This window comes from Passer domesticus, chromosome 29, assembly GCF_036417665.1.
Source record: "Passer domesticus isolate bPasDom1 chromosome 29, bPasDom1.hap1, whole genome shotgun sequence".
NCBI classification, from domain to species: Eukaryota; Metazoa; Chordata; class Aves; order Passeriformes; family Passeridae; genus Passer; species Passer domesticus.
The window spans coordinates 2,798,003-2,868,554 of NC_087502.1; the positions used below are offsets into that span (position 1 = coordinate 2,798,003).

At 51.3% G+C, this 70,552-nt stretch overlaps 2 protein-coding genes and 1 long non-coding RNA gene across 3 annotated transcripts; 1 reads left to right on the forward strand and 2 right to left on the reverse strand.

The window, feature by feature from the left end:
* The first annotated feature begins 13,987 nt into the window (after window positions 1-13,987).
* On the forward strand, window positions 13,988-24,758 carry LOC135287371 (zinc finger protein 664-like). Its single transcript, XM_064400730.1, has 4 exons — window positions 13,988-14,112; window positions 14,684-14,755; window positions 22,464-22,542; window positions 22,728-24,758. Exons 3-4 carry the CDS (start codon window positions 22,491-22,493, stop codon window positions 23,987-23,989), a joined length of 1,314 nt encoding a protein of 437 aa, XP_064256800.1. The 5' UTR covers window positions 13,988-14,112; window positions 14,684-14,755; window positions 22,464-22,490; the 3' UTR covers window positions 23,990-24,758.
* Window positions 24,759-24,897: 139 nt separating this feature from the next.
* Window positions 24,898-51,913, reverse strand: LOC135287284 (cytochrome P450 4F11-like). The gene is given in 17 exon segments (XM_064400636.1): window positions 24,898-25,306; window positions 25,406-25,460; window positions 25,463-25,487; window positions 25,572-25,636; window positions 25,718-25,849; window positions 25,921-26,049; window positions 26,124-26,142; window positions 26,145-26,286; window positions 26,887-26,957; window positions 27,221-27,427; window positions 32,843-32,911; window positions 33,466-33,501; window positions 34,026-34,106; window positions 34,266-34,347; window positions 51,046-51,224; window positions 51,553-51,692; window positions 51,868-51,913. Coding segments are annotated over 17 exon segments (1,728 nt in total). The 3' UTR covers window positions 24,898-25,056.
* A 10,253-nt stretch (window positions 51,914-62,166) lies between these two features.
* LOC135287447 (uncharacterized) lies at window positions 62,167-65,581 on the reverse strand. The gene is made up of 4 exons (XR_010351128.1): window positions 64,552-65,581; window positions 64,131-64,247; window positions 63,338-63,503; window positions 62,167-62,813 (listed from the first exon to the last, which is right to left on the reverse strand). It is a non-coding gene; the product is annotated as an uncharacterized LOC135287447 (long non-coding RNA).
* Window positions 65,582-70,552: the final 4,971 nt, after the last annotated feature.

Consider the following 70,552-nt stretch of genomic DNA (forward strand, 5'->3'; position numbering starts at 1 on the left):
CTTTGTGCTCATTAAGGTGAAAAACTGTATGGGTGGCCTGCAGCTAATGTTCTTTTGTTGCCTGGACCCCAGTCAGTGCTGACATCTAAATGACTGACCAGCCCCAAGCTGCTCTTAAGACCGTTTTAATCAAAGGCACTGAAGCTCTGTTGAGTGCAAATTCTCCAGGAAAACAAGCACAGGAACTTGGATAATGTTGGTGGTAAAAGCATATTACAGAATGGTACCAATTCCAGCCTTTATTTTGCCTTCTTTTGCTGCCATGCATTAAACTGTCAGACTCATCAATGAACTGGGTTCTTCCAGGATGGGGTGTGCAAGGATGATCCCTCAGCTCGTGTGTGGACCTGGTGTGCACCAGGCCAGAGAGGTGACTGTCATCCATAGCCAGCCCCTGTCTGCCAAGAGAACAGGGAGCTGCAGCTCTGAGGAACTCAGGGGTGAGGCAGCAAACAGCCCAAATGCCTAGTTTATATCAGTTACTGGTACGGAGGATTTACTGCTGAGAGATTTTTATTTTCCTGCCCAGAGCTGGAAAAAAAGAACCCTGGCAGTTTCCTTTAGCTGTGAAGAGACTCTCTTCAACAGGTTCCAGCTCTGCTGCTTGTTTCAATTAAAAGCAGAGCCAAACTCTTCTGTTGCTCACATCAAACCAACATAAGTTTCAGGAGTCTGTGAAAGACATAAGAGTGTCAACATTATTTCATTTTATAATACTTAGAGTCTTCTAATTCAGCCATGGGATAATTAGGCCATCACTCACTATATCAATTAACTGGAAAAAGCCCTGGTAGTTTATTTACAACTAAGTTTTAAAAACTAATTAACAAGTTTCATAAAGAAAACCATGTATTAAGAATACAGTAATTGAAACATCTCAAAGCTCTTTCATAATGGAGCCCTGAATCCCAGTCATGTGCAGTGCAGCCTCAGCTGTCCCTTTGAGGCCAGAGAACTGCCAAGGCTCAGGGCTGGGATGAGCCTTCGCCCAAAACCAGCTCCAAGACTGATTGGGAATCAATCCAGAGTAGGGCTCACACAAAGAGCAAAGTCTCAAGGCCAAAGCCAAACCTTCATCACGTTGGATTTGTTTTAACACAGATCTGGAGCAAATTTGCTTCCCCTGCAATACCACTGTTACCATGAATCTTTACATGAGCTACTAAATAAGCACTGTCCTGTCCTGTCCTGAGCCTTGCTGCCCAAATACTGTGGAGAACTTGCACTCTGCCCTGTGCCCCTGGGGCTGCCCTTGGCCAGGCAGCCTCAGTGGGAGCTGATGTTAAGGGAAAGGGCACATGAGTGAGCTCTTGCCACATGGACACAGATTATTTAGTCAGGAAACGCACATAGAGAACTTGCCCTCAGAATGCTGTAGAATATTCAAACTGTCATTCACCACCTTTCCAATATAAGCAATGTCACGATCCCAATGTAGAAGGAAGCACAGACCGGACCCATTTCCATGGTGTGCTGGGATACCCCTCTGCTTTTGGGAACTGGGCACTGCAAGGGGGTTGGGTAAGGCCATGGGAGCCAGATGTCAGTGGACAAAGCCAAAGCTGCACAGGGGCCTGGGGAGCTCTGGGTAAGCTCTGGTCACTCTCCACCCTCTTTGCAGGCCCTGTGCAACATCCCTGGATGGGTGGCTGGAGCAGCCCCAGGCCCGTGGGGGCTCTCTCTCTCCTAGAGAGGAAACCCTCCCCAAAGCCCTGGGCAAAACCATCCCCAGCACTTCCCGGGGAGCAGGGAGCACTGCGGGTGGCCAGAGTAGCTTCCCCAGGCAGGTGCTGTCGGGGTGCCTGCAGCACCAAAAGCGTCTCCGCTTCGGGCAGCCTTGGTAACTCCCCCAGCCCTGCAGACGCCTGAGCCTGGATGGAGTAATGACAGCCTCACCAGACAGACGAGGGCACTCTTGGCTTGGCAGATCCAGCAGGGTTTGTTTAGGGAAGATCCAGGGGTCCAGGTGGGGTGAGGGTGAGGAGAATGAACAGGAGCACAACCTCTGCTGAGGATAACCAGGGGCCAAGAGTGACCAGCAGGGGATGGGCCAGGGTATATCACTGGGGGAAGGTAGGAGGGGTCAGGGTACAAATCATGCAATGGGGAAGGGAGTCAGGGGAAGAGTTGAAATGGGGTGACTGGGGTCCACCAATGAGGGAGCAGAGTGGGGGTGGTTTCCCAGGGAAAGCCAGTGGGGGAAGAGGGGGCACAGAACTCTCTAGAACAGGGGGATGAACAGCAGTTGAGTGACAACAGCACATTAACAACCAGAGACTCCTGGGGATTTGTGCCAGCCTCTAACTAAACAGCACTATCCTCCCAGGGCATTCCAGCCCCATCATTCCCATGACTATCTCCCACATATTCCCCCTTTTTATTTATTAAATAAACATTTCCTAAAGTTTTGTCTCTGGTTTTCTTAAAACACTTCAGTGCTGTTGAGAGTACAGCAACGATGAGAAAGACCCACTGTAAACCCTTAAGAATGGGGGCCACTCTCCCAGGAACGCCCCATTGCATAAGTGTTTTGTCCATCATGTCCACAACCTTCTTATCAGTAAGAAGAGTCTTCATTTGGTCTTGCATTTGCTTGATGTTGGCTCGGATCGACGTGCTTCTTGAACAAAGGTTAAAACCACAAAGTCCTTCAAAATCCTCACAACCATGGCCATGGGTGAGCAGCAGGAAGTCGATTGCCGCTCTGTTCTGGAGGGTGGCATGTCTGGTGGTTTCTTTGTCCACCAAGAGGTCTGATAGGGTGGCAGATGTAGCGTTGGTCGGCTTACTGAGCCAGCACTCCAGGTGAGAAAGCTCACCAAGGGCTTTGGCGGCTGCAACCCATGGCAAAAATATGGACACAGCTACCCCTCTTTGTCTTGCCCCTGTTATAAATTTGGTCACCACAATTTTGGTTGAATTGAGAGTTTGATCATTTTTGGTGTGTCAATTGAGTTTCTCACTTCCAATATTTAATTTGAGTAGTGTTGGGGTAAGGGTGGTAAGGTGATCAAGGCTGCAGGGGCCCCCTTTGATCTTCGAGGGGATCCCTGTGGCTGCAGATGAGAAACACTGCCCTGGGGAGCACTCTGGGAAATGGAGAGGACTTAGACAATGTTTCAACAGTATAATTGCACCACTCAACAACGTTGTATCTTTTACCATTTGGAGATACATCTTTTCTCACAGTAATCTGTGGCTTAGTTATTTCCGGACAATTTTGTTTGGGTGGTTCACAGAAAAATTTACACAGTAAGTTGCTTTTGAGGAGCCCAGTAGGTCTAGTTGCTGGGGCTCTTGTGGTGCATGTAGTAGAGTCTTCATCCAATCATCCCAAGTGTACACTGGGGTGGGTTTCTTACCTGTATATGGGTACTCGTTTGGTGACAGGGGGATTCCCTCCAGACATGTAGACAGCAGGTCTTCTACGCTTCCCATGGCCATGCAAAAATTATCTTGTTTGAGAGATTTCACTAGTGTGATCTATACATTTTCTTTCGGTTGTGGCACGACCCATCCGACCGATGTTTGGATGCACAGGAGGGCAGTGATGGTGGTGGCCGCTCTTAAGATGTTTTGGGGTGTCCTGGGAGTGGGCATCTGCTTCTCAAATGAATCAGGTATAGACTGTTTGAGCACTGATAGAAACAGGAATAGTAAAGTTAGTTGTCATGGTTATTTTCTTTGTTTTGTCCCCACTATATATTAGATCTTTGGTTTTCCTTTCTGTCTCCTCCTATATTTAAATTAATAGGTTAAAGACATAGGTAAGGTTGGTTATGGGGGTAATGGGTAGGGGTTACGGGAGAGATCGAGGGAAGTGGTATGAGGGAAATGCTACTGGGATTTCAGGAGAGGGTATAAAGGAACCTGTAGAGTCATTTAACATTGGAAAATATTTCCAATATAACAAAATATTAGAGCTTCAGCAATGATGTTTGGCTGGACAGGCTTCTTTCTTCGGCGTCGCCAGGCAACAGCGTTCTCGGAACTGTTCTGCGGTGGGGGCATGTTGAGGTAGTCTGATGTAGTATTATCATCTGCTGCGGTGTCCAGGGAGGGTTTGATGAATTTCCCTGGGATGCATCGTGGGCCCTGCTCTGTGGAAACACACCCGTACCCTCTTCCCCAGGTTATCTTCCCCAGGGGGTACAGACCTTTAATACATTTCAAGTCTGGGTCTTTTATTAAAACAGGAGGTCTCTCCTTTAAATGTGCATAGGTGTTGGTATGGAAATGCCTGAGAATGGGCGGATTTGGCTCTCTTAGAGAACAGTTTGTAAAGTAAATGACATAAAGTGCTTTGCAAAGTCTCTCTGTTGGAAACATGGTTAGCTCAGCATTGTGCTGTTGCTCAAGCATTCTTTTTATTTCTTTGTGCACTCTCTCAACTACTGACTGGCCAGTGGGGTTACAAGGGATGCCAGTACAGTGGCTGATGCCCCACAATTGTGTGAATTCCTTAAACTGATTTGTGCTGAACCCAGGGCCGTTATCTGTTTTTATAGCTTTTGGGACGCCTAGGTTGGCAAATGCCATATAGAAAGGCTTTATGATATCTTTTGTTTTTTCTCCTGTGTGGGTGGATGCGAACACAACTCCAGAGAATGTGTCTACTGAGATGTGTATGTATTTGAGGAGTCCAAATGGGGTGTCGTGTGTCCCATCAGTTTGCCACAATTCCAGAGCTCCCAAGCCTCTTGGGGGTCTGATGCTACAGATGGAAGGGCTAGGGACTGGCAACTGGGGCAGGTGGAGACAATTGCTTTGGCTTGGTCTCTGGAGGTCTTCAATTGATGCACTAAAGCGGGAGCATTCTGATGAAAAAATGTGTGACTTTCACGAGCCTGTTGAAAGACTTGTGGTACAGCTGGGGAAATGTGAGTGGCATTCACCGCCATCACTAACAAGTCTGCCTTCCCGTTGCCCTCAGTGATGTATCCTGGCAGCTCTGTGTGGTACAGGATGTGATAAGGTTGGTCTCTGTGGGAGATGAGCCAAATTAATTCAGAGAGCAAGCTATATAATTTTTTATTCTGTACTTCTTTGAGCAGGGCATGCTCTGCTCGCTCCGCTATCCCGGCAACATACGTCAAATCTGTGACCAAATTAAAGGGTTGTTGAAATTTTTGGAATGCTCTCACAACTGCAGCGAGTTCTGCAATCTGGCGGGAACCTTCAACAACCTGGACATCAGAGTCCCACTTCTGAGTGTCCAGGTCCCTCCAGGTGAACACTGACTTGTGGGATTTGCCTGAACCATCAGTGAACACTGTGACAGCTTCTTGATTGGGGTTTTGCTTTTGTATGATTTTGGAGCCAAATGTAGTGAATCTCTAAAAAGCCTATGTTTAGGTTAATGAATTTAAATTTGTCCGGGATAGCTGTCTAATGGAATTTCGAGATGTTCATTTGTTTGTAATAGAGAATCCAATTGTTCAAGGGAATAAGGAAGATAAATGCACGCCGGATCACAAGCTGCAAGAGTCCAGAGACCATGTCAGCCTTTGATAATAAGTTTGGCTATGAGTTCCTGTGGAGTAGTGACTGTCTTGTGTGTTTGGTGCGGCAGAAAAAGCCACTCGATAATAATGAGTGGGTCTTTGGAAAAGGCATCCCACTGAAAAAGCAATGCATGGAAGTTCGGCACTTACAAAAAATACCAAGACTGAGGGGAAGGGACCGGTCGATCCGATGTGCCTGGCAGTGTTTGATGGCATCAGCAACTTTCTCCAAGGCCTCATGGACTTCCAGTGTGATCGAGCGTGGGGAAGCCAGGTCGCCATCTCCCTGCAGAAAGTCGATGAGCGGTGCCAGCTCCTTTGTGGTGAAGACCAGGAAAGGTTGGATCCACGTGATGATACTGCACAGCTGTTGCCTATCTCTTAAGGTCTTAGGATGTTCGTTGATGGACAAGCTTTGGGGCATGATGGTCCTTCCCATGATTAAAAACCCGAGGTACTTCCATGGGCTCGATAGCTGAATTTTGTCCTCAGCTATCTGAAATCCTGTTTTCGATTGCTGCCACAGTGTTGGATAGTGCTGAGTCTAAGTTTAGTACGTTGTCCATGTAGTGTAAGATTATAGCTTCTAGGAGCATCTTGCACACAGGAGACAACACTTGTGTGACAAAAGTTTGGTAGAGCACCGGGGAATTTTTCATTCCCTGGGGCAAAGTGACCCAGTGATATCTTTTGAAGCGTTCTCCATGGCTGACAGATGGAACAGAGAATGCAAACCTGGGAACATCTCTGGGGTACAGCGGGATGTTCAAAAAGCCATCCTTGATATCAAGGATCGTGAGCTGCAAATCCCGGGGAAGCATGGAGGGAGAAGGGAGGCCAGGTTGTAGGGGGCCTATATCCTCGACAACCTCATTGACCTTATGTAGGTCTTGGAGCAAGCGCCACTTGTCTTTGCCAGGATTATAGTAACAAAGACAGGGGTGATCCAGGGACTGGTGGATGGTACAAGGTGCCCCAGGCACCATTGCTCCTCAATTAATTCATGGAGCACGGTCAATTTTTCTTCTGGGAGGGGCCACTGATCCGCCCACACTGGTGTGTTGATCTTCCAATTGAGAGGTGAGGCTGTGCACTCTGCAGTGGCCCATACTAAAAATCCCACTTGGGGTCAGGGATATTGAGGCAGGCTCCCCACTGGGACAAAACATCCCTTCCAAGTAATCTGATGTTAGAAGAAACAACAAATGGCCAAGTGGTGACAATCTGCCCCTCAGACCCTTCCACGCTTACCAGATGCTTGCTTCGCAAGGAATTGACAGCTTCCCTGATGCCAGAAATTGTGCCACAAGGGGACATGAACTCCCAGTCGCGAGGCCACTCTGCCCTGTGAAGAATGGTAATATCTGTACCGGTGTCTGCCATCACGTCCAGTTCGATGAATCACCCTTTTTGGGATATAACAGAGGAGATAGGTGGTCTTTGCCTACTGAAATTCTTAGAGTAATAAACATGGACATCCTTGTCATCATTTGGATAGTCTTGTCTGGATAAAATATACATTTGAGAAAAGGGGGACCCTTTGCACAGGGTATAGGGTGGATTATAACACATTACAGAACCAGTGATTTCATTTCCAGGATCGATGGTCACCACCTCGGGGAGGACGGTAAGTTTGTGCGGTGTAATGCGAGAGTCTCCGAGGAGGAACACGGTGGTGCTGCGGTCGTGGTAAGGGGGACCCAGGTACCCTGCAGAGACCTTACTAGATCCTCATCGACGAAAAACAGGTGGATGCAGCTGTATAAAATCCTACCAGTGTCTTGGTTTACGTTGCGGGTTCTCCTGAAGGACCCGAGTCCTTCTTCATGGCTCCGATCCTGGGAAATGAGCTGTCCGGGAACTGGGTCTCCTGGATGGTCGGGAGACTTTGGTGATACGGCCTGCCATTTGGTGTCTCCGCATGGAGCTGCCACGCGCTCTGCCACCCGTTTCCCAGATGGTGTGGGGATTGGTGGTTTCCAGGCATTCTTGGCAAAGGCACATAGTGGGAATTAAAATGTCTGGGGCAAATAGGGATTGGTGGTTTCTGGGCATTCTTGGTGAAGGCACAGAGGGTGAATTAAAATGTCCGGGGGGCAAATGAGGACGGTTACCTTGGAAATGGCCTAATTGGCCACAGTTAAAACACCTGACATTGTTTATGTTCACCACTGCCTCCCCGACTCCCTTACTGACAGCCAAGGCCCAGGTGTTTTCTAGAGAGGAGGCCTTGGTGCATGCATCGACCATCTGTGGTATGGTTGGCTCAGGCTCCTGGGGGAGAGCTCTAAGGATATTTTTTGTTTCCACATTGGCGTTGGACATTGCCATTTTCCTCAAGAGCTCATCCCTGGCATCAACATTGTCTATCTGGCGTTCAATGGCCTCTCGGACGTGGTCGACAAATTTAACAAATATCTCTTCAATCCCTTGATGGATCAAAGAAAAGTTTTAGAGGGGGGTAGTTCTGTCAGGTATTTTTAAAAGACCACTTTTTGCAGCAGTTTTGATGTCATCTAAGACAGCAGCAGGTAACATGACCTGGTCTTCCAAACTAGAGAACTCCCCCTCCCCCGCCAAAGCTTCAAGGCCTTCTTCCCCTTCTCCCAGCACAGCACCTAAATCACATTTGGAAAGAATGGGCTTCAACAGCTTTTTCCATTGCATTTCCCATAGTAAAAATTCAGTGGGAGAGAGCAATGCGGTAGTAACATATTGTAAGTCATGGGGAATTAAGGTGTGTCCAGTAAAAGTTAGATCTAGAACATTTTTTAAATATGGTGAATTGCAGCCATAGTCCGTGGCCGTCTTTTTCAACTCCTTCACCTCGGTGTAGGGAATGTGCTCCCATCACGGTTCCGTCCCTCGGTTCATAATGACTGGCGCCGCAAAGCAATCAAGGTCCCGCACCAAACCCAAATCACCCTCCCGTAAGGCTTTTTCCCTGATGGTGCATGTCCACCTTCCTCCCAGCCTGATGGTGCTGCTAGGGATGTCAGCGTTCCCATCGTCCTCGGAGGATGAGATCAGGCAAGCTGGGGCGCGGAGTCTCCGACTGGCCGGCGGGACCTGGTGACTTGGGTCCCGGCAGGCCAAAATGGCCTGCTTCCTGGGGGAGGCAGGAGAGGGAGGGGCATGGCCTGGTGGTAGACCTGACCCTCCCACTGGGGCGTGGCCTTCTTGGAGGCCAGAACCACCCACAGGAGGCCCACCCAGGGGTGTGGTCAAAGGGACGGAGGGGTGGGCCCCGACAATGACACCATCGATGCAACCGCGCACGAAGGGGAGGGACCCGACTTGGGGAATTCGAGGGGGTGAAGGAGGAGAGACGCCATTTCATTCAGTGTTATAAGTAAAAATTGTTTTAAATTAGATTAGGGTTCAATTCTATTGTATTAATTATGTTACGTTAAGAGTTAGAATGGTTAGAATGTTCTGGAGGAAGGGTCCAGGCTTTGGTGGAGGGGCAGTCTGGCGGGCAGAGCAAGGATGACGAAGATTGGACGGAAGATCTGACCAATCATTCGACGCCCTGCAGAAATGATTGGTCCAGAATGAACGGCATTAAAGACCAAAGAGAAGGCTGTAAACAGACCAATCACCGTGCAGATCCAAAATCCACCAAGCCTGGACTGGAAGGGGGCTATAAAAGGGGAAGTTCGATTTAGCTTGGTTCTTTTTGGAAACTTGTTTTCTGGGGAGAACCCAGTACGTTTGAGAACAACATACTCTTTTGTTTTTTTGAGTCGCTGCGTGAGTGCTCGGGCCTACCCTGGGCACTCTGTTCCTTGTAGCTATTTAAATAAAGGAGAACCTCTTTCTCCTGAGAAAGTTTGGCCTCGTTCATATTCATAACAACATTGGGGTCTCGTCCGGGCTAGGCCACACCCCAAAACGTTCCAGTGTAGCCCAGGACCTGGGAGACGCGTCCAGCCACCTTTTTGGCTACCAGAGACTGGACTACATCGGACCACGGAAGGGATTGCGCCTATACCCGAGGCTGCAGGGAACACAGCGACTCAAAAGGTGAGAGCCCTCCGAGAGGGAGCGGGGCTCACCTTGCCTCTGAGTTACGTGAGTGGGGTTTAAGGTGATAGGGGGTGGGAAGTGCGTGTGTGTGACTGAGATGGGGGCTGTGAGTACAGACCCCCAAAGTGAGTGCAGACCTCCCAGTACCATAGTTCCGGACTCCTGTGAGGGGGGACTGACCGGGAACGGAGGGAAGCAAGTGTTGTTGTAGAGTGTGTGTACCCCTATGGATCCCCGGGAGTAGGGGAGACGGGGAGTGCCTACCTATAGCCGCCCTTACCCACCCAGGCTCCCGTTCCTCCAGTGATTGGAGGTTCCTAGGGGTGGTTTGAGCCATTGGCCTGAGTTGTACCCCTCGAACGAGGATCCCATTGGGGGACCATAGAGGGGGACACACTCGGTACCCCAAGCTAGGATCCCATTGGGGGGGGTTGTAGGGGTATCCGAGGAGGGTTAGTGGGGGCGGACTTGCCCAGTGAGGAGTAGAGCTCCGACCACTAGCTCAAACCAGCTGGAGGGCTGTTCCTCAGGAATAGACCGGGGGAGTCTAGTCTCTGAGGAACTGGGACCTTGGGGGTGGGAGAAAATACTCCTATACGGAGACCACCTAACAAAGTGGCCACTGTGTAGGGGAGTGCCCCTTTTTGAGGCCAGGGAAGGGGACGGTGCCCAAACCAAGGGGAGTAGGGCCCCCTCGAACTAGGACCCCAGTAGAAGGGGGTCATAGAGGGAAAGTAGGCTCACCCCGAGCTAGGATCCCAGCTAAAGGGGGTCATAGGGGTGGCTGAAACAGACTTCGCAGGTGCGGGGACCCACAGTGGGGAGGTGGGCCACCGGCTGCGGAAGGGCCCTTTCAGTCACTAGGACTAAAGGGGAGGTTAGAACCGCCTCACGTTAGGGAAAGGGGTTTTAGTTTGCCTGTGTGTGTGTGTGTGTGTGTGTGTGTGTGTGTGTGTGTGTGTGTTGGAAACTGGGACCCCTGAGGAGTAAGGTTCAGAGGTGAGGGGAACCAAAAGTCTTCTGACCGCTCCTTGGGGATTCTTTTGATTTCATGTGTGGCAGGCCGAGAAGCGGCCATTTTATGTTTCTTGTGTGGTGAGCTGAGAAGTGGCCATTTTAAGTTTATAGCGTGCTGTTTTGAGTAGGAGATTGCAGCTAGTTGTTGACCAGCCATCCTGTTAAACAATATATACTTAGAGTTTAAATCATATTTTTATTAGTAGTAGTAGGTATAGGTGAAAGTAATTTTATTTCTTGGAATCGCCATTCATTATTTCGTTTTCTAATTACCATTTCGCCATTTTCTCCCTAGTATTTTTAACTATTTTTTAAAAATTATTGATATTATCATTTTTCTATTTTAACCTCCACCCTTAAATCACCCCATTAAAGTCACCATATTGATTTAATTTCTTTAATTCGCTATCTTTATATTTACTCTATTTCTTTAAGTAGCCATCTTTATTTTAGTTTCCTATTTCTTTAAGTCACTATCTTATTCTATTTTCCACATGAAATTCACTGCCATATTTATTTCGTTCCTTTAAGTTGCTATCTTTATTCTGTTTCCCACATTAAAAAGTGCCATATTTATTTCCGACACCAAATATTTTCTTTAAATCATCATTTTTTAAATATCTACTTCCTTTTAATCGATACTTTAATAATTATCTAGGCAATTCCATTCCTGGAACTTTATTATTTAAATCAGTAAATCAATTAATTCAGCGGTATCTAAAGTCTGAAATATGGGGCAGTGTGTGGGAAGCTTTTCCCACTGGATTCCCAGAGGAGCAGCTCTCTTCTCCACTGGATTCCCAGAGGAAGCCCAGGCCCATCTACACTGCCACTGGACCTTCAGAGGAAAACTCCGCCCTTCTACAGGATCACTGCTCCAGCAGAATCACATCTATCACTGCAGGAAGACTGCAGCCACCATTTAATGGGACTGCTGCCAACACCCTGACCAACGGGGTGTCAGGTCATATTCTGACTCTGTCAGTATTTTGTATTACTGCATTGTTTTGGTTTTTTTTTAATTTTATTTTCTTCCCTAATAAAGAACTATTATTCCCATAAGAGTCTTTATTAGGGAAGAACTCCTTATCTTTGGGAACTCCCATATCTTTATTAGGGAAGAATTCCCTGTCTTAGGGAAGAGCTCCCATATATTTGCCTGAGAACCCCTTAATTTCAAAATTAAAACAATTTGGAGGGAGGGGGTTTACATTTGCCATTTCAGGGGAAGCTTCTGCCTTCCTTAGCAGACACCTGTCTTTTCAAACCAAGGCAGATTTCTATAACAAACCCCCCTCTTATTCTTTATAAATTATTTGGCTTGAGCAATATTTCTTGTCCACTTGTATGTTTTGGACTACGCTGGTAATTAGTCAAATAAAACAGGATTAAACAAGGAAGAAATATCAAACCATCTGTAGCACATAAAAGGAAGAAGCCTAATTTCTTCCACCTTTCTATCCCCAATACATTGCCCCACTAGCTAGATTTTAACATTGGTTCCCAATTTTGGACCGGTACCTGGGTTATTTTTCTGATATCTTTTGCTATTTCCAGGATGACATCCCTGTTCTCATCTATATTCAACAATCTGATATATTATAAACTTTCCACAAGCACCCACTTCTTTAGTCAATAGTCTAAAGCCAATCTATTTTGATACACTATGGTTTTTGTTTGGCTTTGTTGACTTGGTATTAATTCTGATGCCTGAGCACTTCTGTTTGTTAATATCTCGAAAACTGCTTGGAGTCTTATCATAGAATTCAGCACATAAATTTGGGTTCATAATGAGTTAGATTGCTGTGCTGGTTTTGCCTTTTTGTTTACTAATTGTTTTTTTTCCCGAATCTTGAACTACACCCCTAAGGGCAAATGGGAAACAAATCCATCTCTCTCCTTTTGGATATTCAATTCCCAGTCTATAACCACTTTTTCCGAAGTTTCTTGCAATCCAATATTTTTTCACGTTTTGCCTACAGGTACTTCATTTGGATGGGTTATAACAGTGCCTGTTGACATGGGGGCGTGCAATAAAAGAGGAACTTTGGTTTCTTTCTATGTAATGCTTTCAGTAGCATTTGTGATACAATCTTGCCATTATCCCAAAAGGGAAAAAACAAAAGATGAGTGACAGAAAAAGGAATAACAGAGGTCTGGTATGGCTTATACCCCCACCTCCCATGCCCATGGGGTTGCAGCCTGTTGGAACCCTGCATGCTGAGAATTTTAGATTTTCTGTACAGACAGACTCTGACACCCTGGAGAGCACTGCATTTGACCTGAGGCCGTGGAACAGGCTTCCAAAATTGATTGATAGCACTGGGGTCATGGGTGTGTAATTGGTTAGAGGTGTATAATATCACAGGGTGGAAAATGTAGAGTTTGGGGTTTAGAATATCATAATAAATATGAAGCCAGATGGAGGTTTTAGGGCGGAGACAGGTTGTTCTTCTTTACCTTCTTCTTCCTTCTTCTCCATGTGTTTGGGTGGTCTTTTGTAATTAGACAGAAAAGTCCACACTGTGGGCTTTGAGGGATTAGTTATTGGGTTAAAAGGGAAAATAATTTAGGCATCATTTCTTAATTGGATAGTTTAGCCTTAAAAGACCTTGTAACAAGAGATAGCGAGCCATTTTGTGCCTTGCTAATGAAAGACTGCAGAACTCACGGCTGTGAGGCTGTCACATTGATAAGAAATAATAAACATCTGAGTCTGAACGTGAACTATCGTCTCAAGTGCCTTCATTTCTGACCTCGACAGAGGTAGAAAAAGGAAGCTGAAAACCAGCAGCAAGCCATTGCAGGTGTATTTGATCTTCTCGGAGGCAAGTACAGCGGCCAACCCAGTCTTGCCCTCTTTTTCCCTTGTCACTTCCTTTTTACTGATTTCCAGGCAAATAATTTTTGACATTCCTTAACTGTTTCCCACCATTCCTCAGGTATCTCCCATTCAACAGGCACTAATAATTCCCATCTACAAAGCAAAGTTATTATTTCAGTTGTTTTGAGTTCTATTTGGATAGGGGGTAGATTTGGTGCTTGACATTTCATGCAATGAGAGTCCGTTTTTTTGAACTACAATACGATTTTTTTCACAATTTAAACATTTACATATAACTCAGCTAGCACGTCTGGTATTGGGATGAATCAGACAGGGTATACGATATGCCTCTGATGGAAGTTGTAATTCTTTTTCTTCCTATAAGTCACAGGCTAAGGCCAGAATATGACAACTCTCTGTCTGAACCAGTCCTGATGCTCCTGTTTGAAGAGGAAGGATTCCTCCCCAGGGAAGTGTCTCAAAACTTGTCCACGAGCCGGTGCTGCTGCGGCCGTGGGGCAGAGCAGGTGCGGAAGGCGGGTCCGGGGCGGGAGCGGAGGAGGAGCGGGAGGAAGGGCAGGGAGAGGGGAAGGGGAGGAGCAGGAAGGCGAGGAGCACGAAGAGGAGCGGCCCGAGGAGGAGCAGCAGTGGCAGGAGCATTGCGGGGCTCCACGGCGAGCCCGCTGAGCCCGCAGCTCGGCTGGCCCCGGCAGCATCGCATTGCCCTGCGTGCCGCGGGTGAGCGCGGAGGGGAAGCTCGCCCCGAGCCGATCGCGGCAGCTCCGGGAGGGATTTTTGGGGGGCGAAAGGAGGGAGGTTGGAGGGGTTTGGGTCTGGCGGAATCCGGAGTCGCGTCCCAAATATATTTCGGTTTTGCTGGGAGCGGTATTTTTTCTTCCTATGACGAGGGGACATTTTTGGATGTGGCCGGAGTGCAGAGCTGAGCCGTGAATGGCCCGGGGGGATTTTGCGGGGCCCACGTGGCGCTCGGCCGGTGGCGGCGGGCGGGCCACGGGTTTGGGGATCCCTGGGAGAGGCGGGGATGAAAGGCGGGAGCCCCGGCGTGGGGAGAGGGGCGATAGCAGAGCTGGGGGAGCTCCGGCAGGCTGGAGGGGCGGTGGAGCCGGGAGATGAGTGGGGCCCGGGCCCCGAGGCTGGAAGTATTGTCGGGGAGCGGGGGAAGCGCTGAGTGCCTGGGGTGGGGGATGCTGGAGAAGGGGACCCTGGGGCACCTGGGAGCCGCGCTCGAATTGATATAAAATTTCAATAACCAAACTGAATTTTGTTTTTTATCTCTTTTATTTTAAAGCAAGCAAGCCAGCAGCGCTGGGTGCTCTGGGAGTCACCGCTCTACTCACGGCACACACCACTTACAAGTTCGGTAAAGTATATATACTGTTTTTAAGCCTACAAAGCATTTTCCAATGTTTGGTTAGTCCAAATCAGCAAATATCAATAAGCTGGGAGCAGCAATTTCGTAATCTTTCCAGGTGGTCCTTGGCTTCCTGTCCTTCTTGTGGTCATCTGGAGGGAGGCCTTACACTGGTGTCTGCTACATGATTTTGTCAAGTGCATCAAGCTTTTTATTATACCTGGGCATTTAGTTGCTTTGTTAGCTTTACCACAACATTCTCTGTTTTATTCTAAGCATCACTCTTCTTGCTACCTCATCTATTTTACTCTTCTATACTTCATTGATTTTGATGCTTTATTTGTTTATTGGGTCACAAAGTTTCAGAACCTTTTTTTGTGTCTATTTTGGACACAGCAGATAGAAACATTTGCTGATTCCATTGCCAACTGACACGAATCACAAAAACATTTTTCATAATCCCTCCCCTTTATGTTATTGATTCATGTCTTTGCTTCAAATTGAGCTGATACTTTTTGGGTTGCAGTGTTTTTTGGTTCTGCTTTGGCCTTGACTATCATAAGGGAGTGAGTTTTTTCTCCTGTGGTTGTTATTTTAGGGTTTATGAGCATTGCTGAAATCTGCATTTCCTGGATCACTGAATGCATTAGCCTAATAAAGCATGGAATCATACATGGTATAAACAATCGGCCTAATGCAGAAGAAAGCAACATGAACCCCAACTTTTTCCACCAGGCTCCTTCAAACAAATGATTCCTCCAATTGTCAGTTAATATGGAATTCCATTTTTGCACTGGAACATGTGCAACTTGTTTAATTTTGTCTGCCAGATTTGTAATAGCTTCTCCATTATCATCAATCTCTAAACAGCACTCAGATATACTAAATTTTCCACAAAGCTCCCTTCTTCAGCTCATAAATAATCTGGGGCTAGCCTATTCTGATATACTGCTGCTCTGGTCTGGCTTAGTTGTCTAGCTACAAGCTTCAATGCCTCTGATGTTTGATTAAAAGTAATTTCTACACTGGCCTGTAATCTAATAATTTGGTTAAGCATATAAATAGGGGTTCTATAACCCCAGCTGGTGTCCTGAGCCCAGGAGGCAGGATCACAGTAATCTGTGATCCATTGGGAAGTCCATTCTTCATTTTTCCAGGTCTGTTTTCCTCCTATTTCAGTTTGTTTTCTTCTGTGCAGAGTTTCCTAAAGAGGTCATCCTAAATATTCACCTTTGCTCTTTGGTAACAAAAAGAATGCAGGTTGTGTAATTGCAATTGTACAGGTACTTCTCCATCTCTTTGATAATTCATCATATGCCCTTTTACCACATATCCAAAGTAATCCATTTGAAGCTTTCCTATTTTCAGCCTTCTGCCCCTGATTTTCCCAATATCCCTTAAGATCTTTTGCCTCCTCTAAAGGATTAGCCTGTGTTACACTTTTCCAGCAAACAGTTCCATTGGTACAATTGATGGAGCAATAACCTGTTGGTGGTTTTGGCCACCAGGTTGTAAAAGTGGAGTTGGTGGTATATATCATCTTGCAGGGGGTGTGTCCTACATACGTAGTACAATTGTTTCCTTTCCTAGAAACACAAATTATGCCTACTACTTCATGAGTCAATATTTACCCCTGAGGTTGAATTTCATTAAATCTTTGTGTCGTGTTCCATAATAGCAACTGATCAGGTCCAACCCCTTCTCCCCTCCATGGCCATTGCTCGGTCATTTGGGATCCCCACCAACCCAACAGTTAGTGACATTTAATTCCTTAACTACTTTTTGCATCAGATCAATAAACAAATTTTTTTCCTAACATGGGGAGGTCCCAATCACTGAGTATTTTCTTAATATTTTATACAGGTCACTTCCTGCTCTTGTTCTTTTTGGGTTTGAATTTCCCCTAAATGCTTTGTGATGTCTTTCACTAACTTTGCCTTGAATTTATCTTGTACTTCCCCTTTATCTGAGTATCCCCACATTCCACCTTTTGGAAAACAGAAGAATGGTTCTCCCTGGTGACAAAATTGATAGTTTCCAGGTGCCCATCCTCCCGTTCCTGAATCTGTTGCTGCCTAGTAACTCTTCTCTCCTGTTGTACAGGTTTCAGGTTGTCCTGGCCCATCACATCCTGCATTAATATGAGTGTGTGCTCGGGCCATGGTCCAGCCATACTGTACATTTTGGTAGCACTTCAAGCAGGGATTGGTTTCCCATTCCCTGGAAGACCCAACAGTACCAGAAGGCCCCACAGTTTTATTGTCCCTCTTCCTCCTTGGCCTCCCGGGGTGCTCCCAGCAGTGAGGGGTGCCATCTTCTCTGCAGCAAGAATATTCTTCAGGGGTTCCGTGTGAGCTTTCCTGCATTCCGTGCCGTTTCTTAAATACTTCCCAGTTCTTTGCTTTGGCTGGCTTGGATCCGCAAAGGACTCGATTACGTTTGCAACGTTCAATCTTTTTAATGTTTGCCTCACTTGATAGTCCCCCTCTCAATCCGTATTTGCACAACATCCACCACTCATAAGAATCTAGTTTTAATGTTCCTTCCTCTAGTCTCTTTTTAAAAAATCTATTCAGTTAAAATCTGTTCAATGTGTTTACACTCTGGACTCAATCCCCTTGGAGGATTACCCCTGTGACAATGATAACACCACCTCTCCTTCCAATAGTTGCATTCAGTGCTTACAAAGGGATAGCAATTACAGTCCTTTTCAATACAGGTTATTTTATCTCTTGAGAATATGGCATCCCATATAACATCCTGCATGGGGAGATCCCATGCTCTGAGTTTGGCATTGTTCAAATATTTAACCACACCAATGGTAAATATTCAGCAAATATTGGATTAATGCTTGATCCAAGATAGTTTTGTATCAGTCATTAGTTTTGCTGTCTGATGCTTTATGGTCTGGTTCATTCTTTCGACTCTCCCCAAACTCTGAGGGTGCCAAGGGGTATAATATTCCCAAGAGATCCCTAGAGCTTTCATTACTTTTAACACTTTTGAGGTAAAGTGGGAACCCTGATCTGAGTCAATTACTTTAATCATCCCAAATCATGGAATTATTTCTTCTAAAATAATCTTTGTAACAAAATGTGCTGTTGTTTGTGCCGCAGGGTAGGTCTCTACCCAATGAGTTAATTGGTTTACTATTACTAACAACTACTTATATCTTCCCATTTTCTGTAGTTTGGTAAAATCCACTCATATCTTTTCAAAAGCCCTGTAGGCAGTTTTTCTCCCTCCCTGCGAGGTCTGTCTAGATGTCTTCTTGTTAATTTTCTGGCAAATAATGCATCCTTGTGTCTTCTGTTTTGCTATATCAAATATTCTTATACACCAAAAAAACTTTAAAAAGTGGTCGCTTAGTGCTCGTGTTCCCCAAAGAGTTCATTTATGTAACTGGGGAATGATTCTTTTAACATTACTTTTAGATAGCATTTCTCTACCATCTGGTAAAAGCCACTTATGCCCTTCTAGCTTAGCCCCTAGTTTCTGCATCTCTTGTATTTCCTTTGAGATATAGCATTTTTTATATTTTGTATCATCCTCACTGTTATTTCAATTATTTAAAAACACAGGTAAGCATACTGCTGCCCTTTGTGCTTCTGCATCAGCCAAATTATTGCCATGAGTCCCATAATCCATTCCCCTCTGATGTCCTCCTACATGGACAGCAGCTATCACTGATGGACCCCTCAAAGCTTCTGATACTCTTATGGGAACAACTGGATTACTTATTTCTATCTTAATGGGTCCAGTCTTCAGCTTTCCTGTTTCCCCTTTATGGTGCCACACTTTTGGATTAATTTTGTCTTCATCTTTTGACATTAAGGTATAAAACTGTACCTGTAGTTCTCCTTGTTTCACTTCTAAATTTATTCCTAAAGCTATAATTAAATTTCTTCCTAGCAAATTATTATCTGCTTCTGGTACCAATAACAAATCATTCAAACAAATCTTATTTTCTGATTCAATTTCAACATTTTCAAGTATGGGTACTTTAAATGGTTCCCCTTTTGCTGCCACAACTAGAGCAATTTCTTTACTAATTTTACCCCTTTGGGGCAGTGCTATATAGTTGATCTTTCTGCTTCAGTGTCCACTAGAATGTAAACTTCTTCCCCTTGGGGACCTATTTTTAGTTCTATCAAGGGCTCTTTTGATGATCTGGTCCTCAAGATGTACAGCCCCTGACACCCCTATTTGTCCTCTTCAGACTTTTTTTTTCCCATCTTTTTGTTGTTGCCTACAGCTTTGCTTTTGTCTTCTCCTTCCTCACTAATAGCAATGATAATCTGCAGGACCATCTCCGGGGTTTCTGATTTGGGGAAGTTTCTTATAATCTCCCCTAGGTCTTTGTCCTTCTGTTCTAAACACTTTCTTTTCCCCCTTCTGAGTTTCCCTCACAGCTGCTACAAAAAAAATCTTTGCTTTTGCCTTTTGTGTTTCTTCACCTCTCCTCACGTACACCTTTTGGTCTTCCCACAATAGCTCTTGGAGACCCCAGTCCTGCCAATCCTCTCATTTCTCCAGCCTTTTTTTTTTTTCATATGTCTCCCCATAATTTTGCCACAAATGGAGTTTTAAGCAATGCTGCTCCTACTGATGAATCTGGGTCCACTCCTGAATACATTTGCAGGCTCTTTCTGAGCCTCTCAAGCCAATCTGTAGGTGTTTCATCTTTTTCTTGGTGCATGCAGAAAGCCTTGTTAATATTTTGCCCTCTAGGTATGGCATTCTGTATCCCTTGTATAATGATATCTCTAAGGTCCCTCACATTTTGTCTGTCCTGCTCGTTCTGATTAGGCCATTTTTGATCCCCACGTGGACCCTGCTGGTGTCTCCTTTCCCAATCTCTCATTCCTGCTTGCCTAATCATTTCCCTTTCCTTACAGTAGTAAATAGTATTCCTAATATAGCTTGAAGCTCATCCCATGTGTAGGTATTTGGCCCTAAAAATTGGTCTAACCTCTTGGAAACCCCTAAAGGTTTTTCAAGCAGCCGCCCCATTTCCTTTTTAAATTCTCTTACGTCCCCACTATGAAGTGGGACTGCTACAGACGCTATTCCCCTATCATTTCTTCCCATAAGTACTTCTCTCAAAGGGAATAGTCTCTTCTTTTGATCTTTCTCCTCCCCACTAGAATTATTTTCCTGGCGTTGTTCTCTCCTCTTGCTCCGAGTCCTACTAGATTGTGATGATAGTGGTGGAGTTGTTGAGCTCTGGGGCCTCTCAGGGGAGGAGAGAGTTTCCTGCCCTTGATAGGGAGGGGGCAAATTGTCTAATGGTTCCCAAGGTTTTTCTTTTTCCTTTGCCTTTCTCCTTTTTTTAGTTTTTAGGGGGTATAATGTTATCACTACAGAGACCCCCCCCTCCTCCAAAGTGCCACATAATCACTTTCCTCCTGATCAAAGGGTTCCTTACTATTTACATAAAGATTTAAAGCTTGACACATCCAATCATGAAAGGACCCAAGCACTGGCCAATATAAATGACCAGGCCTAATTTCTTCCTTAGTCCACCCTACCATACAATAATGGACCATCTCTTCTTTACTTTTTCCCTTCCTAGAGGGCATTGCATCCCAATGTGCAGTTGTTAACCCCAGGGGGCTGTCCAGGGGTATCTCTGGTTATTCACTCCCTTTCTCGTTTTTAGAGCCTCTCTGCGGGCCCCATAACCTTGAGCCTCTCTTGGGACCCTTTGAGCCTCTCTGGGGGCTTGTTGAACCTCCCTGGGGGCTCCTTGAGCCAGAGGTCTTACTGTTCCCCTGAGCCATCGTGAGCAGTGTCTCACAGCACTCGCTCTGTCCCTTCACTGGCCGAGCCCCTCGCGGGGTGATGGAAGCACAGACAGAAGGACTCCTCAATGGCTCCGTGATAATATTGCATCTACCTCACTCACTTTCACTCAGACACTGTCGTGTCCACCCAGCCGAACGATACTCACAGCCCGCTGCTCTTGTCTGGATCTTCGTGCACTGGAATTGCAGGTGATTTAAACTGCAGTTCTCAGGGAGCTCAGTTCCTTGCTTGCTTTCTTTACCAGGTTTGTGGTGCCGTTAGCTCCAGGGCTATTGGCTTCTACGGGCCACAAAAGTGGGGTGCCCCCTGCAGTAGCCTCAGTCCGAGAGATCCCAGGGTATCAGGTCGGCATCACCAAATTGATATAAAATCTTAATAGTCAATCTGAATTTTATTTCTATATCTTTTGTTTTAAAGAAAGCAAGCCAGCAGCACTGGGTGGTCGGGGAGTCACTGATGTACTCAAGGCACACACCACTTACAAATTCAGTAAAGTATATATACTGTTTCTAAGCCTACAAAGCATTTTCCAATGAGCTCAGTCCAAATCAGCAAATATCAATAAGCTGGGATCCACAGTTTCATAATCTTTCCAGGTGGTCATTGATTCCTGTCCTTCTTGTGGTCATCTGGAGGGAGGCCTTACACTGGTGTCTGCTACATGATTTGGTCAAGTGCATCAAGCTTCTTTTACACATAAGCATTTAGTTGCTTTGTTGCAATATCTCTTAGCTTTACCATAACTTCCTCTCTTTTATTCCAAGCATCAGTCATCTTGCAACCTCATTTCTTTTACTCTACTATAGTTCCTTCATTTCGATGCTTTATTTGGTTATTTGGCCAGAAAGTTCTAAAACCTTTTTTTGTGTCAATTTTGGACACAGCAGATAGAAGCATTTGCTGATTCCATTGCCAATTGACACAAATCACAAAAACATTTGTCACAGAATCAGGGGAGGATGAGCCCTGGGATCTCCAAAATCCCCTCAGCATGGCTGAGCAGAACCCGGGAGAGGGGGGATGCTCAGGACCCATGCTGGGGTCGGCTGTCAGTTGTCTCTGCCCAGCACGGAAAAAGGTGGTTCTGGGCAGGCCGCGCTTTCGAAGAAGGAGTCTGGACTCTTGCTTTTCGGTCTTCAGTTGAGTTTATTGTTCCTTATCTACAAAGTTTTTCTGTCTGTCCAGCCGAGGCCTGATCAGCAAGACAGCCAAGGGCACTCTCCCCCGCCCACGGAGTGGTTGTCTCTTTTATAGTGAAAACTACGTATAAGATATTTACCTTTAATTTCCAATACTTTTCGCCCTTGTTGGCAAGTGCACTTTCCCTATGAACCAATCCACACATGCCAACATCATCCTGAACATGGATGCCAAGGAGAAGAAAGAAGAAGGACAGGGCACGCCCAAATCCCTCCATCTTGGGACCCCTGACCCCCATGTACAGAATTTCAAACCCCCCTGTACAACATACAAAACCCCCTGTACAGTGCTCCAAAGTTTTTCCCTTCACCCTGTGATCCCTACTTCTACGCTACTTAAACTTTTGTGGCCTGTAATTCTTCATATGAGGTTGGCAATTTGCTCCATGAATTAAGATCGAATTTCCAGGTGTCTTTGGCTTCCTGCCAGGGTCTCCGAGCCCCTGCCAGGGCTTTGAGACATCCAGGGCATCCAGAGAGATGCTCTGGGTTCCGACACACCCACGGGCCCCTCAGCAGCTCTGAGAAGAGGGACCCCCATAACCTCAAATAAGGACACTGGAAACAGGGAACCCCTGGGAGAGTGGTTTTGAACTTGCTGATTTTTAGAGGTATTTCTGGCCACCAGACACCCAGTGACTTCTACAGATGGACTTGGCCAGTGGACCATCAAAGGCAATGCACTTACATCTTGTTTTTCCCCAAATCAGGATTTCCCATTCCCAAACCTTATCTGGATGAAGGAGAAGGCTGCGAGGAAGCAGAAGATGCCGAAGGACACTGAGGCAGGTGAGGAGGAAGTCAGTGGCCCTTTCCCCCTCTCTCCTGCTCCATCTCCCAGCCCAGCACAGCCCCCAGCTGTAGGACAACCCTGCTGCCAACGCTGTCCTGCCAGGGATGGATTGGGAGGATCTCCTTCTCCTTCCCTCTGGCACGGAGGCAAATCCCATCCTCTCCTTGTCCTTCTCCTGCAGACAAGGAGCTGAGGATGGGGAGCAGGGAGGACAAATCCCCACGGCAGAACCTCATGGACAAGGCCATTTTGAGCAGCTCCATGGCACAGGAACCTAATGGGGCTAAAAAGCCTCGGAGATCCCTCAGGAGGAGGGGCTCCAAACCCAGCCCAGGATGCTCCAAGGGGAAAAGACCCAGCCTGTGCCAGGAAGGCAGCCAGAGATCTGGCCAGAGCTCTGAGGTGGTAGCCAGTGAGCAGCATGACAATGGCAAGAAGCCCCACTGGTGCTTGGAATGTGGGAAAAGTTTCCTCAAGAACTCCTACCTGGTCGTCCACCAGAGGATCCACACCGGGGAACGGCCATATAAGTGTGGGGAATGTGGGAAGAGCTTCAGGATCAGCCACCACCTGATGAACCACCAGAGGATCCACACCGGGGAACGGCCCCACGAGTGTGGGGAATGTGGACAGAGGTTCAAGATCAGCTCTGCCCTGATCGTCCACCGAAGGACCCACACTGGGGAACGGCCCTATGAGTGTGGGGAATGTGGACAGAGCTTCAGGATCAGCTCCCACCTGATCGTCCACCGAAGGATCCACACGGGGGAACGGCCCCATGAGTGTGGGGAATGTGGGAAGAGCTTCAAGATCAGCTCCCACCTGATCTGCCACCAGAGGATCCACACCAATGAACGGCCCTATAAATGTGGAGAATGTGGGAAAGGCTTCAGGAGGAGCTCCAGCCTGAAACTCCACCAGATGACCCACACTGGGATACGCCCGTATGTGTGTGGGGAGTGTGGGAAGGGCTTCCGTGACAGCTCTCGCCTGATCATCCACCAGACAATGCACACTGGGGAATGTCCCTACACGTGCTCTGAATGTGGGAAGAGCTTCATGGGGAACGCCAGCCTGATTATGCACCAGAGGATCCACACTGGGGAGAGGCCCTACGAGTGCGGGGAATGTGGGAAAAGCTTCAGTGCGCCCTCCGCCCTGATTTTCCACCAGAGGATCCACACTGGAGAGAGGCCCTACAAATGTGAGGAATGTGGGAAAAGCTTCAGCAAGAGGTCCGGCCTGACTGTCCACCAGAGAATTCACACTGGGGAGAGGCCCTACAAGTGCGGGGAATGTGGGAAAAGCTTCAGCCAGAGCTCCAGCCTGACTGTCCACCAGAGGATCCACACTGGGGAGAAGCACTATGAGTGTCCTGAGTGTGGGGAGAGGTTTCAGAGCAGATACCGTCTCCTCAAGCATCAGCAGATTCACACAGAATAGAGGCCCTTCCGCTGCCCCGACTGCGGGAGGGGCTTTAAGAGAAACTCCACCCTCATCACCCACCAGCGGATCCACGCTGGGGAGAGGCCCTAACAGTGTCCCAAGTGTGGGAAGCGCTTCTCCCAGAACTCTACTGTGACCCAGCACCAAGGGAGGCAGCAGTAAGGGAAGGCCTACAAGTGCCCCGTGTGCGGGAAGAGCTTTGAGCACTGCTCCAACTCCATCCCCATTGGATGGTCCACGATGACCCTCATTGGGCAGAGACTTGGTGATCCATGGTCCTTTTGATCCATGTTAGGAAGAAACCTGGCTGGTGATCTCCACCTGGCTCCTCTTAGACACTTGGGCAGCAGGAGAAAAATCCATTGGGTTGCAAACCAACATCAGAATTTCATAGGGGACAGTACAGTTTTTTACTTTCAACCCCAAAAATATCTCACGTTTTGCATCCAATCATTTCTTCAGGTGGCATCAAGGAATACTCGATGGTGTTGGAGGTCTTTTCCAACCTAAATCATTCCATGATTCTAATTGTATCTGGCCCATAGGCGTCTTGCACAGCCAAATGGTGATGGACTGGGGCACAAAACCAGGATTTTGGAGACAATGGAGTGGAAATTCCTCTAGAAAAGATCCTTTCTACCCACCCAGGCACATGGATACTCAGCCAGCATGTACACGTAAATCCTTTTATTTTGGCCTTGATTTTCCTTCATATTTCTTCATCCCTTCACCCACCATTGGGGTAAAAATAAAGACATTTAACTAAGTCTCGGATGGTGACATTGGGGAATATGGTGGGGATGGAGCTGGGGACATGGACAAGGACATGGGTGCGGACATGGCTGTGGATGGCGATATTGGGCATGGAGGGGGTGTCAGAGGTATAGATGGTAACATGGGGCTATATGGGCATGGATGAGGACATGGGGGACGTGGCCATGGGTGGTGACAAGTGGCTTAGGGGACAAGTCCATGGGTTGACATGTCCATGCCATGAGGTGTCCCATGACCAAGGACAGCACATCCCCACCACCACCACGATACTGTCCCCTTCATGCTCCCGTTTATTCCCTGCTCTTTCCCTGGCTGTGACACCTCCCTTGCAGGATGTCCCCATGTCCTGGTGACCCATGTCCCTCAGCCACTCCCAGTGGCTCCAGCAGCAGCCAGAGCCCGTCCTCAGCACGCAGGATCAGCTCGGGCTTGCGGCGCGGGGGTGGCCTCGCCGTGTCCCTCCGCAGCACAAACCGGGACAGTGTCAGTGCCACTGCCACCTTCATCTCAGCCATGGCAAAGCTCTGCCCGATGCAGTTCCTGCCACCACATCCCCACTGTCAGTGTCACCCCACTGTGAACCCAGCCAGAGACGGGGGTGGCACCTGGGGACACTCCTGTCCCCACTCCACCACTTACCTGGGGCCAGCAGAGAAGGGGATGATGGACAACAGGCACTGTCCCTTGGTGTTTCTGGGCTGAACCTCAGAGGGTTGAATACCTGGGGTGACACCGCCACAGTCTCACTGAGGGGACACAGCTGTCACCATCATGGTGACAAGGACACCTCATAGGGTGGCCCTACCTCAGGCTCAAGCCAGAGGTCTGGGTTGTGGTGGCTCCCGTAGATGCTCATCAGGCAGATGACCCCTGGTGGGATGGGAATGGCCACTTTAGGGACAGCAGATGAGGGTGGCTGGTGACACTGGGGACACCCTGGCTATGCCATACCCTTGGGGATGACACGGCCATCACGCAGGGCGATGTCCTCAGTGCAGCACTGGGACACAGCAATGACAGGAGGGTGTCACAGGCTGTTCTTGATGCACATGGTGGTGAAGGGCAGCTGGGACAGGTCCTCCCTGGGGACAAAGTGGGGGTGGCATTGTGTCCCCAAGCCACATGACTAGGGGTGGCCCTGGGGACATCTCATCATTCAATGTCTGCAGTGTCCCGGCCAGCCAGGAGCTCCTGGACCTCCTGGCGGCATCGCTCCTGGTGCTCAGGGTGGCCAGCCAGGTTGTAGAAGAGCCATGCCAGGCCACTGGCCGTGGTGTCATGACCTGTGGGGACATTGGGTGAGTGAGGGGACACTGGAGTGGCTCCTCCCCAGTGGCGCCTGGGAGCTCGTGCTCACCCTCAAACATGAAGGTGTCACAGCCTCAGCCGCGATGTCCTCGTCCGACAGGGTGTGGCCGTTCTCGTCCTGCGGGGGTGAGATGAGCCAGGGGCCACCTGGGGCCACCGGTCTATGGCCAAATCCCATCCATGGCCACCACTCTTCCCCAATGGCCACCACCCTACGGGCACCACCATCCCACTGGCCATCAGCTCTATGGTCAATGCTGCCCATGGCCACCACTGTTCCCCTGTGGCCACCAGTCTATGCCCCAGCCCACCATGGCCACCAGCATCCTCCTGGCCTCCATGGCCAACCCTTCCATGGCACCACCATCCCCTAGACCACCATCCCCCCATGGCCACCACCCTATGGTCACCATCATCTCCCCATGGCCACAGCCACCTTCTTGTGCACTTCCATGTCTCCATGGCCACCATCATCCCCCATCCCCTCATGGCCACCAAAGGACGAGGGTTGTGGGACAACCAGAGGCTGGACATGGTGACACTGTTGGGTGGCCTTGGGGAACCTCAAGGACAGGTTGGTGGCCACTGTGGGGTGGCATTTGGCCTGGCCATGCTGACACCTCTGGGACCTGTGGACTTGGGTTGGTGGCCACTGCCTGGGCACTGCCAGGTCTCTGTGCCAGGTACGGTGACAGCCATGGGTGGCCCTGGGGATCTGTCTGATGTCCCATGTCCTACCTGAGGCACTGAGGAGTGGCCGGAGGGTGCTGGGGTGGAAGAGGCACAGGACAGGCAGCCAGGGAAGTCCCCACCAGAGGCAGCCATGAGGGTACTGGGCCACCAAGGTGTCCACCTGCTGTAGGGCTTCCTCCGTGCTCTGGCCCTGGGGAGAACAGGACATGTGTGTCACTGGGGGCACAGATAGGCTTGGGGACGTGTGTCCTCAGGATACTGCCAGCCTTGGGGACATGTGTGTCTGTCCCCACTGTCCCCCTGGCAGGTGGCACCACTCTGTCCTCACCATCCCAAGTGCCACCACCCCATTCCTTCTGTCCCCTCACAGGTGCCACCACCCAATTGTTCCTTTGCTGGTGCCTCCACCCCTGTCCCCGCTGTCCCCGCAGGTGCCACCCACTGTGCCCTCACCATGCCGGTGTGTCCCAGCAACCAATTGCAGCAGGATGGGATGGGGAACTTGTTCAGCTGGCGACAAGTGGCCCGGAATCGGGTGACAGCCACCAGCACATCCTGGAGCCACCGCAGCAGCAGGGCCACCACAAAGGTGCCCAGGGCCACCGCGCCCAGGGAACCTAGCGCCGTGGCCACCGCCATGGAACTGCTCCTGGGGACAGGCTGGGGACAGGGCAAGGGGTGGGCATGGGTGGTGTCACCACGGGGTCACATGGCGCCGCGCTGGGTGTCACCGGATCCGCCTTTTGTCGTAACGCGCGTTCTGGTGGCAGCGTCCTCTGACACGTCCTGATGGCATCTTGTGCTGACATGTCCTGGTCCTGCGTCCCCACATGTGTATCCTGGTGGCATCGTGTTCCCCCCTCCATGTGTCCCTGTCTCTCCTTCCCTCTGTGTATCACCATCCCCCACCTGTGTGTCCCTATCTCTCTGCACCTGTCCCTGTCCACTTTCCCCGTCGTCGTGTGTTCCTGTCCCGTCCTAGTGTCCCCGTTCCAATCTCCCCCATGTGACCCCGTTCCCTTCCATGTGTCCCTGTCCCCTCTGAGTGTCCTCATCCCCATCTCCCCCGTGTGACCCTGTTCCTTTCCGTGTGTCCCTGTCCCTCTCTGTATGTCCCCTGCCCCCTGCCCCTGGTGGGACCAAAGTCCCCGAGGTCCTGGGGCCGTATCCTGTGGGATATTCACGTGTCTCACAGCATGTCCCCATGTCCCATAGGATGTTCCCGTGGCTGTTCCTTGCACTGAGCTTCTGCCCTGTGCCAGCACAGAGAGGGACACCCCATGACACCGCACAGCACCCCACGGCACTTTGACCTCTGGTTTTGTCTTTTCTCCTTGGTTTGGTGGGCACCTGTGTCACAATCCTCTGGTACAAGCGGAGGTCGTGATGGTTCATTAACTGATCTCAGAGTGCAAAATCAACACAGAGGGGATTTCAGTATTGATCAAAACAAATGCACCTTTTATTGACTGCCCACAGCAAATGCCATAGAAGGGTTAGAAAAGAGATAAAAGATTAAGACAGAGAGAGAGAGACAAACAGAGGGTATAGCTACCAAACATAGAGACAAAATCTTCGTGGTCCAGGTTGATGGAAATTCACCTTGTGATGTCAGGGAGAATCTCAATGTCCTGGTTAACTCAGGTATTGTATTTGTGTTTCCCCCAGACAAGGAAGGAATGATGAATCCGACTCCATGTTCTCAGAAGGCAATTGATTATTTTATGATACTATATTATATTAAAAGAATGCTATACTAAACTATACTACAGAATACAGAAAGGATAATTACAGAAGGCTAAAAGCATAATAATGAAACTTGTGACTCCCTCCAGAGTCTGCCACAGCTTGGCCCTGATTGGCCAATAAGTCAAAACAATCAGAGCAAAAACCAATGAAACAATCCCCTGTTGGTAAACAATCTCCAACCACATTCCACATGAGCAAAACAGGAGAAGCAAATCAGATAATCATTGCTTTCATTTTTCTCTGAGATTTCTCAGCTTCCCTGGAGAAAAATCCTGGGCAAAGAGATTTTTCAGAAAATGTGAATGTGACACTCAGGGGTCTATTATAGTCCTTTGCCAAGGGGGGGAACAGGTAATTCTCTTGAAATTGCTGAGGGGGAACAGGTACAATGAAGAGTAAGTCTGTTGAAACCATCAAGGGGGAACAGATCATGTTCTCAGTAGTGAGTGAGAGTCATTGTTTTCTTGACCCAACAACCACACCTGGCACATCTCGCTTCAGTTTGGTCAGCCCCTCCCCATTATAGAATCATAGGGGTCTCAGTCACAGCCCTTGGGAGGGGAGGCTGCAATCTCTGTCTGTCATGGTGGTAGAAAAGCAGATGAAGGGTTTTCCGTGAGGGACCACCAACGTTACTCCTGAAAGTTCATTTGGCCAAGAGGTGGGGAAATTCATGGGCTATTGCCAAGAAGCAGGTGCAAGCATATGGGGTGAGTCGCTCCTTTGCCAGCCCCCTGCTAGAAGCAGTCACTGTAAACACAGCTGTGCACAATCACTTGGCCAGCATCCACCTCAGCCAGGCCAGAACTCCAGTCAGGGTCCTCGGGGTCCCAGTCTCTGTCCTTGCGATGGTCATGAGGCAAATGAGGGAAAGTTCAGACCATCACTTACAAGGGCCCATGGCCCCAAAGGGGCCTCTGGATTCTCCAAGACCCCAGAGTGTCACAGGGTCCCTGTGATCCCATCAGTCCCTGCAGTGTCACCATGTTCCTAGGAAACACTGCAGTGTCAAAAAGTCCTCATGAATCCCCGCAGTGTCACAGTGTCCCCAGGAGGCCCTGCAGTGTCACAGAGGAGCAGCACTGGAGTGGGCACAGCACCAGGGGAGGTTTGGCAGCGTTCCCCTCTCTGTGACACCACAGCAGTGGCAATTCCAACATCACCTTCTCTGAGACACCACAAGGGTGGCAGCTCCAAAATTCCACTCTTTATGACCCCACATCAATGGCTGCCCCAACATTTCCTTCTCTGTCACACCAGACCAGTACCAGCGCCAGCGTTCCCCTCTCTGTGACACCACAGTGGTGGCAATCCTGACCTTCCCCTCTCTCTGACACCACAGCAGTTACAGGCCCAGCGTTCCACTCTCTGTGACAACATAACTGTGGCACCCCTAGTCCCCCTCGCTGTGACACCAGAGGTGGCAGCCCCAGCGTTCCCCTCTGTCTGACACCAGCACAGTGGCAAACCAAAGATTCCCCTCTCTATGAGAAAACTGTGGTGGCAGCCCCAAGGTTCCAATCTCTCTGACACCACATCTGTGGCAGACCCAGTGTTCCACTCTCTGTGACACCACAGTGGTCACAACCTCAACTTTCCCCTCCTCGTGACACTGCAGCTGTGGAAGCCCCAAGTCCCCCTCTCTGTGGAACTGCAGCAGGGGCCGCCCCTGTGTCTCTCCCTCTCTGTCACCACAGTGGTGGCAGCCCCAAAGTTCCCCTCTCTGTGACACTGCAGGGGTGGCCATCCAAAGTTCTACTCTCTATGACAGCACTGCAGTGGCAGTTCCAACATTCCCCTCTCTGTGACACCTCAACATCTGCAGCCCCAGTGTTCCCCTGTCAGTGACATGACAGCAGTGGCAATACCAATGACCCCTTGTCTATGACACCAAAGAGGTTGTAACCCCAACCTTGCTCTCTCTGTGACACCACAGGGGTGGCAGTCCCATTGTCCTGGTCTCTGTGACACCACAGCTGTGGCATTCCCCTTGTCCTGGTCTCTGTGACACCACAGTGGTTTGTGCCCAAACGTTCCCCTCTCTGTGACACTGCAGCTGTGGCAGCAGCACTGGAACAGAAGCAGCAGCCGTGGAACAACAGGGGAGCAGGGGAGGAGCAGAGACAGAGCTCTGGATCAGCGGGAGATAAGCAGTGCTGGAGCAGTGCTGGAGCTGTGATGGAGCAGTGCTGGAGCAGTGTTGGACAAGCAGAGGAACTGTGCTGGAACATCCCCAGAGCAGCACTGGAGCAGCTTTGGAGCAGCAGTGGAGTAAGCACGGAAAAGGTGAAACAGTGGTGGAACCAGAACCACAGCCATGAACAGTGGTGGCATGCTGGTGGCACATTGGTGGCACATTGGTTACACATAGGTGGCACGTAGGTGGCACAGGCCCCACGGCCGTGGAGCGGCACAGGAGATGCCGACGCTGCGGGACTCAGAGCAGCTCCGAGCGCTTTGTCCTGCAGGGGCTGGCTCTGCACACCAGAGCGATCCCAGCAGGCTGACCCAGAGCGGGGACAGAAGCAGGAATTGCTGCTGGGCTCTGGAAGGCAGGGATAGAGAACATTTAATGGTGAGCTGGGGGTTTGATACCGCTCATTGTGGCCGCTTTTGGGGTGCCAAGACTGTTCCAGTCCATCTGAAGTCACGAACTCAGGAGATACTCAGAATGAAAGCAATCAAACTGCCTTCTTTACTGCAGGGAAGCACAGCTTGGGACAAGTTTCATGATTTCTGATTTAGGAACCAAACTGGGTCAATTATTGGCCTGTGGTTTGCTCTAGTCAAAGACCAATTCCCAAAGTGCTGGGATTTGGCGTTAAAAAGGAGCAAATGTGCCTCATCACCTGGATATTGCACACGGAGTACCAAGCTATTTGTGGTCATTATGATCCATAAAACAAATGGATTTCTTTTCCTGATTTCACTCTTCCTTCCTCTCTCTCTCGGATGAGGCCTCCAAGACTCCCTGCAGGTCTGCTTTCCAGAATCTGCTCCTCTAGAGTTGGGATGGGACAAATGAGCATTGGGAAGAGGGAGGAAAATGGACCATTCAAACTGCAAACTCTGTTGTAGCCTCTGCATTTCCAGGGTTTTAGAAACTGTCATGTGTTCAACTCTCAGACCGACTCCCACATTTCTCCCTTTTGCCCGGGCAGAAGACCTTCCTTTGGCCCTATTTAGGAACTGACCCTCGGAAACACCTCAGTGTAGATGCTTTGTGGTTGGTTTTGCTAACAGATGACGAGAAAATCAGCGGAAGGGGAGAGATGAGGGAGAGGGCAGAAACAATTCCTTTCTTTTCTCTTCCAGGTGCAAAGACTCCTGTGCAGGTTGTGCTGCAGCCAGAGACTTCCCAGGCCAAGGGCTGAGGGAAGCAATTCAGCTGAGGCAGCTGAGACATCTCCTCCCTGCTTTGCAGCCCTGAGGCTGGCAGGGGACACAGCTGCCCCCCGTGCACCCCACACAGCCCCTGGAATGGGGGATTCTTCCTCCCTCTGCCAGATGCTCCTTCTCCATCCCTGGCCTGGCTGCTCCTGCTCTGTGCTCCCTGCCATGGTCATTGCTGGGGCTGGGGAGCAGGAGGGAGGAGCTCAGCGCCAACCTGGGAGGTGCCAGTGGGGTCAGAGATGTGTGGAGGTGACAGTGGCAGAGTGACGGGGTGTGCAGATGGACACAGGGACAAGAGAACACCTCTGGGGGAACCTCCTTGAGATTTAGGGAAATTTCCTTTGAACAACACAAACAAGGACACAGATACACAGGCACAGTGTGTAGCTTTGGTGCAAGGGTTTATTTCTCATTTGAGGAAAAAGACCCTTGGCTCACAGGGGATCAGGCAATTCCTCAGGGATGATCATCTCCTCATGCCACAGGAGGGAGAAAAGACATGGTTTTCACCAGCAGATACACCTCTAAAAAAAGAGCCAAAAACATGATCCCCTGTGTTCCCTGGGACAGGAGAGGAGCCTTGTGCCTGCCCCCGTTTCTGGAGGATGAAACAAATTGAGGCCCTGGATAGACCCAGGACATGATTTGGCTCCTCTTATCCACAGGATCCCCAGACAGCCTAAGCCCTGGGATGCTTCAAAACTAGCCCAAGAACCTCCCTGCACTCACGGGGACTGTGGGGTTCCCCAGAGCTCCCCAGGTTCAAGGAAAGATTTGGGGGCTGCTCTGTCCAGCACGCCTGGGAAACAGATCAGTGAAAGCCCCTTTCTGTCCCTCTACTGGCCCCAAACTCTGCCCACCCAGAACACTCCAGGGTCCCTCATGGACCTCACAGGATCATGTGGGGTTCAGGCACCACCAAGTGCTGCTCACCGATCCCTGGTGAGTTTCAGCCTGGCGCTTCTGCCGCAGAACATCCCGCAGCTTTTCAGGCAGAGGGGGCTGGGGACAAAGGCAGCGTTAGAGACACACTGGGGGCACTGGGCTGGACTGGGAGGCAGGGGAGAGCAGGGGGCCCTTGGGGAAGGGGCTGCAGGAGCAATGGGGTGCAGGAGCTGCTGTGCTCTGCCTAGAAGCACTGGGCTCCTGGCCAAGAGGCACAGCTGGGGCAGGGGCTGCGTCCTGGCTCATCCAGGGGGTCCTGGGGTGACAGAGACAGGAATGCAGCAGGGGCCCTGGGCAAAGGCTTCCCTGGCGAGGAGCCGTGGGGCAGGCTGCTGTCTGGGCTGTCAGTAGGGGTGCACTGGGCTGTGCTGGGACAGACTGGGATGGGCTGGGCTGTGGTGGCCATGCAAGGGGAGGGTCTGACACCGGCAGAACTCGTGGTACCCACCAGAGGCGTTTCCAGGTCCACAACGTTGTCTAAATCCAACTGCAGAGAGACCAGGAGACCTGGCTGGTCACTGGGATGTCCCCAGTGCCAGCGAGGGATGGGGGGACTGAACTGCCACCCAATTCCCTGAGGGGATGCCCTCCAATGCCAGTAGCCCACTCACCTCCCGGAGATCATCTTGGGTTCCTTCCAGGAGTGCCTGGAAAGGAGAACAAAGGCTTGGTCTGGACTGGACCTTGTGGGGCTGGGGGGGGACACAGGTGCAGGGAACAGGGCCCAGGCAGAGGGATGGGAATTCAGGGCCTCCAGGGAAATCTGCTGGAGGTGGGGGGAGACCCAAAGATACTGATCTGGGGTCAACTGAGGGCCCATGAGACAGGGCTGGGGGCGTGGAAGGAGCAGGGTGTGAGGTACAGGGGAGGAGAAAGGAATTGAGGTGTAGGGACATGGGAGTGCAAGAGAGGGGCTTGGTGGGGACAGAAGAATGAGGATGGGTAGGGACAAAAGCAACAGGACTGAGAGATGGTGTGGGAGTGGGGAGTGAGTCAGGGAATTGTACAGGGGGACCCTCCTGCATTGGACAGGAAGAAATGCAAAGGACTGAGGGGAAACATGGAAGGAAAGGCCTCAGGAATGGTCAGGAGCACAGAGAGAGGTACAAAAGGGTGGGTTGGGAGGGTAGAAAGGGCAGGATGTGGGGACAGCGTTTGGCTGGTGCCTCACCTTGGCCTGTGCCGGGGGGCACAGCAGGATGGAGAAGAGCAGGGCCACGCTGAGCACAGCCACCTTCATCTTCCTCTTGCTCTGGGCAGCAATGCCTGAGGCTGCAGCAGGTGAGGAGCACCTTTATCCCTGCTGGGACTCCTCCCTGCACCCTCCCTGCCAGCCCCCAGGCCAAAGCCAGGCTTGGCACAGCCCCCAGCCCTGGCCACAAGCCCAGCCCTGGCACAGAGTCCACCCCACCTGTGGCAAGGATCCAGCCCCCTTGCCCGGCATCCATCCAGCTTCCTGCATGGGGCAGCTGCCCCTGAAAGGGCCCAGGCACCTGGGGGGCCAAGGGGAGCAGGCAGGGAGCCAAAGGCATCTGGGGACCCTGTGGGGACAACCCTCAGTCCAACACAATCCATCCTCCAACACCCCCAGTGCCAGATCCCCCATCTCCTGCTGCCCCTCTCCTCCCAGAGCTTTCCCTGTGGGACACCCCAGAGCTGAGCCTGGCCCCAAACCCAACATGTGGGAGAACAAGGGGAACAAGGGACATGTGATCAGGTGGGTGATTGGCATCTCCAGTCACTGCAGACACTGGGAGCACTGGGCAATGCTGATCACCTGCAGACAAGGCTGAGGGTTGGGAATGGCTCAGGCGTGACAATTCCCACATCAACACAACCTGATATCCCATTCCCTGCAGATGCCAATCCCATCCAGTCTCCATGCCCAGAGCACTGTCCAGAGGGGAATGTGCCCTGCCCTGACCCTCATCCTGTCACACCTGCAGCCACTGAGCCCTCCCAGAGCACCTGGGGCATGGCCCTGGCTCTGGGCCCAGGCCAGCACTGGCCCTGAGCAGGATGTGCCCATCCCAGGGACATGGGGAAGGGGGCACCTGTCACCAGGCAGCCACTTGGAGCTAATTGTGGTAACAGAGGTGTCCTGTGAGGAGGAGGGGTGTTGGTCCCTTATCAGCATCTCTGACAAGCCCTGTTTACCCAGGCCCTGAGGCAGCAGGAGGACATTCAGATATCTTGGGCTTTCTGGGACTGCCTGGTGCAGGGGGGTCTGTGCATGGGGGAACTGAGAGCAGATGGATCCCTGGTGGGGACAACCCCCACTCCAACACAATCCATCCTCCAACAGCCCCAAGAACCATGTACCCCCACCTCCTGCTGCCCCTTCCCTCCCAGAGCTTTCCCTGTGGGACACCCAGAGCTGAGCCCATCCCAAAATCTGTTGGGCCCCAGCAGAATTGTCCCTGTTCCTGCTCTGGCACTTTGAGGAAACAGTGGTGGGCACTGACCCCTCTTCCAGGGGCATCAGGACCCCAGACTCAGGGAAAGCAGGAATGTGGCAGGACTTTGAGTCAAGGGCAGGCAGGTGACTGGGATCTGCAGCCCCTGGAGACACTGGGAGCACTGGGCAGTGTTGATCACCTGTTGATCACCTTGCAGACAAGGCTGAGCCTTGGGCAATGCCTCAGGTGTGCTTGTTCCCTCAGCCAGACCACTCCATTTCCCTTTCCCTGCTGGCCCCAAACCAGTCCCATCTCCAGCCCCAGAGCAGAGTGCAGAGGCCAATGTCCCCTGCCCTGCCCCTCAGCCTGTCCCACCCACGGCCACCGTGCCCACCCAGAGCACCCGTGTCCCGCTCTGCACAGCTGCCACATGCAGGGTGCCAGGGACCCCATCCCCAGCGAGGCTCAAACTCCAGCCCTGGCCCTGGCTGCCATGGGCTGCAGCTCCCCAGGGCCCTTGGCCCCACACAGGGTCTCTGCAATGGCCTGGCCCTGAACTGAGGCCAGTGCTGGCCCTGAGCAGGATGTGCCCATCCCAGGGGACATGGGGAAGGGGGCACCTGTCCCCAGGCAGCCACTCGCAGCTACTTGGGGTAACAGAGGTGCCCTGTGAGGAGCAGGGGTGTTGGTCCCTTATCAGCATCTCTGACAAGCCCTGTTTACCCAGGCCCTTAAGCACCAGGAAGACATTCATATATCTTGGGCTTCCAGGAAGGAAAATCCATGGTGAAGTGATTCCCGAGAGCTGTCCTTGGCAGTGACTCCTGTTTGACATTCCAGGCCATTAGTGAAGGGTTGTGCACCTCTCTTTCCCCAGGGACAATGTGGATCCATCCCTGATGTGTTGTGGCCCAGCTATGAAAACATTTCAGGCCACTGCCTTAACTGTTTGCTCTGGAACTTGCCTAAGGAGCTGCAGGGTCCAGGAAGATTTTCTTGTGGAGTGCCCCAGGACTCAGAGACCAGAGTGTCCCCATGGAGGATCCTTGGCCAGAGGCACAAGTGCTGTGACATCACTGCTGTGCTGACATGGTCTTGGAATGGGATTGAGGAAGTGTCCACAGGGTTCCAATTGCAGAATAATGGCCAAGGAGAGATCCAGACCTCCTTGGAGATCAGCACCAGTCAGGGGGTGGCAGTGGACAGCCACTGACCACGTGCTAACAGCCCGAGCAGAGGGAGCTGGACATGGCCAGAGGCTCCCAGTGTGGGCAGATTGGCCCTGCAGCTCCAGGGACCCCATGGGAATGTCCCTGCCCCCCTCGGGGCTGTGGATGAGCTGTGCAGAAAGTGTCCCTCCATCTCTCAGCAGCATTTCAGAAATGAGGTTATTTCCCCTCTATTTTATGCACTGTGATCCCCACGGCAGGAGAAGTGATGAAGAGGACTCCATGGATATCAGAAGGGTAATTAATTACTACATTATAGTATATTATACTATATTATACCATATTACATTACAACTAAACTGAATCTGCCAAGCACTCAACTCTGCTCTCAACTGCCGACAGTCCCGACACACACACACACATACTTGGCCCTGATAGGCCAGGGAAACAAAACACCATCACTTGGGGAAAACAATCTGCATATTGCATTCAACTTCTGCACAAACACAGGCACAGCAAATGAGATAAGAATTGTGTTTCCTTTTTCTGGGGTTCAGAGAATGTGAATCTCAGAAATATTCTTGGGAAGTTGTGCCTTGCTTTTCTCTGTGAAGAGACATGACTGGTGCTTTGCATCAACCTTTTACAGTGGGGTTCTCAGCACAGGAAAGACTCAGACTTTGTAAACACTTCCAGAGGAGGCTGAGATGCTCCAAATGCTTGGAGCACCTCTGTGACAGAGACAGGCTGTGGGAGTTGGGGCAGTTCAGCCTAGATCAGAAAAGGCCATGGGAAGACCCCACAGTGACCTTGCAGGACTTGAAGGAACCTCACAGGAAACGTGGGGAGAAATGTTTTAGTAGGATCTGTCTCAGCTGGAGAAGAGGAAATGGCTTTAAAGCAGAAGAGGATAAGTTCCGACTGGAGATAAGGAAGAAATCTTTGATGCTGTGGTTGGTGAAACACTGGCACAGGTTTCCTGGTGCATGCCCCATCCTTGGAAATATTCCTGGTTGGATGGGCTCTGAGCAACATGATGGAGGAAAAAATGTCTCTGCTCCCACCCCACAGGAGGCCCTGTGGTGTCAGCTACAGGAGTGGTCGGTGTCTCTTGTAGGATTCAATTCCCCCCGGGGAGCAGAGGGAACACACAGCAGCACAGATGGCAGGAACGTCCTCCCATGGAGATGGGAATATTCTGGATCAACAGGCTCAGGCTGCCCACTTTTGTGTCTCTGTAGATGGACACAAGTGTCAGAAGAGACTGAGAACCAGGAGGCCCTGCAGTGTCTCTGAGTCCCCTTGGTTCCAGGAGGCCCCACAGAATCCCAGGCTGTAGTAGTAAGTTCCTTTATTATGAAACAGTTGTGTTATAAGTGAAAGTAGTGTGTTTTGATTGTTCACCATGCATACTGGTTTGCGCCGGAGATGTACCTTCCCATCCCCCTGTCCATCTACTTCAAGACCTACCTCTTATTCCAGACCCTTCCCTGCCACTCAGGGAAACCCTGCCCTCCTCCCTTGTCCATTACAGAAACCCCACCTTTAGCTCTAGAATCTTCTGTGTCCATCTTGTATCCCTCAAATACCTATTGGTATGCTCAGTCTACTCTCCTGCCCTGCTGTTCCCCATTGGTTGTCATAATGTGGACGCCCCCCTGTGCTCCTCCCCAGGTTTCCTGCATTGGTCCTGGTTTGTATCCTCCCCATATTCACTCCCCCTGTTGTAACCCTGGATTTGCTGTCAGTTGTCCCTGGACCCTGTCAGATATTAAAGCCTCTTGGGAACCTACACAAGCGATCCCTCTCTTTCTTTCGCTCTGGATTTCTCGGCTCGGGACATCAGTAGCTGCACAGAGCAGCCTGCTGCTTCTGGGAGACAAGCAGCCCTGCTTGTACCAACAGCCAAACGGGCCCAAAGGGCAGATAGGGAGTGGCCACTCTTGGCACGGCCCAGGAGACAGGGCTAGCCACAGACATCTCCAAGCAGCCACCGTGTCACCAGGGCCCCTTTGGCTCCATGAGGCCCCACAGAATCCCAGGGCCCCTTTGGTCTCATGATGTTCCACAGTGTCACAAGGACCCCTGGACACCACAAGGCTCTGTGGTATCCCAATGGATCCTTGATGATTCCAACTGGCCTGGCTGTGTCACGAGGGCCCCTGGATTCCCTGAGACCCCAGAGTGTCACAGTGTCCCCTTGTTTCCACAAGCCACAGGGTCACAATGGCCCTGAGCATCTTTAGGCACCAGAGTGTCACAGCATCCCTTCAGTTCCATGAACTCCACAGTGTCACAATGTCCCCTTGGTTCCATTCAGTCCTGCAGTGACATAGTGTCCCCTTGGTTCCATTCAGTCCTGCAGTGTCACAATGATTCTGGGAACCGTGAGGCCCTGAGGGATCACAGTGGATGGTTTCATGAAGCCCCACAGGTTGGCAGTCTCCTCTTGATTCCATGAGGACCCATGGCCCCAAAGGGGCCTCTGGATTCTACAAGGGCCTGGAGTGTCACAGGGCCCCTGTGATACCTTGTGTATCTGCATTGTCACCATGTCCCCATCAGTCTTTGCAGTGTCACCATGTTGCCAGGAGGCCCTGCAGTGTCACCGTATCTCCATGAGTCCCTGAGGTGTCGCAGTGTCCGCAGGAAACACCGCAGTGTCACCATGTCTCCATGAATCCCTGCAGTTTCACAGTGTCCCCAGGAGGCCCTGCAGTGTCTCAATGTCCCCAGGACGCCCTGCAGTGTCACAGAGGAGCAGCACTGGAATGGGCACAGCATCAGGGAAGGTTTGGCAGTGTCCCCTCTCTGTGAGACCACATCTGTGGCAATTCCAACATTTCCCTCTCTGTGACACCTCAATATCTGCAGCCCCAGTGTTCCCCTGTCAATGACATGACAGCAGTGGCAATACCAATGTCCCGTTGTCTATGACACCAAAGCGGTTGCAACCCCTGCATTCCCCTCAGTGTGACACCACAGCACTGGAACCCCCAGCGTTCTCCTCTCTATGACAGCATTGCAGTGGCAGTCCCAACATTCCCCTCTCTATGACACCGCAGGTGAGGCAGCCCCAAATGTTCCCGTTTGTGACACCACAGTGGTAGCAGCCCCAGTGTTCCCTTCTATGACACCACAGCAGCAGCTGCCCCAGCCTTCCTCTCTCTGTGACACCACAGCTGTGGCAGTTCCCTTGTCCTGGTCTCTGTGACACCACAGTGGGTGATGCCTGAACGTTCCCCTCTCTGTGACACTGCAGCTGTGGCAGCAGCACTGAAACAGAAGCAGCAGCCGTGGAACAACAGGGGAGCAGGGGAGGAGCAGAGACAGAGCTCTGGAACAGTGGGAGATGAGCAGTGGTGGAGAAGCGCTGGAGCAGTGATGGAGCAGTGGTGGAACTGTGGTGGATGAGCAGAGGAACTGTGCTCAGAGTTCACAGGAAGATCCCCAGAGCAGCACTGGAGCAGCTTTTGAGCAGCAGTGGAGTAACCATGGAAAAGGTGGAACAGTGGTGGAACAGGAGCCATAGCCGTGAACTGTTGCCACATTTCATTTCATAGAGAAAAACAAGGCACAGTTCTTCCCAAGGATTTCTGAAATTAATATTCTCTGAAGCTCAGAGAAAGGGAAAACACAATTCTTATCTCATTTGCTGTGCGTGTGTTATGCTAAAGTAGAATGGAATATGGAGATTGTTTACCCAAAGTGAGGATGTTTTGTTTCCTGCACCTATTAGGGCCAAGAGAGTGTGTGTGTCAGACTGTCGGCTGCCAGTCAGGGGAGAGTCACGAGATGAGTGCAGTTCTGTGCAGTTGTGTGCAGAGATGAGTGCTTGGCAGAATCAGTTTAGATGTAACGCATATATTATGGTATAATAACGTAATTAATTAGCTTTCTAATATTAATGGAGTCCACCTCTTCATTCCCTCACCAACATCGGAGACATCTTTGATTTACAGTAATGAACACTGGTAGCTCAGGAACCACAGCCATAGACAGTGGTGGTACATAGGAGGCACACTGCTGGCACACTGGAGGCACACTGCTGGCACATTGCAGGCTCATTGGTGGCACACTGGTGGCACAATGGTGGAACATTGGTGTCGCATTGCAGGCTCATTGGTGGCACATTGCAGGCACATTGGAGGCACATTGGTGGCACATTGGTGGCACAGGCCCCACGGCCGTGGAGCGGCACAGGAGATGCCGACGCTGCAGGACACAGAGCGGCTCCGAGCGCTTTGTCCTGCAGGGACTGGCTCTGCACACCAGAGCGATCCCAGCAGGCTGACCCAGAGCGGGGACAGAAGCAGGAATTGCTGCTGGGCTCTGGAAGGCAGGGATGGAGAACATTGAATGGTGACCTGGAGGTTTGATCCTGCTCATTGTGGCCGCTTTTGGGGTGCCAGGACCATTCCAGTCCATGTGAAGTCATAAACTCAGGAGATACTCAGGACAAAAGCAATCAAGCTGCCTTCTTTACTGCAGGAAAACTGTCGTGGTTTGGCCCGCAAGTGAGTTTCTGGAAAAGTCTAGGTCAAACCAATCAGTGGGCAGATTTGAAACTGCCATCTGGTGTGGCCAATGGGGATCTGGATGCACCTCTGAGAACACACAGGGGTTAAAAGCAGAGCATTCTGAGAGAAACTTCCTCTTTTGATCCAGCCGGTGAGTGAGTCTGACCTCCTCTCCCCTGCCCAGCTGCGTCTGGGTGGGGCAGTGGAGGCCATGCGGCCTGTGGGGAGGGAGGCCGGAGCTCTGTAAGGTGCAGGGGTGGAGGAGACCTGGGATGTCTGGGCAGCCCCCCCGGGAGAGAGTGATAGAGACTGTTCTGGCAGCACAGCCGGCCAGAAGCGGGGGATGCCGCGAGAGAAGGTGCACGGCAGCTGTGGGAGTCCTGGGCAAACAGAGGCGAAGATTTTAACCCCTTTGTAGAATATGGAAACCTTACAAATACTGATCCTCCTGCATCGGAATGAGGAGAGAGATGAAGCACAACGAAATGGGCAAGTGTGAGGAAAATTTGGAAGAGGTGAGAAGAATCCTAGGTGGGAAGAGATGATGGAGTGGCCTCGGGCTGGACTCTTTCTTGTATAGCCATGGACAGACCCGTGTTTTTTTCCTGTGACCCAGAGACTGTATTTAGGGGGAGGCAATACCTTGGAGTCAAGAGTGAAGCATCGGCGTGAACAAAGACAGCTGAAGAGGGTGTGGAATGCCCTCTGTCTCCATGGAGAGGAAGATCTCTGTTCACGAGGCCCCTCGGCCCCAGGCGGTGAAATCTGGGGGGGACTGGTGTCCCAAAGTTGAGAGGTGAAGCAGTGGTGAGAACAGAGATGGGTGAGAAGGGTGTGAGATGCCCTCAAACCCTTCAGAGAGGGTTTGAGATCTCTGTTCACGAGGCCACGAGGCCCCAGGGGGTAAATTTAGGGGGGGACTGATGTCCCAAAGTTGAGAGACTGCTGCTTCTGGAACTGGATGGAGCATCTTTAAACAGGGAACCCTAAAAGCAGTCCTGGCCCATGTCCAGTGGTGAGAGTGCTGGACGTGGCGGGGGGAGAAGTCACGAGGGCCGATGTTCTCTGAGTGGGGCCATGGGTGACATGGAAGCACAGGAGGTTTTAATTGTGCTTCTGGGGGAAGCCTATGGTGCAAGGGGGGACTCCTCTCTCTCCCTGATGGATTTGAGAGTTGATTATTTGAGGGGTGGTGAATCTGTGGAGAAAAGGGAGGGGGGAGGAGGAATGTATTTGGAGGGTTTTCATTCTTAGCTTTGTATGTGTTCCTTTCTAGATGTTGTAATGAATAAAGTGTTGTGTTTTTCCTTCCATCCCCAAGTGGGAGCCTGCTTTGTTCTGTTTCCGGGTCACATCTCACAGTAACCATTTTGGAAATACACCTTTCATGGGGGCCCTGGCACTGTGCCAGGGCCAAACCATGACAATCAGGAAGGTTTCTGTATTGGTTTTGGTTCACCATTTTGAGATTTCTTGGCCAATGCAGCAATTAGTCTGTTGCGTTCAGTGTTGGCTAATTACCAGTGCACTCACTAGAATATACTTCCTCATTTCCTGCTCTGAAATATGATTAGGAGAAAGGCAGAGTTTATTAATCGTAACTAAAGGAAAGAGCAGTAAGGATCAGAACAGAACTTTCAGAACAATTCTCCTCTCCCTGCAACCGTTTCCTTCTTCCTGACAATGTAAAGAGACAAATCCAAAAATTTTCAGTCAGTTTACCACCTTTAGAATAGTTTTCTTCAGTTTGCTTAGGGAGAGGATTTTCTCTTTCATGCTATGGAGACTTCTCCATAAGAAAAGTTTTCTCGTAGCTCTCAATTCCCACAAATAGCAGCTGCCCAGAAAATCTCCAATCGTCAAGTCCCTCCCATTTTTCACAGCTTTTCCCACTGTTGTGTTTATGGGCCATGACAACTTATGGGGTATGAGTTTAAAGATAAGCTGTTTAAGAGCAAAGGTTCTCTTCATCTATTTCTGAAATCATCTTCATTTCTAAGAACAGAGATCTTTTTCTTTTCTCTGTGATGGCACAGGGTCTCATCACTCTTCTGTCTTGCAATGTTCAAAGTTCTCATGGGATCACAGCTACATCAACATTTCCTTACTTTAGCATGTAGGCCTTTGCTGAACAAGTCATCTCCCTATACTTTTCAATGCACTACAGGGAAAAAGAGAGTCTGATGTATCACTTACATCCTTCTCCATGGCTTTACAAGAGGATTTCAGCCCTCAGATCAGGGAATTTCCTCATTGTTCCCATTGAGGATTCAATTTTCCCTTCACTGAGCTTGGTGTCTTCATGTGGCTCCTCTGTGTGCCTGCACTTTGCCCTTTTCTCTCACTCGAGGGAGGATGGAAGCACTGAAAGAGTTAATATCTCTCCCGGGGCCTGCAGATGGTTCCATGACCCCGGCCGGGCTGGGTCCTTGCAGCCGGAGCTGTTTTATGATGGAGGTTTCTGCAGCGGCTGCGCTGGGGCTGTGTCAGGATGGGCCGCGCTGGGGCAGGGCCAGGATCTCAGCAGCCAGGCCAGAACACAGCAGCAGCACAGCCGGGGCCCATGGCTTCTCCTCCACCTGCCCGGGGGTTGCGGGTGAACCCCAAGGGTGGCAGAATCTTGGCCGAGCCGGCCCGGCCCGGGGCTGCTCCTGGGGCCCAGCAGATCCTGGCTCAGCCCGGGCCGGCGGTGGGGCAGGGCTCGGTAGCGCCCAGGTGTTGGCAACCGCAGCCATGGCCCGGCCCGGCCTCGGCCCTGCGGCCTCCCCTGCCCTGCCCGGCAGCCGATGGGGCCTGGGGGGCTCACTGGGAAGGGGCCCGGCCCCACGGCAGGAGCCGCCCGGCCCGGCCTGGCTGAGATGGGGGCTGGGTCAGCCTTGTTACCTCTTTGATGGCCAGAAAGGAAAGAGATCTTCCCAGGCTTTCTCATCTTTAACATGTGTCTGCACAGAGGCATGTACAGGTTACTAAGTGGTTTAACAGACTGTAAATTCTCAAAGATAATTACTGATTTTTTTTTGTGAGACACAGAGGAAACTGCTACAGCTTCTCTTACAAGATCACTTTTGTGATGCAAAACCCCCACAACAGCACAGAGCTCCTTTGTCTATATGGAGTGGTCTTGTGCCGGAGGCCTCAAAATCCATTCTTGGGAGATTGCTGGACCCTCTCCAAGGTGTTTTGAAATGAAAACATTCAGCTCCTAGTCTAAGAAAATCACAAGAGGACAGGGCTAGCCTGACCAGTTTTTCCTGGCGACTTTTGTCTTGGAGCAATCCTTGGATTTACAGAATTTTGGAGGCCATATTCTAATTTTGGCCATGGTCCCTTGGAAAGAAGGCCAGTTATTTTTCATAGGAAGGAAGGAACAGAGCCCCGGTGTTTCAAGAGCAGATGCAAAGTGACCACCAGAGGCCAAGGCCAGCCAGGGCTGGCAGGTTTTCTTCTGAGAGATACCCTTGCATATGGGAAAATATTTTAGGGAGAGTACCACTTTTGGCAATGGGCCTCTGAAAAGAGGGACGCTTCTTTTCCATAGTAAGGAAAGCACAAAACCTCACTGTTCCAGGAGCTGATGAGAGGCAGCCCTTGACATCCCAAGATCAGCCAGACCTGTCAGGTGGCCCCGGGGAAGCCAAGCCAGCCAGACCTGTTCCATGTTCCCCCAGTTCCATGGGGCCCCACAGCGTCCCAATGGTCTCTTGCTTCCATGAGGCCCTGAGGTGCCATAATGCCCCCTTGGTGACACAAGGCCCTGAAGGGTCCTAACGGTCTCCATGGTTCCATCAGGCCCCACAGAGTCACAATGGTCTCTGGGTTCCATGAAGCCCCGCTGTGTCACCATGGCCCCTTGGTTCCATGGGCTCCAGTGGTGCTAAAATGATCTCCTGGGTTTCATGAGGGCCCACAGTGTCCCAGTGATGTCCATGGGAAGGAAAGAACCCAGCCCCAGTGTTGCAGGGGCAGTCACCAGAGGCCAAGGCCAACCAGACTTGGCGGTACTGGCAGATTTTGCCTGGGAGCAACCCTTGGATATACAGAATTTTAGAGGTGCAATCCCAATTTCAGACATGGATGCCCAGAGGAGAAGGACGATTCTTTACCATTGGAAGAAAATGATAGAACATTGTTGTTTCAGGGGCAGATGAATGGCAGTCATCAGAGGCTTAGACCAGCCAGACCTCTCTGTGTCCTGGTAACTTTTGTCTGAAAGCAACCCTTGGACATAGGGAATTTTGGAGGTGGAATCCCAATTTCGGCCACTTCTGTGTAGATAAGTGGGACGGTTCTTTTTCATAGAAGGGAAAGCTCCGAGCCTGAGTGTTTCAAAGGCAGAAGAGGAAAGAGGTGGCTCCTGGGCGGCCAAGCCATCCAGACCTGTTTGTCCTGAAGCTTTTGTCATGGCAGAATGCTTGGATATATTCAATTTGGGAGGAGGAATCTCAATTTTGACCACAGACACTTTGAGAAGAAGAACAGTTCTTTTCCATTGGAAGGAAAGCACAGAGCCCCAGTGTTTGGAAAGCAGGTGAGAGGGAGCTCCCAAGAGGCCATGGGCAGCCAGACCTGTCTGTCCTGGAAACTTTCACTTGGGAGCAATCCTTGATGTACAGAGTTTTGGAGGTGGAATCCCAGTTTTGGACAGGGGCACCTGGTCAACATGGATGTTTTTTTTCTTATAGGAAAGAAAGTGTGAATTCCAAGTGTTCTGGAAGAAGATGAGAGGTGGCCACCCTCAGGCCAAACCAGCCAGACCTGTCTCTTTTGGCACCTTTTGTCTAGGGACTATCCTTGGACATAGGGCATTTTGGAGGAGGAATCTCAATTTTGGCTGTGGAGGCCTGGACAGGAAGAAGAATGCTTTTCATTGGGAAGGAAAGCACAGAGCCCCAGTGTTTCAGAGGTAGATGAGTGCCAGCCCTAAGGAAGCCAAGGCCAGCCAAACTTGTCAGTCCTGGCAGCTTTTGTCTAGGAGCTATACTTGGATATAGGGAATTCTGGAGGCAGATGCCCAATTTTGGCTATGGGTGCCTGGTCAAGATGGATGGTTTTTTCCCATCAAAAAGAAAAGCACATGGTGCCAGTGTTTCAAAGGCAGATGAAAGATGCCCTCCGGTTAGCCAAGGCAGCCAGATCTGTCTGTCCTGGCAGATTTCATCTGGGAACAATCTTTGCATGTAAAGAAATTCAAAGGAGGAATCCCAGTTTTGGCAATGGGCCCCTGGAGGACAAGGACAGTTCTCTCCAGTAGGAAGGAAAGCCTGGAGCCCCAGTGCGAGTCCCGAGAAATAGCCCTCGACATGCCAAGGTCAGCTGGACCTGTCAGGTGGTCCCCAGGAGGCCCAGCCAGCCAGACCTATTCCCTGTTCCCTTGGTTTCATGGGACCCCACAGTGTCACAATGGTCTCTTTGGTTCCATGAGGCCCTGGAGCGTCACAATGTTCCCCTTGCTTCTGCAGTGTCACAATGACCCCGTCCTCCCATGAGGCCTTGCAATGGTTCCACAAAGCCCTGATGTGTCACCATGGCCTCGCGGCTCCATGCACCCTCGCTGTGTCTCAAGGGCTCCTCCGTGACACTCTGGGCTCCACAAGGTCACCATGGACCCTTGGTTCCTTGGAGCCCTTGAGTTCCACAATGGTCTCCTTGATTCCATGAGGCACCAGAGTGTCACAAGGGCCCCTTGGTTCCACGAGGTTCCATAGTGTCCCCATGGTTGCTGTCAGAGGCTGGATGAGATCGATGTCCCGAGACACCTTGGGATGCTCGGAATGCCCTTGTGGGGCCAGGCCCGGGTCAGGCCTTGGTTTGTGGTGGGACAGAGCCCCGCCCCCAGCCCTGACAGAGCTGTCAATCACACAGCATGGGCTGTGCTAACCAGCTCTGATTGTCCCAGCTGCCAATCAATCACACACTAAAATATGGTACCTTCCCTGACTGACTGGACAAGCCACTGGCAGTCCCACCCCAGGGGCGAGCCCATGAAGGCCCAGGGGGTTAACAGCCAGAGCTCGAGGCCAGCCCCTGCTCTGGATCCTGCCTTGCGCTGGGGTTTCTCTGTCAGTGATGCTGGAACCCGAGCAATTTGTTCCTAAGTGCGTGTCTGTCTTTCTGTTTTTCTCTAATTCTTCTCCTTCTAATCCTACTTATCTTGAATATTTTTTGGGTAACAGCATCTCAATGGTTAAAGGTTTTTAGGTTAAATGTGTGAGAATCCAGGGCACAGGGAATATTTCTCTGTCTGCTATAAGGGGTCCTGCCCCCCAGAGAAACACTGCCTTTAACCTTCACCCATGGAGAGGACTTCCAAGACTTTGAGATATATGAGAATTTGCCAGTGTGAAATAGGTAATAGAGAGTAGTATAGTATGTCACTTGGTTGAGAAATTTAGGTTTTGGGATTTTTAGTATGGTGCAGATAAGAAGCAAGAAGGAATTTTGGTGTAATCCCTGTCTTCTTCTTCCTCTTCATCTACTCCATTTTCTGCAGTATTCGTGGCACCGGGTGATTGGTCAAGGAAAGCACAGTGCAGAGGTTAGGTGGACAGTCAAGGGATGAGTTCTTGGTAGATAAGTAGAAATAATGTACATTTTAAGAGTTAATTGGATGAGACAACTTTGAAAGACCTTGAAACTGTACATTTTCCATCCCACTGAGCCTGGTGTGCACAGCATGAAAAACTTTACGTAAGATAACTATAAACAAGAAGCTGAAGACCAAAAAAGTCCCGTGAGTCTCCTTTTCCCTGGCACCGAATGAGTGTTTTCCCCATCCAGAGAGCCCCCAGAAGGCTCCAACGTAAAACAAACATCAATAACTGGTGCCCCAACAATGTTTGTAATAAGTTGTTTTTTCCATAAAGTTGTTCTACCTATGGGTGTTGTCTTAATTAGCCAAGCATGTGGAATGTGTTGATTAAATGAGCACTGAGGTCCACCTGTAGCAAACCAAGGTCTAAAAGAAGAAGATTGAATAAATGGGTGCCTTTTAGCCCTTAGCCTTCTGATCTGACTCTGTGTCATCTCTGACTCAGTGGTGACATTTGGGGATTTGTGGGGGCTATTGGGGATCCTTTCTGCACCTCGAGACCCAACAGGAGCTTCTCCAATAAACTTTGCCTGAAGCTCCCACTGTGCCCATGACAGGAACCCCTGTGAGTGTCTGGGACATCCCGGCTCTATCCCGATGTCACCACGGAGCACCCGTGAGTGCCCGTGACAGATCGGTTCCTTTGCAGCCCAAGGTGCCCTGGGATGTCACCATGGAATGGCTGTGACTGCCTCTGCCCACAGGGCTCTTTACAATCCCCAGAAACCCCTGGGAGGTGTCCATGGAGCCCCAGTCACTGCCTGTGACATTCCAGCTCTTGAACAGCCCGGAGACTCTTGGAACGTCCCCATGGAACCCCTCTGAGGGCCTGTGACAAATCTGATCCTTAGCAGGCAACCATCCCCAGCCCCCCGTTGCTATGGTCAGTTTCCATGGCAGACATCACCAGCCCCCGTTGTTGTGGTCAGTTTCCATGGCAACCATCACTAGCCCCCTGTTGCTGTGGTCAGTTTCCATGGCAACCATCACCACCCCCTGTTGCTATGGTCAGTTTCCATGGCAACCATCACCAGCCCCCTGTTGCTATGGTCAGTTTCCATGGCGGACATCACCAGCTCCCTGTTGCTATGGTCAGTGTCCATGGCAACCATCCCCAGCCCCCTGTTGCTATGGTCAGTTTCCGTGGCAACCATCCCCAGCCCCCTGTTGCTATGGTCAGTTTCCATGGCAACCACTCCCAGGCCCCTGTTGCTATGGTCAGTTTCCATGGCAACCATCCCCAGCCCCCTGTTGCTATGGTCAGTTTCCATGGCAACCATCCCCAGCCCCCTGTTGCTATGGTCAGTTTCCATGACAACCATCACCAGCCCCCTGTTGCTATGGTCAGTTTCCAGGGCAACCATTCCCAGCCCCCTGTTGCTAAGGTCAGTTTCCAGGGCAACCATCACCAGCCCCCTCTTGCTATGGTCAGTTTCCATGGCAACCATCCCCAGCCCCCTGTTGCTATGCTCAGTTTCCAGGGCAACCATCACCAGCCCCCTGTTGCTGTGGTCAGTTTCCATGGCAACCATCCTCAGCCCCCTGTTGCTATCGTCAGTTTCCATGGCAACCATCCCCAGCCCCCTGTTGCTATGGTCAGTTTCCATGGCAACCATCACTAGACCCCCGTTGCTCTGGTCAGTTTCCATGGCAACCATCCCCAGCCCCTTCCGTTGCTATGGTCAGTTTGAGTGGCAGTCATCCCCAGCCCCTTGTTGCTATGGTCAGTTTGACTAGCAGTCATCCCCAGCCCCCCCCGTTGCTATGGTCAGTTTCCATGGCAGCCATCCCCAGCCCCCAGTTGCTATGGTCAGTTTCCATGGCAACCATCCCCAGCCCCCTGTTGCTATGGTCAGTTTCCATGGCAACCATGACCAGAACCCTGTTGCTATGGTCAGTTTCCATGGCAACCATCCCCAGCCCCCTGTTGCTATGGTCAGTTTCCATGGCAACCATCCCCAGCCCCCTGTTGCTATGGTCAGTTTCCATGGCAACCATCACCAGGACCCCGTTGCTATGGTCAGTTTCCATGGCAACCATCACCAGAACCCTGTTGCTATGGTCAGGCTCCATGGCTACCATCACCAGGACCCTGTTGCTATGGTCAGTTTCCATGGCGACCATCCCCAGCCCCCTGTTGCTATGGTCAGTTTCCATGGCAACCATCCTCAGCCCCCTGTTGCTATGGTCAGTTTCCATGGCAACCATGACCAGAACCCTGTTGCTATGGTCAATTTCCATGGCAACCATGACCAGATCCCTGTTGCTATGGTCAGTTTCCATGGCAACCATCCCCAGCCCCCTGTTGCTATGTTCAGTTTCCATGGCAACCATCCCCAGTCCCCTGTTGCTATGGTCAGTTTCCATGGCAACCATCCTCAGCCCCCTGTTGCTATGGTCAGTTTCCATGGCAGCCATCCCCAGCCCCCTGTTGCTATAGTCAGTTTCCATGGCAACCATCCCCAGCCCCCTGTTGCTATGGTCAGTCCCTCGACAGCTCCATGCAGACCCCATGACAGAGGTGGTTGCCATGGACACCAGCTCAGGCCTGCAGCCAGAGCTCATTGCCATGGCAACCATTGGCACTCCCATCCCCAGGGTCATGGGATCCCAGATCCACAGAATTGGCTGAGCTGGGAGGGGCCCATCAGGATCCTGGAGTCCAGCTGCTGGCCCTGCACAGGACACCCCAACAATGCCAGCCTGGGTCTGGCAGCGCTGGCCAAACACTGCTGGAGCTCAGAGAGCACTGGAGCTGGGAGCCTTCCCTGGGGAGCCTGGGCACTGCCCCAGCAGCCTCTGGGGAAAAACCTTTTCCTGAGATCCAACCTCAGCCTTCCCCAACTCAGCTGCAGCTGTTCCCTCCAGTCCTGTCCCTGGGCCCAGAGGGAAGAGGTTCCCACAGCCTCAGCCAGGGACCCGCTCCCAAGGCTGTTGCCATGGCCACCAGGGCTGGGACCAGCTGGGATGCTTGGATTCCAGGGGCCGGGCTTTAGGAATGGGTTTCCCCAATGTCCTGCTCCCACTAAAACCGCGCTGCCGCTGGCTGCCCTCCCACCTCCCATGGAAATCACAAAAGGTAAAGATCCTGGGCTGGCATAAGAACAAGTTACTGGGAGCATCAATGAGATAAAAAACAAACAGGAACAGAAACAATGTTGATAACAGAAGGGATAAGAAAAACTATTTACATGGAAAAATACAACACAAATCCCTGGCTCTTCCAGGCCTAGTATTTCCTCCTGCCTGGAAAGGACACCCTTTCCTGCCCCTGGCAATGACCCAAGGTGGGAGTGAATGTAATGACATGGCCATGGCCAGACCTTCACGTTCTTCAATCCTACATCATGCCACTGGCAGGGGCAGGAATACAGACAAGTGTCTTCCGAGCATGGATCACAGTGAACATAGATCTCCAGGGCTCTTCCCAATGTGCGTTCTCCAATGGTGGATGAAGCTGGAGAAATGCAAAAAGCTCTTCCTGCAGTTGGGACATTTGCACGGCTTCCCTTACCAGTGCCTCCGTTGGTGTCTGGTCAAGCTGGAGCTCTGGGTGAAGCTCTTCCCACACTGGGGACACTCATTGGGCCTCTCCCCAGTGTGGATGCGCCGGTGCCTGATGAGGTTGGAGTTGTGCTTGAAGCCCTTGCCGCAGTCAGGGCAGCAGAAGGGCCGCTCCTCTGTGTGAATCCGCTGGTGGCGCAGGAGACTGGAGCTGGTCTGAAACCTCTTCAGACAATGGGGACACTCGTAGGGCCTTTCCCCAGTGTGGATGCGTTCATGCCTGACGAGTTCTAGCTGCACCTGAGGCCCTTCCCACACTCCCCACACTCGTAGGCCCATTCCCCAGTGTGGATCATCTGGTGGCTGATCAGGTGTGAGCTCTGCCTGAAGCTCTTCCCACACTCCAAGCACTTGTAGGGCTTCTCCCCACCATGAAGCTGCCCATGGGCCACCAGCTCTGATCCCTGGCTGAAGCTCTGTCTACCTTCCTGCCTCAGGGTGGGTCTTTCCTCCTCACAGCACCCGAGGTTGGGTTTGCAGCCCCTCCTCCTGGGGATCTCAGTGGCTTTTCCTCCCCGTTGGATTCCTGCCCCGTGGCGTCGCTCAAAATGGCCTCTTCCACAAGGTTCTGCCGCAGAGATTTGTCCTCCCTGGTCTCTGGGGAAGGCAGGACAAGGAGAGGATGAGATTTGCCTCCATGCCACAGGGAAATGGAAGAAGATCCCCCCAGTGCATCCCAAGATGGCGTTGGCAGAGGGGTTGTCCTTCAGCCAGGGGCCATGCTGGGCTGGAGCAAGAGACAGGGGGAAAGAGGCACTGACTTCCTCCTCACCTGCCTGGGTGTCCTGGGGCATCTTCCTCTTCCTGGCAGCCTCCATCCACCCAAGGTTTGGGAATCAGAAATCCTGGTTTGGGGGAAAATACAGTGTATGAGCACACTGGGTTAAGGGGTTCCTCCTGCCCAAGTCCATCTCCAGTGTTGCGGCACATCCACAACGAGCCCCTGTGAGCAACCTGCACTCCCAGAGCCCGGAGCATGCTTGCTTAACCTGCTGATGGACAAGGCCAGAGACGGCTCTTTGTGCAGAGCTCCAAACACAGTTTATTGCAATGTAGAGGGTCCAGGGACAGAGACAAAATGGGGTTGAGGACACAGGGTTTGATCAGGGGGAAAGGGGCGGACCTCAGGGTCAAGGGCCAATGGGAACTGAGCACAGGTGGTGCAGAGGAGGGGCAGGCAACTGGGGAACCAATGAGGTAACAGGGGCGGAACATTGCAGTAAACTGGGACCAATGGGGGACAAGAGAGGGGAGAACATTGTCGGGGAGTACATATAAGGAAAAAAGGGCAGCTGGGTGATACCAATGAAGCCTGCTGCATTAACGTGAGCCTGCAAATGCTTATGGTGAGACCATTGTACTCAGAGGGGTGTCTCTCTCTGACCCTGGTCACCTTTGCCCTGAGGTATTGCAGTTCCAGTGTTGGCCTCTGCGCCTCCACACTCTAGAAGTCACCACGAACGCTCTAAACACCAAGACTCAGTCCACCAAAATACACAAATTACCAAGATTCAGCCAAACCACCCAACCCTGGGTTTCACCTCTCTGGTCTCTCCACTTTGGGCTCCTGGAGGCCCCCCCTGTCTGGGTTGCTGCGGGTCAGGTTTGTATTGGTGTTCCCTCTCTCTGGGCTGCTGGGGCTCCTGGCAATCCCACAGGTTCCCGTTCTCTGGGCTCACCACTTTGGCATCACAGGTGTCCCAGGGGTCAGCACTGTCCGGGGTCCCTGTTTCAGGGTCCTGGGGTAGCCATGGTACCCCCTGTCCTTGCTGCCAACATGTCCAGGCTTCTGGAGCACCCCCAGCTCTCACATTGCCCGTTCCTGCTCCCCCCAGTGCCGGTTTCCCTGCCAGCCCTGCCGGTCCCGGGCGATCCCCAGGTGGCTCTTGTTATGAATAGAAAATTGGAAATTTTTTAAATTTCAGAGTTAAAAAAACCAAGCCAGACCGAGTCAGACTCCTTTGGCTTCGCTGCCGAAGAAAAGCCTTTTATCACCCGTTGATGGCAGGTGATTAACTGATTGTTTCCCTGTTGCTGGCCGTATGCCAAGAAGATACCAAGGGAAACCCTCCAGGGTAAAGAGAATGGGCAGTGACACCAGAGACAACATGCAAATAAGAAATGCAGTGCACCCTGGGTTTTTACAGTTTTACAGTTTTTACAAGAAAAAAAACCCTAAAATCACGAGCCAGCAAGTGACTTAAGTGGTCTAAGAATGGGAGCATAGTCCCGTACCTGCTTGGACCTTTTTATTTTCTCACCCTAACCTCAAAAGAAACTGATTAAAGAGACCCCCCGGGTTTGTAAACAAAACAAACCAAGGACTCAACGACTCTCCCGTGAGGACAGAGTCCCCAGTTCTGTCTGCAGACCAGCGGACAAAACTGCATCATCCTCCTCCTTCGTGCCACGCCTGGGAGCAACGGCGGCGAGGGCGCAACCTGTCGATTTCTCCCCACCTGAGCTGATTCTTCTTAATAAAGGCATTAAAAAGGAGAAAGATCTCCTGCCCATTTATTTCAGCTCTGGGCTGACAGTGCAGCCCCTGGGCCGGGCAGAGCCAGCCCCAGCACGGGGGGACCCTGCATCCTCTGCTGCCTTGGCAGCTGCGCCCAGCCCCGGGCACAGAGCTCAGGCAGCCCCCGCCGCCCCCTGCCCAGGGAGCCCCGGGGACCCCCACAGCTGGGGCTGGCTCTGAGCGAGGCGGCCCTGAGCCCGGCTGCGTGGCCAGGGGGGCACGGCGAGCCCGGGGCCTCTGTGCCAGCGCTTCCCCCGCTCTCCCTCAGCCTTTGCCCGGCCGGGCACAGCGATCCCGGCAGCTGCCCCGCTGTCGCAGCTGCGGCTCTGGAGCAGGGAGGCTCTGCGGGACCCCCGGGCTGTGCCCCCTCCCAGCCCATGCCCGACCCGCACCTTCAGCCCGGCCTCTCTCGCTGCTCCGGCTCCTGCACAGTCCCCGCTCTCCATTCCTTGGCCCCCTGAGCTCTCCTCTGGGGCTCCTACAACACCCGGCAATGGAAAACAATCCATTTTGGTGCTCCCTAACCAGGCCACAACTGAAACTTTGTTCCTTTGGCCTGACTGCAGAGACCTCCAGGGCATTTTCGGCACAGAGTCCCAGCCCCCAGCGCTTGCTGAAGGTGCTCCCTGCAAATGTCACTGTGCCAGGGCCCTGTCCTTGCTGTCACCTGCTGGGGCTGGCCATGCACAGAGCTCCTGGACTTGCATTTGCAGCTGCTGTGCAGCCAAAGATGAGGCATCTGCAGCTGCCTGAATGCAAAAACTGGAACAGGAACCTCTCTCCAGGGTGAAATCTCCCCTCCTGTGCCAGCCCGTGTCAATGCTGCCATTCTCTGCTGCTGCGGCTGCTGCTGAGGCACTCGGGGCTCTGGCTGAGCAGCAAAGGTGACCCTGAGCCAGGAGCTTTCCTTGGCTGCAGCAAAGCCTCGGCACGCAAAGCCCTTCCCAGCGCTGTGCCTGTGCCAGGAGGGATTGTGCCAGCCGAGCTGACCCAAAATTTCTTCTCCCAGGCAGCTTTAGGACACACAACATGGAGAAGCCAGAGCCCACTCTCAGCTTTGCACAGTCCTCCAGAAGAATCCTGTGTGTGAAGCAGCCTGGGAACAGGATTTGGTGCCAGGGAAGGGGAACTCAGAGCCCTTTTGTGCCCTGTGGGCTGAGGCTCTACATTTCCAATGGCCCTGCAGCTGCCAAAGGGGCCTTTTTGGCTCAGCTGAGAACAGTTGTGCTGAAAACCTGTCTTAAACCTGCTTTTGCTCTAAATGTGCTCAATGAATTCTCATTTTTTGCAGCCCCAGGTCTTGTGTGAGTGAAGGTCTGAAAAGTGAAGGATGGAACAGCTCTTGTGGGGTGTTACTTTCCTTTCCTTCTTTTGGTTTTTCTTCTTTTGGTTTTTCTTATGTTTGTTTTGGTTTTTTGTTCTGTTTTCGTCGGTTTGTTTGTTTTTATATTTTTTTCTCTTTTTTTGTTTTTTTGGGGTTTTTTAGGTTTTTTGGGTTTTTTTTTAGTTTTGTTTTCTGTTTTGTAGGGGTAGTGGTGTTTTCTTTGGTTGGTTTTTTTTTCTGTTTTGGTGTGATTTTGTTTGGGGTTTTTTTTAGTTTTTGTTTTGTTTTGTTTTGGGTTTTTTGGGGTTTTTTTTGTTTGTTTGTTTTTGTGGTATTTTTAATGAACTCACCCTGTCAGCCTTGGACAGAGCTTTGTATCTGTGTCTGACACTTGTCTGTGGCACTGTGCAGGTGGCCAGGGGGACCTTCCCTGAGCTGTGTGCAGAGGAATCCACATCAGCCCAGGCCGGGCTGGGCAGTGGCCGCTCAGTTCCATGGACTGGACGCGGCTCTGGACGCTTCCCTTGGAGCGTCTGCAGGGAGGGAACGCTGGGGCTGTCACTGCTGGGGTGTCACACACAGGGGAACGCTGGGGCTGTCACTGCTGGAATGTCACACACAGGGGAACGCTGGAGCTGTCACTGCTGGGGTGTCACAGACAGGGGAACGCTGGGGCTGTCACCGCTGGGGTGTCACAGACAGGGGAACGCTGGGGCTGTCAGTGCTGGGGTGTCACAGACAGGGGAACGCTGGGGCTGTCACTGCTGGGGTGTCACACACAGGGGAACGCTGGGGCTTTCACTGCTGGAATGTCACACACAGGGGAACGCTGGGGCTGTCACTGCTGGGGTGTCACAGACAGGGGAACGCTGGGGCTGTCACCGCTGGGGTGTCACACACAGGGGAACGCTGGAGCTGTCACTGCTGGGGTGTCACAGACAGGGGAACGCTGGGGCTGTCACTGCTTGGGTGTCACACACAGGGGAACGCTGGGGCTGTCACCGCTGGGGTGTCACACACAGGGGAACGCTGGGGCTGTCACCGCTGGGGTGTCACAGACAGGGGAACGCTGGGGCTGTCACTGCTGGGGTGTCACAGACAGGGGAACGCTGGGGCTGTCACCGCTGGGGTGTCACAGACAGGGGAACGCTGGGGCTGTCACTGCTGGGGTGTCACAGACAGGGGAACGCTGGGGCTGTCACTGCTGGGGTGTCACACACAGGGGAACGCTGGGGCTGTCACCGCTGGGGTGTCACACACAGGGGAACGCTGGGGCTGTCACCGCTGGGGTGTCACACACAGGGGAATGCTGGGGTTGCCCCGCTCCGGCCCTGTCCCCAAACAGCTCTGCCAGCATCTTGAGGGGACACAGAGGCTGAGCCAAAGGGTGAGAATTGCAGAAGGGGCTGAGCTGGGAGGGACACATTGGGATCATCGAGTTACAGAATCACAGAATGACAGAATAACAGAATTACTGGGTTGGAAGAGACCTTCAAGAACACTGAATCCAACCCAGCCCTAACAGCTCCTCAACTAAACCATGGCAACGAGTGCCACAACTAATCTTTTTTTAAACATATCCAGGGATGATGACTCTACCACCTCCCCAGGCAATCCAATCCAATAATTTATCACCCTTTCTGTAAAGAAAATGTTTCTAACATCCAACCTCTATTTCCCTTGGTGCAGCTTAAGACTCTGTCCTCTGGTTCTGTCAGTTGTTGCCTGAAGAAAGAGACCAACCCCACCGGACTACAACCATCTTTCAGGAAGTTGTAGAGTGCAATAAGGTCACCTCTGAATCTTCTCTTCTCCTGGATAAACAACCCCAGCTCCCTCAGTCGTTCCTCACAGGATTTGTGTTCCAAGTTCCTCACCAGCCTTGTTGCCCTTCTCTGGACACGCTCCAGCCCGTCCATGTCCTTCCTAAATTGGGGGGCCCAGAACTGGACACAGCAATCAAAGTATGGTGCCAGTCCAGGGGAAGAATGGCAAGTACACCAGTGCCAAGTGCAGGGGAAGAATGACCTCCCTGCTGCTGCTGGCCACACCATTCCTGATCCAGGCCAGGAGCCATTGGCCTTCGTGGCCACCAGGGCACACTGCTGGCTCATGTTCAGCCAGCTGTCGAGCAGGACCCCCAGGTCCCTTTGTGTCTGGGCACTGTGCAGCCACACCATCTCCAGCCTCTGGCATTGCAGGGGGTCATTGTGACCAAAATGCAGGACATGGGATGTTGAGTCATTAAACTTCATCTGACTGGACTCTGCCCATCCATCCAACCATTCCAAGTCTCCCTACAGAGCCCTCTTGCCTTCCACCAGATGGACACACACTCCCAGCTCAGTGTCATCTGCAGATTTACTAATGAAAGACTCAATCCCCTCATCCATGTGGTCAATAAAAATATTGAACAGAGCTGGCCCCAGCACAGAGCCCTGAGGGACAGCACTGGTGCCTGGCTGCCAGCTGGATGCAGCAGCGCTCACCAGCACTCTCTGGGCCGGCCATGCAGCCAGTTCTGAACCCAGCACAGAGTGCTCCTGTCCCAGCCCTGGGCTGCAGCTTTTCCAGGAGTGTGCTGTGGGAGACAGTGCCAAAGGCCTTGCTGGAGTCCAAATAGACACATCCACAGCCTGTCCTGCATCCACCAGGAGGGTCACCTGGTCATAAAAGGAGACCAGGTTGGTCAAACACGACCTACCCCTCCTAAACCCCTGCTGGCTGGGTCTGATGCCCTGGCCATCCTGTAAGTGCTGGGTGATGACACTCAGTATAAACTGTTCTATTTTCTTCCTGGGTACTGAGGTCAGACTGACTGACCTGTAATTACCAGGATCCTCCTTCCCACCCTTGTTGTGAATGGGCGTCACATTGGGCAGCTTCCAGTCATCTGGAACCTCAGGAGTGAGCCAGGACTGCTGGTAAATTATGGAGAGCAGCTTGGCAAGCTCATCTGCCAGTTCCCTCATCACTCTGGGGTGGATCCCATCTGGTGCCATGTATTATGAACATCCAAGCAGCTCAGAAGTTCTCTGACTGCCTTCTCTTGGATAATGGGGGGACCATTCTGTTCCCTGGCACCATCAACCAACCCAAGAGGACAGTTGTCCTGGGGACAAGCCGTCTTCCCACCGAAGACTGAGGCAAAGAAGGTGTTAAGCACTTCTGCCTTCTCCTCATCTGCAGTTACTAAGTTCTCTCCTTCATCCAGTATAGAACAGAGGTTGGTCTTACCCTTCCTTTTATCATAAATATACTTGTAAAAACATTTTTATTATCCTTTACAAAAGTTGCCATTTTATGTTCAAACTGATCTTTGGCCTCCCTGATTTTTTTCATATATGCTCTAGAAGCCCTCTTAAATACTTCTTGAGAGACCTGACCCTCCTTCCAAACATGATTCATCCTCTTTTTATTCTTAAGGTCCCCAAAACCTCCCTCCCCCTCTAGGCTGGGTGATTGCCTCGTCGCCTCATCTTTCAGCACACAGGGAAGGTCTGTTCCTGTGCCCCCAAGATCTCTGTTTTGAAACACATCCACTTTTCTTGAACCCCCTTGCATTTAAGGGCTGCTTCCCAAGGAACTCTTTGAATAAGCCTCCTAAATAGGCCAAAGTCTGCTCTCCGAAAGTCTAGTATAAAAGTCTTATTAATGTTCCTCCTGACTTCACCAAATATTGAGAATTTTATAATCTCGTGATCACTCTGCCCCATGGAGCCTCCAACCACCACATCTCCCACCAGCCCATCTCTATTTGCAAACAACAGATCTAACACAGTCCCTCCCCTGGTGGGCCCACCCACTAGCTGTGACAAAAGGTTGTCCTCCACACACTCTAAAAATTTCCTGGACTGCCTTTTTTATTCTGCATTAAGTTCCCAGCAGATATCTGGCAAATTGAAACCACCTACAAGAACAAAGGCTGATTACCCAGAAACATTCTCTAGCTGCTTATAGAATGAGTTGTCCACCACTTCTTCCAGCTGGGTGGACAATAACAGACTCCCAGTAGGATGTCAGCCTTGTTGGCCTTCCCCCTAATTCTCACCCACAGACATTCAACTTCATCATTACTTTCAACATCCATAGCATCAAAGCCCTCCCTAATATAAAGGGCCACCCCTTCACCTCTGCTCCCTTTCCTGTCTCTTCTGAAGGCTATCTCATGCAGTGCTCCAGCCATGTGAGTCATCCCACCACATTTCCCTGATGGCAATTACACCACAGCTCTGCTGTTGGACCATGGCCTCCAGCTCTTCCTGTTTGTTACCCATGCTGCATGCACTGGTATCCATGCACCTCAGCTGGGCTGCATCTGATTTCACCCCTAACTCAGGCTTACCACCCTTGGGCCTGTTTCCAGACAGCCCAGCTGCATCCCCTTCCCTCTTCAATCCTAGTTTAAAGCCCTCTCAACAAGTCCTGCCTGTTCATGAGCTAAAAACCTTCTGCCTTTAACAGAGAGATGGAGCCCATCTGGTTCCAGCAGGCCAGGTACAGTAAAAGTTGCCCCATAATCAAAGAATTCAAAATTCTGCAGGTAACGCCAACCCTTGAGCCACTTGTTAATAATTTGAGCACTTCTATTCCTTTCACTGTTCTTCTTAGCCACCAAAGGGACTGAGGAAAAGACTACATGTGTCCCTGTCCTATCAACCACTTGTCCCTATGCCCTGAAGTCCCTTTCAATTTTCCTGACACTCCTCTTCTTAATCTCATCACTTCCAGCCTGGAGTTTCAACAGTGGATAATAATCAAAGGACTGAATGAGCCCAGGAATTCCCTCAGGAATATCCTGCACCTGGGCCCCAGGGAGGCAGCAGACCTCTCTGTGGGGTGGGTCCCCTTGACATGGGGCCCTCTGTTCCCCTCAGAAGGGAATCACCCACCACCATTACCCTTCTTTCCCTTTTGATGTTAGAGGTGGCAATCCATGTTACAGATTAATCATAATTGGGAGGCTCTCTGGGCAGATAATTTTCTTCTTAATCATTTGGCTGACTCTCTAGATCCAGGGGCTCATACCTATTCTGAAGTGGCCCCTGGCTATGGGAGAGGGGTCGGGAGGAATTTTTATCATAACCTCACCATGGAGGGACCATTTCCACTCCCCTTCATCTACCAGGTGTCCTTCTCTTGCTTGACAGTTTGACCATGTTGCTGGGCCTCGCGTAAGGATGGAAGGGCTGAACTCCACCAATCTATTTCCCTTTCACTTTCCCTGATACTCCTTAGTCTTTAAATTTCCTCCCTAAGCTCGGCCACCAGTGAAAGGACATAATTCACCTGTTCACACCGCAGGCAGCTTTTCTCCTCACTGCCCCCTGAAACCACTGCTAAGCTCAAACACTCTGCACAGGACTGGGTCAGGACAGACACATCCTTTTTGGAGGGCTCCACCTAGTTACATGCACTTGTACTAACTACAGTTTTTGATTGTGTAAAAACCATTACTACCAGAAACCCCAAAACCAAGCAACCAACAGAAACACTGCAAACAACACACAGTAAACCTTCCTAGCAAGAAAACCTGCAACCCTGCCTGCTTGCCCTACCTGTGCAAACTGCCTCGTGAATTGCCCCTCAGAGACATGCCACGGCCCTGTTTGCCCACTCCTGTTTGCCACAAACCCTAGAGGCCTCTTTTAATCTGCCCGCTAACCAAGGAGGGAGGAAGCTGCACCCCATCCCTGCGTAACTCACAGGCTCTTGATGGCTTCCCTCTTTTCCTGGGCAAGCCACTGGAGGAGGTCCAGGCCCAGATGGTCCCATGGAAGGAAAGGTCCCTCAGCCCAGGGACGCTCAGCATGGGCTGCCCCATCCTCCCCGGGGACCCGCCACTGGTCACAGCAGCCCCTGCCTGGCTCCTGCCTGCCCACACTGTGGACATCCCCAGCTGCCCCTGGGCACGCAGCTCAGCCTGTGCTGATCCTGGGTGGGCTTTGCTGCTGCTACCACCCGGACACTGGGGTGACAGCTCCATCTCTTTATTGCAAGAGAAGAGCTGGGCCAAGCCCTGCCCACCTTCAGTAGGGGCCAGAGAGCAGGGCCAGTGCCTTCAAGGGGAGAGGACCTTGTCTGGCTGGAGGCAGCATCTGCACAGCAACAAGCTGTTAAAGCAGCTGGTACAGGGACATCAGGCATGGGCATGGAGATGTGCGATGCGATTAGAGGTCCAGTTCTCCCTTAGGTGTTTGGCAGGATATATGAAGGGAGAAATATACAACTGTGAAAGAGGCCATGGCAAGTGACACAGTGAACAGCGGCTCTGCTATACCTGTCATGCACTGCTTGTGCCCATCCTGCAAGCAGAAAATCATTGGGATTCATCAAAGTGGAATCAGGGCATGTGTTCCTGTCTTGCTTTGAACCTCTACAAGATCTGTGGGGAGCATGAGCCCGTGCTGTGCTGCACTGCTGAGCTGGCAGCACGGTGGATACGGGCAGGACGTTGTCTGTTTCCCCCAGAGCTGGGGCCTGCAGGCACCTTGCCACCCCTGGGCACAAGCTGTGCCACCCAACAAAGCCCAGCAGGCCGGGAGGAGAGCCCGGGGGCAGCGCAGCTGCTTGGGCAGTGGCTGCTGCCAGGGACATGGGCCAAAGCCATCCCTGAGCAGCCACTGCCACCCCTGGCCCTCCCTGCCCCGTGACAGCTCCCCCAGTCCCAGGGGACAGGCTCAGGCCCACTAAGGACACACTGGAGCCTTGCTCTTACCCTCTGTCCTGTCCTCACCATTGGCACCCCATGCAGTTACTGCCGGGTTTCAGGATGTGTCCCCCATGGAAGGACCCCAGCAGGACTGCTCAGAACCCGAGTGCCCTGAGCCTGTTTGGGATAATTCCCATGGGCAATGCCGGTCTTGTCCAGCCTGTGTAAGACTAAACATTAAGAATTAAAAGCAATTTTACTTTTTATTGCCAAAGTGTCAGAGGATTCTAGGTTTCCCTGACTGTAAAACTACTTGGACAAATACAGAACTGTTGGAGGAAAGGGGAACAAATATCTGGTGTCCGTATTCTATGAAAAACTCTCCTCAATGCTACAAAGGAAAAACATATCTAAATGTTTCAAAATGAACGACAAAGATAACATGAGAGTGCTGTTGGTCTGATGAGCCCCATGCCCAGCTGCTACCTGCCCATGCCTGGCTGTGCCCAGACGAGCAGCTCCGCCAGTGCTGGTGGTAGCACACATACACCTGAGCTGAAGCTGGACTCAAGCCTGTGATAGATGAGTAATGTGACAGTTGACTCTCACAATTAAAGGATAAATATCATGTATACATGTTAAGAGAAGATTTATACACTTACAGATATGTTTTACCCCCTGTTGTGTTTTCATCATGGGGTTACCTGAGTTTGGGACATTTAAGAGGGTCACCTTGCTACGAGAGCAGCACCTGACCTCCAAGCGAGATGTACGGAAGTAAACTCCACCACTGGACATCAAAGAAGGAGTTGATGGACAGAACTTTAAGAAGGGCAAAAGAGTTAAAAGGTGAAACCTCCATTGTGTGGATGAGCATGTGGTGGGAAAATCCTCTATACCCGGAGCCATAACATTTTCTCAATTCAGTCCCTTGTTATACTTTTAATAAAGGTTTTAAAAAACATTTAAAATTTTTACAAGTAAATATAACTTTTTCAACAATCCATTCCTAGGCTAGAGGGCTGCACCTCCTGTCCTGGATGGAGAGCAAGGTCAGTCCCTTCGGAGAGGGAGGTGGGTGGTGGCGGCGGCATATTTCCACCTATAAGCTGGTAATGCACCTGTGGAAGGGACAACGGACACTGGCACGGAGATGCAGCATGACAGGCCCAGTTCTCCATGACTGAGGCCTTTGGCCGGTCTGGTGAAGTTCCAGAGGTGCTCCTGTGGAGAGAGGAGGTGGCTGAGGCCCCAGCTGCCAGTGGCACAGAGGGACCCTCCTGCACAGCAGGGCCCAGGGCTGGCAAGGCTCCCCAGCACGGCTGGAGCTGCTGGCACAGCTCAGCCCAGCTGGACAGCTGCCCCTCAAGGCCCTGGCCAACAGGGGATGGCTCTGGGCAGGGTCCCTGGCCAGGAGCGGGCCCCAGAGCGCCTCTGCCTTTCAAGGGCAATCTCGGCCCTGCTCTTTCTCCTCCCCAGCTCCCTCTGCCTCTGCCCCGTGCCCCTGGGGCTGCTCTTGGCCAGGCAGCCTCAGTGGAAACCAGCACTGGCTGCAGCCCCAGCGGGACCCCAGGACAAGGCCCAGCAATTAAGAGGCCAATGGAAGCACTGGGCAGCAGCAGAACCCTCAGCAGAGTTATTTCGAGAACCATGGACTGGCCACAGCTCCACTACGACCTCGCTGGGAATGCTTCCTGTCTACATTAGATTTTCAAAAGAAGCTCTTTCAGGGAAAGATGTCCACTCACCGTTTCTTCTTCCAGTAACACCAGATTCTGACACAGCACAATATGAGAATAAACTCCAAACAAAGCAGGCCTGCCAGTAACCCTGTCCAGCAGCCTGTTCCCATATAGAAGCCCCTTCCGAGGCCCTTCTGGGCATCGGGAACACGTGTTGTGGTGCCGGCTGCATCTGTGGGAGCAATGGGGAGCGTGAGCCCGTGCTGTGCTGCACTGCTGAGCCGGCAGCACGGTGGATACGGGCAGGACATTCTCTGTTTCCCCAAAGCTGGGGCCTGCAGGCACCTTGCCGCCCCTGGGCACAGGCTGTGCCAGCCAACAAAGCCCAGCAGGCCGGGAGGAGAGCCCGGGGGCAGCGCAGCTGCTTGGGCAGTGGCTGCTGCCAGGGACAGGGGCCAAAGCCATCCCTGAGCAGCCACTGCCACCCCTGGCCCTCCCTGCCCCGTGACAGCTCCCCCAGCCCCAGGGGACAGGCTCAGGCCCTGTCAGGACCCAGCGCAGCCCCTGCTCAGTCGGGAGCCAGGGCTGCCTCTGGCCCTGGGCTGGCGGCAGGGCTCCTGCTCGGGGCTGCTCCTGTGCCTTGGGCCTCTGGGCACTCAGGGCCAGCTCCGCAGCAGCTGCAGCGGGAGGGACGTTGCTGCACCAGTCCTGTTTCCCCGGGGCTTTGAATGAGCTCCAGAGGCCTGGAAGCCGAGGCGCCTCCAGCTTTGGCTGCTGCCGGGCTGGGCAAGGGCAGGCCCTGGGGGAAGAGCTGCTGCCACACAGCCCCACCCAGGGCTGAGACCGGCAAAGCAATTACCTGCTGTGCCCGTGCCCGTGTCTGACATCACTTTCCTTCCAGCAACAGGGGCTGTCCATGGGGAAATGCTTCCTCCAGGATGTGCCTCCTTCTGCACAGATTTTTGGTCCATCACTTCTGACAGGAAAAAGGACAGCTGGATTAGATGGAAGAGTTCCTGATTTGGGTGGTGGCATCTCCAGATGTCACACTTGTCCAACATGGGGATAGGTTTCAGAAAATGTCATGGCTTTTGGAGCAGGTCCAGGGCTCTCACTTTCCAAACAGCTGCCATGCCTGAGCCGCAGGAGCAGGGAGGGGATCGCGCAGGGCGAGGGCACACATGTGCATGGTTCTGTGCTGGCACCTGCAGCAATGCCCTCCTGGCCCAGCTTTGGGCTCTGAGCTGGCAGCTCTCCCAGAGGAAAAGACCATGACTTACCCTCAGCATCTCCCAGAGGCTCAGTCCTGGATGTGGCTTGGGAAGCTGCACCACCTTCACCAGCAGGTTCAGCTGCAAAGAAAGGCAGGACAGAAGAGCTCCTGTGGCACTGCAGGAGATCCTCAGGCTGCCCACAAGGCTCAGCCCCGGGCACAGCCCTGGGCCCGGCCCCTTCCCTCTCGGCTCTTCTCCCTGGCTGCACAGAGCACACGGAAGGACACACTGGCATTGCACACAGGAGGAAGATGGACAGCTAAATTCTCCTTCCTCGCACTGACAGTGATCCTGTGGGATCACTCAGGGCTCCAGAAGGGAGCAGGGCAAAATTTTCCGTATTCCATCAACCTTCAGATGATCTTAAGTGAAAGGGCAAATATATGAGCTCTTGCCACTTGGTCACTGTGTATTCTCTCAGGAAAGGTACATTGAGCACTTGCCTCCAGGATTTCCCATGAGTTTCAAGCCATAATCCAGCAGGTTTCCCAGATAATCCATGTCCTGGTCCCAGTCTAGAAGTTAGCAAAGATCAGAACCATGTCCATGATGTGCTGGGATCCCCTTCTGCCTCAGGGAACTGGGCACTGCATGTAGGTCGGGTAAGGCCTTGGGAGCCAGATGTGAATGGACAAGGCCAAAGCTGCTCAGGGGCCTGGAGAGCTCTGGGCAGGCTCATGGTCAATCCCTATCCTCTTTGCAGGCCCTGTGCAACATCCCTGGAGATGTGGCTGGAGCAGCCAAGGGCCCGTGGGGATTCTCTCAGTCACACAAAGAAAACCCTCCTTTAATCCCTGGGAAGAACTGCAGCAGGCAGTGCTGCAAATATCCCTAGCAAACTCCCTCCTGCCTGTAATCCCAGCCACCCTTCCTCCATCTGCTGGGACAGCTCCCTCAGCCTAAGGGGACCAAGCTAAGCCCACTAAGGACACGCTGGAGCCTTGCTATCTCTCTCTGTCCTTTCCCCACCACAGGCACCCCGTGCAGTTGTTCCCAGGTTTCAGGAAGTGTCTCCCACGGAGGGACCCCAGCAGGACTGCTCAGTACCCGAGTGCCCCGAGCCTGCTCGGGATAATTCCCCTGGGCTGTGCCAGTCTTGTCCGGGCTGTGCCTGCACTGCCATGCAGCAGAGAGGGCAGCTGAAGTCTCAGCAGGGCTCAGGCCCAGAGGCACAGCAATTACCTCCTGGGACTGTGCCTGGCATCGCCTCTCTTCCTGCAGCAGAGGCTGGCACAGATCCACTGCTTCCTCCGGGAAACGTCGCCTTCTGCCCAGCTTCTCCATCCACTTCTACAGAAAGGAAAAGGGACAGATGGATCAGGTGGGGCTGTTCCCCACTGGGGAGGTGGTGCCTTCAGGAGGGAATGCTTGTCAAAGACATGGCTAAGAATCAGGAAATCCCTATAAACTTTTTGGGTAGGCCAGGGCCCTCGCTTCTCCAAACTGCTGCCCTTTCTGTTCTACCCGGCGACTGGAAAATTGCAGGGGATCTCAGGCCTGTGGTGTAGCTGGGCTCCCTGTCAGCTGATGCCAAATGCCTTCCTGCAGGGGCTGGGCAGAAGCTGCAGCCAGGCCAGGCTGGGAAACAGCCCTGCAGGGCGTCAAAGCAGCAGTGGGGCAGCGAGGCTGCCATGGATCCCTTCCCGCTGTGCCGGGCTCGGTGTGTCCAGATGTGCAGCCAAAGGCCCCGGCTGCTGAGACCCAGGGGAAGCATGAGGGAAATGCACCTGCAAAGAAAGGCAGAACAGAAGACCTGTAAAACCACCAACAGAAACACCAGCCAAACCTCACTAAAAAGTCACCACTACTCCTAGAAGTAAAAAAGACTGATGCATGTTAATACCTACACCTGTAAGCTGTAAAACCAATTATTATGAGAAGTAAAATGTTTTATTTTAAAGTGTATTATACATGAGGCTGTTTTAAGTGAACTGAATATTTAGAGTGTGGTATGCAAATGTATTTCAAAAAATAAAATATTTTAGTGCTTTTGTTATAATAGAAAAAAGAAAGAAAAGAAAAGTAAAAGCTAATGGAACAGTGTAAAGAATATATTAGACAGTGTAAAGAATATATTAGAACAAGTAATATGATTAGTGAAAAATCTGAAAAAATTAAGTATATAAAATACAAACCAGATTTAAGTTCCAAGAAACATTAAAATTAAAATTAAAATCAGATAGGATATAACAAAAGCTGTTAGATATTTATTAGAGATCAAATTAAAGTAAAAGAAAAAAAGGCAAGTGTAGCTGAAAGAAAGAGAAGTGTATAGACTAATTACAACTTTAGAGCTAAAATGTCAAAGAAATAAAACTATAACAATTAGAAATAAGCAGATGCTATCCTAAATCCTGAAAAACAATTTAAAAGGCTCTTCTAAATCTTATGAAGTAAATACTGAGAATGAGACGAATGACATCAGTGACTAGATCCCACGGTGTAAGCTCTGCTACCAAGAAGATACACATCTTGGCCCTTTGGCTGCAACCCAAAGGGGCTTTAAGAGAGGTAGAGAGTTAAAATTGCAGAGGATTATTGTCACTGTATTAGTTATCCAAGCCCAAAAAGAATGAGCCATATGCACAATCCCAAGTTAGTGTAGTATGCTATAATTTTAACAAATTCAGAATGTTCGCTATGAGTAGTAAAAGACACTGGAATAAAGAAAATGTGAAATATAGCAAAAAGAATAAAATGGCAAAATTTGTAAGCAATATATTAAAACTTCTTGTTCTGTAAGAGATAGAGAAGAAATAAATCCTGAGAGTAGAATAAAGCAAATTGCTCAAGAATTAGAAAACAAGAACATGAGACAGTTATAAAGATGCATTTTAGCAGGCAACATAAGAAAACATGAAAAACTTATTTTACAAATATTACCAGCCTTAAATGACTATGGAGTCAAAATATATCTAAAGTACAATAAGCACATGCATTGATATTAAAAGTATAATAGACAATCCAAATAAAAGAAATTAAAGATTTAGAATAATCTATTTTATGAGAAGAGCTGTTAATTTTATACCCTCACTAGTAGTATAAAAGTGTAGTTGTTAAGTTTTATAAATACTAAACATAAAGTTAGAAAATAAGTAAGCTTTGTCAAAGTGTATCCTAAAAGTACAAATTTAATAAATTAATATAGAAAGGGAGGGATTCTGATAGATTGCATGCACAAATTCATGCTGGGACTACAGTAATCTCGCCTAATGAAAATCCTAGCATACCAAAGGAGGGTTCCGGGCAATCAATATGCACCAAAATCCTAGCCTGAATATTCATCCCCAGAAATGCTGATTCCAGAAGATTATTTCTCTGACCAAACCTCAGCAATATGCATTCGATATGCATCATCTGTAAGATAAATGTGTGCCTCCTAGAATGTATATTGCAGGAGATTTTCCTCTAACAAAGTGAATTATTTACCAGTTTTGGGGAAACTCTCAGCAAGAGCTGCAGCAAGAAAGGAAAAACTACATGAATATGCAAAAAGGATAAGATCAACCATAAGAAAGCAGAAAAACTCCTGCCCTCCACAACCCTTGGAGCTTGGAAATGTACAGAAACACTTTGAGAGAGCTGTCCCTTCGTGATGCACAGAGGAGAGAAATGCCCCACCTGTCTCACCTGATGCTGTTAGCCGGTTCAGGGCCAGTCTGATATTTGCTTCTGGACTTTCTACAACTGTATTTTAATTATGGAATAAATTCTCCTTACTAATCAAAAAAAGCTAATTCATTTAAAACATGCGGGACTCCTGGGACCCTCATCAGGGACCCCAAAATATCTCTTTGTGCCTCTTCAGGTCCAGGCCCAGCTGATCCCCCAGAAGGAAATGTGCCCTCAGCCCAGGGACGCTCAGCATGGGCTCCCCCATCCCCTCGGGGCCCCGCCGCTGGGCACAGCAGCCCCTGCCCGGCTCCTGCCTGCCCACACCGTGGCCATCCACGGCTGCTCCTGGGCATGGAGCTCAGCCAGTGCTGCTGCCGGGTGGGCTTTGCTGCTGCTACCACCCGGACATAGTTGTGACAACTCCATCTCTTCATTTGAACATAAAATGTGGGTCAAGCTCTGCCCTGCCAGGCAAGGGCTGCCCACCTTCAGTCCTGGCTGGGGAACAGGACCAGGGGGCTCAGGAGCAGAGGGTCTCGTTGTGGAGGGGTGGGTTTTGGGACGGCCTCGTGACGACGGTGCTGCCGCAATGGCAGGACAGATAGGGGCAGAAGTGGAGAGCTGAGGTCATGGTTCAAGTTCTCGCTGCCTGCGTTGTTAGGCTGGTCTTCTGGAGATGCACAGGAGCACCTGTGAAGAGAGGAGGTGGCTGAGGTCCCAGCTGCCAGTGGCACACAGGGACCCTCCTGCACAGCAGGGCCCACAGCTGGCATCCATGGCTGCTCCTGGGCATGGAGCTCAGCCAGTGCTGCTGCCGGGTGGGCTTTGCTGCTGCTACCACCAGGACACTGGGTCACAGCTCCATCTCTCTACTGCAACAGAAGAGCTGATTTGGGAAGTGCTGTGCTGCCCCATTTCTTCAGCCCCTGCCCACACCCACAGTAGGACTGGGCCGCCCCCAGAAAACTGTCGAATCTGGGCTGTGGCTGAAGGGCACAGCTGCTCTACAGCACAGGTGGACTGCCTTGAGGGTAGGACTGCCCTGAGGGTAGGGACGAGGAACAGGGAGAGGTGTTCTCTATGTTTTCCGAAGGTGATTATTCTACAGACCATCAGGGCCAGACCAACACTGCATTAAAGGCATACACCAACTTACAAACTTGGCAGGGTCCCAGGGCAGGATACAATCTTTAGCCAATTGGGAGAAACTGAGGGTGGAACACCAGGCGGGGAATACAAGGTTTAAACCAATTGGGGATTACAGGGGAGGGGAAGAACTTAAACAAACCAATGGGGTTCCGAAGGATACAGAATTGATAGGGAAGTTTCTAGAGGAAGGGGCAGGCTTGGAGAGGGACTGACATGCAATGGGAGGAGGAACAGTGAACAAAAGGGCAGGTCTTTGGAGAGATGGACAAGTGGGGCAAAAGCAACAACACAGGGGGTAAAGGAGCAACCCATTGGTAATAAAATATGGTAAAACAATACAAAATAAGGGGAGGGGTATAAAACTGACTGCTAGGACGGAATTACAATCAAAGACATGACCTGCAGTGGAGAAGCTCTGAGTCAGGGTTCAGTTGAGCACTTCCAAATTATTTCCTGGCAGAAACAGATAGCCAAACTTGCCTGTTATCACATGCAAACAGAGGGTTCCCCAACAGCAACCCATTCTGAAGCTCTTCTGGGAATGGGGAACACGTGTTGTGGTGCCGGCTGCATCTGTGGGAGCAATGGGGAGCGTGAGCCCGTGCTGTGCTGCACTGCTGAGCTGGCAGCACGGTGGATACGGGCAGGACGTTCTCTGTTTTCCCCAGAGCTGGGGCCTGCAGGCACCTTGCCGCCCCTGGGCACAAGCTGTGCCACCCAACAAAGCCCAGCAGGCCGGGAGGAGAGCCCGGGGGCAGCGCAGCTGCTTGGGCAGTGGCTGCTGCCAGGGACACGGGCCAAAGCCATCCCTGAGCAGCCACTGCCACCCCTGGCCCTCCCTGCCCCGTGACAGCTCCCCCAGCCCCAGGGGACAGACTGTCAAAAAGTCCACAGCCAGCAAAGAGATTGTCCCAGGAATTGTGTGCTGCTTTTCCTCCCTCCAGTTGTAAATCTCTCAGACTGCTGTAAATGCCCACACGTGATCTGATCAGCCCCTATGCTTTTCCAGTCTGCTCTCAGAAATTCTGCAACAAATCCACTAACAAATTCTAGGTTACATCTGTGAATTGCATGCTACAGTTTCCTTCATGTTTTTCCCAATACCAGGAAGTTTCTGTATTTAGTAATGCCCTTGAGAATTTCTGATTCTTTTCAGTTTTTATTTTATTAAGACAGATGAAACAGCCTTATTGGTTTTAGTTTTGGCAGGTCTGTTTTTTTTCTCACATGTTGGTTTACTTAT

What these genes read in the sequence shown, in the direction of transcription:
- LOC135287371 (XM_064400730.1), top strand. Translation starts at nt 22,491, where the DNA reads ATGAAGGAGAAGGCTGCGAGGAAGCAGAAGATGCCGAAGGACACTGAG. An exon ending in GCCGAAGGACACTGAGGCAG is followed by an intron (nt 22,543 to 22,727) that starts GTGAGGAGGAAG and finishes CTTCTCCTGCAG; the next exon opens with ACAAGGAGCTGAGGATGGGG.